The sequence below is a fragment of the Nicotiana tabacum genome, chromosome 1, assembly GCF_000715075.1.
Source record: "Nicotiana tabacum cultivar K326 chromosome 1, ASM71507v2, whole genome shotgun sequence".
NCBI classification, from domain to species: Eukaryota; Viridiplantae; Streptophyta; class Magnoliopsida; order Solanales; family Solanaceae; genus Nicotiana; species Nicotiana tabacum.
The window spans coordinates 171,259,358-171,331,446 of record NC_134080.1 but is presented as its reverse complement, the minus strand read 5'-3'; the positions used below and the strand labels follow the sequence as shown (position 1 = coordinate 171,331,446).

General features: G+C 39.8%; 1 protein-coding gene across 1 annotated transcript; it reads right to left on the bottom strand.

Annotated features, from left to right (window-relative positions):
- Positions 1-51,594: 51,594 nt before the first annotated feature.
- On the bottom strand, positions 51,595-53,509 carry LOC107812012 (non-specific lipid-transfer protein 1-like). Its single transcript, XM_016637024.2, has 3 exons — positions 53,294-53,509; positions 52,444-52,651; positions 51,595-51,826 (listed from the first exon to the last, which is right to left on the bottom strand). Exons 1-3 carry the CDS (start codon positions 53,415-53,417, stop codon positions 51,814-51,816), a joined length of 345 nt encoding a protein of 114 aa, XP_016492510.1. The 5' UTR covers positions 53,418-53,509; the 3' UTR covers positions 51,595-51,813.
- Between the last annotated feature and the right edge of the window lie 18,580 nt (positions 53,510-72,089).

The window sequence follows — 72,089 nt, the reverse complement described above, 5'->3', positions numbered from 1 at the left end:
TAGATTGGGGTGATGTGGGATCACCCTCGATTATATGTATGGTGAGTTCATTCAATGATTTTGTTGCTTCGGATCGGTTCTTGGCACATTCGAGGAAGAACATTTGTATAAGAGGGGAGAATGTAATAACCCGACCGGTCGTTTTGGAAATTGGCGTCTCGTTCGGTGGCTTAAGGTCTCGAATAGCTTCGTATTATGTATTATGACTTGCGTATTGTTGATACCTAATTTTTCCCTATATATTTTCAATATGCAAAATAACTTCAAAATGGCATATATATGCATATGTAAGCATATCCAAGTGTTTTATTATTTTTCCATAATTTTTAAAGGTTTTTAAACCAATTTATTTCCCTTTTTATCCATAAAAACCCAATAATTATTTCCAAAATTATTATTTTGGTAATTCATTTGTTGGACTTTTATATTTATGCTAAAATATAGCTAAGGTAATTTTTGCATATTTTTACAAACTATTTGCACATAATTGCAATATTGGCCCTTTTAAGATTCAATTGTGTTTTATATTCATAAAATTAAGTCCTATATTTTTAAATTGTTAATTATATGTCATAAATCATTTTTGTTCTTTCAATTTATCTTCATAAATTAATTTACTATTTGTTATAATTTAAAAGGGGAAAATTGGCTATTTAAATAATAGCCCAATTACACTTCAATATTAGCATAAATCTGACCCCAAATTAAACCCAATTTCCTGGCCCAATTCCCATAATAACTCGACCCCTAACCCAATTAAACGACCTAACCCGGATTCCCCACCTACCCTCTTTAATCAAGGTCGTTGATATTCAGATCAACAGCCAATATTCGCCCTTTCCATTTTTAACATTAAACTACCACTAAACCTACCTCATTCTTCACCAAACGTCGCCCTTGAATCCCTCTTCTCTCAATTCTCTCTGAAACCTCACACGAACCCTAGCCGCCGCCATCTAATCCCACCCTAATCCACCTCAACCTCTGCCTAATCCATGTCTTCTCATGGCCATTGGAGATGTGTATCAGCCTCCTATGGCTCTTGGGTGTTTGTTTCTATGGTTTTATGGCTAGACCTCAAAGGGATCTAGTCCAGTCCTTGCTCGACTTCTGTTCATGGCCTTTCTCCAGCCATCCATGACCTTTCTCCGGCCATTCATGGCCTTTCAATGCAGATTCTTGACCTTACTGGTTAGATCGGTAACTTTCAAGGTCTTTCTCACCTTTTCTGGGTTTTCTGAAACCCTAATCTTTAAGATCTTTCAATTTTCTTCAGATCTATCTTAGATCTGTCCTTACTATGAACTTCTTAAGTGTTTTCGTGAAGGTCTCTCTATTTTCTTTCAAAACAACTCTTCATTTTTCAATAATTAGGGTTTTCCATTAAGTTTTTTAATGATCATGTGTCTGATTTTAATGTTGTTTGTGATTTTCCTATGTTTAAGATGACTTGCTCATGTTGTTCTTCTATCTACTTCAGCATGTTAAAAACCCTAGTTCCTTTTTTATTCGAGTTCTGAAATTGTTTGCATAAATGTGTGCTTATTTTAAGTTCTTTGTTTCTAACTATCTTCTCCTTGTTTGAATTATCTAATTTGAGTTCTTTTCATCTCTTAAACTCGACTACTGTCGAAGCCCTAATTTCTTAAAAGGGGTTTTTTCTCACTTATTACTACTGTGAGACCTTTACTTGTTTTCTGATTTATCTTACCTGATATTATGTTCTTCTTTACTGTTGACTCTATATGACTACTTGACCTACTTGACTAGTGAGATTCGAATATTTTTCTTACTACTAAATCCAAGCTTATTTCTGCCACTACTGTATGTTTGAGTTATCTCTTTTGTTAATATGTTTGGCCTCGCATGTCTGATTCTTCTGTTCACTCTATTTATATACTGAAGTGCAGAATCATGTTTCTTACGTGATTGATCTTGATCTTGGGACTGATTGCAAAAGCTTTTCTTTTATGAACCCTAATTTCACTCGCCTGTTTAAAATTAATTGAATCCTTCCATTTACTGTGATGCTTTAACTTGTTAAATTCTTTCCCAAAATAAGCCTATTTTCTACTTAGACTTGATTGTTTACTTCATGTTTTTACTGCCCCTTATATGGCAATAATCAATCCGTCCCCAAACTGATTTCTTTCCTTAATTAAACCTGCTACTGCCCGTTAAACAGTGATTCCTTAATTAAAGTGAATCGCTTGTGTTAATTGATTATGACTTGTGATTGTTTCCATGTTTGTGTTAAGACTTTACTTATTACCTTACTTTTCACTCGTTTTCAAAAGCTATAAATACCCACCCCCTCTTCTTTCAAAGACAACGAACAAAATAATTAAGTTCAGAACTCACACTTACACTAAACTTTCTCTTTTTTCTCTACTACTACTTGTGCTACTACTTTGTCTAGCAGGCTAAAAGCCAAGGCTAGACTGTGGAATCTAGCTTATTTCTTTCTTTCTGCACTTTGCTTCTCTACCGGTATGTCCTGGTTAATTTTCAAGCATCAACAACCACACGTTTTTTTTAGTTGTTTCAGTTTCTTTCACTCTTGCCTGCTTTTGCTCATGTTTATGCAGTCAAGTTACATTACTAGCATGTTGTAATATGCTCCCTCCCCTTTTAAATTAATGTTTCCCTATGTATGTACTTTGTCAGTCACTTGTTATGTGTTTGCTGACTTATGAATCCCAAACCCCATATCCCCTCTATGTGTTTGTGCTCTTTGGCTGGTTTGTGGGCATGTCAGCATCAGATATTGTTGCGCATGACCCAACCCTGACCCTTTCTTGGGTCACACGCTTCATACAATGTATTCCCAAAACCCCTTTGACCCCTTTGTGTAACTACTGATTCTGTGTAGTTTGAGTTTTACTACTATTGTTTCCAAATCACCCTTGCCACTTACTATTTTCAACCCAGTTTTAAATAAATCTCTATATTCTGTACTTCCACTATATTCTTAGAACCTAGGTTCTACCCCTATTGTGTGAGCCTTGCCTTGGGACCCTTGAGCTCCCTCTAAACTTGGACACATAAGGGCCGACCCTTCCACACTGCAGTCATTTCTGTTTGGTTATGCAATCCTGGGTGTAACCACTGCTCGGGGTCCCTTGAGACCCTTAGGGAACTTTGACACACCCAGGTGTGAGAAAGGCTTTGAGCATATTTGGCATTTGAGGTAGTTTATTCCATAACTCAGAGAGAAAGTCAAGAATCAGGCTTCCTATGGTTGTAACTTCTTATTTTGCACTTTTCTGATGTAATTCAGTCATTTTTTGTCTGTAATAATTTGTAACAAATATTGAGGTTTGCTAGTGAAAAGAGATGGGGTGATTATGCATGCTTTATCTATTAGAAGGGTAGATAACATGCTTATAGGATTTGTTTAATAAATTCTGCATGTTTTAGTTCCACACTTAGATAACATGCCTATAGGATCTGTTTAATAAATTCTGCATGTTTTACTTCCACACTTAGACACCATGCCTATAGGATCTAAATGGCTATAATCAGACATCATGCCTACAAGGTTAAAATCAGCTTTGAAATTAGATGTCATGTCTATAAGATTAAAATCAATATTCTTATAGAAATCATGCCTATAGGAACTTTGATGTGATCAAATAAATCTTGTCTGTTTCATTTCATGATCAATTAGATATCGCGCCTATAGGACCAAAATCAGCCTTTAATACTTAGATACCATGCTTGTAGGAATTAAAATCAGCAATAATAGAAATCATGTCTATAGGATCTGAAACCAATTTAGTTAAAAATCAGTTTGACTCGTACTATTCTGAATCAGTTTAAGCAACCTACTCCTTATATTAATACGGTTTAGAAAGCATGTCTATAGGATCCAAATCACCTATTTAAAAATTAACCGTTGCTCTGTTGCACTCCTAATCAGTAATAGATATCATGCTCATAGTACATCACCAATACACACTTAGGCAAGCCTTATATAATAATGATAAAATGGAATCCGCCTTTGTTAATTACCAACTGCTACAACCAGCAGGCAGGCTTGATTCAGACATCTTATCTGAGTTATGTAATAAATTGGTCTGCTTCAACAATTAAAACACCATACCTTAGTACTTTAAATTCTGACCCTAATTGTGTTTAAGTCATGTTATTATGAGCATTGTCTGCGGAGGTATATATGAACCTCTTAATTGTTTATATATTTCCACTAATATGCAGTCCTACGTGTTTTGTATGTCGGCTTAGCCTTTTTACCTTTAAAACCCAAGAGTCAGCCTAAAATCCTCCCTTTTATAGGAATAGTAGTCCTAAATTCCTCCGGGTTTGATAGGAATGGGACGGGTAGCAGCATGCAATAGAGGTCGAGACCAATCCGTGCTTTAATACCTTAACGAGGTGGAAAGGGTAGATATGGATATGATGACTGGTGCGCTAATACCACGTGTATCCCCTCTTCTGAGGAGTGTCATAATGGTTATTGCATTGATGTGATCCATATTTGTAGGACTGTAACTCCTTTTCAAAATTTGCCTTTTAATAATTGTTTTCAAACTCTTATGTGTTCAAACTTAAATCCCCTACTATTTGAGCCTATATTTGTTTGTCTGCTAATTGTAAAAAATTCACAAAACTGTCTGGCCGGTAACCACACTTGTGGATCCTGAGGGGTGCCTAACACCTTCTCCTTAGGATAATTTCAAGCCCATACCCTATCTCTGGTTATCAAACAAACATAGAAATGAACCCTATAGGTGTCCTAATGCACCTTAAATGATTAGGTGGTGACTTTTCAAATGCAAACTTAGTTCCCAAAAGGAATGAGTTATCCTACCCCAAAAATGTCATAAACCCGATTTTTCGATGCAAAGAGGGAAAAAGGGGGCACGACAGCATGGCGACTCCGCTGGGGATCTTAGGCTTTTACCACTTCAGACTGTTCTTGTGAATTTGTACATCCTTATGTGCAATTATTTGTTTAATTCTTTTAAGCATTTAATTTCCTTTTCAACTGCAAAACTGACTTGTCTTCTTCGTTTCTTTCCTTTATTGCTGCTTTAAATTATGAAATTGTTGTATTTATCGCTTTCTTAACGTGAAAATACGTGCCAATATGTTTTAATTATTGCATAATCATGCTCAACATCATACTCCACTCGTGCCAAACAAATACCATAACAACGCTTATAATGAGTGGTTGTGCTCTTCCTATATCATTACTCCCTAAATTCGGAAAGGTATATTTGAGGTAAAACTAGTCAATCAGCAATGCAGTCAACAGTTCTATGCCATCCTCCTTAAGTTGTCCGCTCAAGGGTACCAGTCTAGAACCCCATAGACACCTTACTCTATTCGAATTGTGCATGCATCATTGTCAAACCTAGTTGGGTTAGTTATGTTCTCCACATAATGATCCTTTAAGATAGCCTTGTCTAAAGTCCACCGGGTTTCCCTGAGCCCAAACAGACATCATCATGTTCTGTGCATTTATTTGGAGAACTAAATACTTCATGCTAATTGTTGGCATTAAATAGTCGAGTCTGGTGGGGTTAAGGGCCTAACTTTATTTGTCTTACAGAAATATGAGGCACGAAGTCCCTAGATTCGGCATGGTCACCAACATCCACCCAAGACTGCTAAGCTGGTGGAAAGATATTCACTCTAGTGATCAAACTCTCGTTCGAAAATATCTGGAAAATTTACCACCCTTTCTGGAGATCCGACCTAACAACAAGATCATAGAAGTTGCCACACTGTTTTGGGATTGTGAAAGGGATGTATATTGCTTTGGGGACATTGAAATGACACCCTTTATAGAGGAGATAGGAGGATTGGCTAGTCTAGTGTGGGAAACTCTGGGTTTGTTAATGCCTGAGAACCGCAAGGGTAGGGGCTTTCTTAAAATGATGGGTCTGAAGAAGAACCTAGAATTGACATGCCTAAAGGAATCATACATCCTTTTTGACTATTTGTATGAAAGGTATGGTCACAGCAAATCCTACCATACCTACCCTGACGAGTTTGCCATCACATCCTTGGGGCACGTTCATCGTAGGGTTTTCGTCTTCATATTTTATTTCCTGGGCCTGATCATGTTTCCGATGAAGAAAGCAAGAATCCATACCAGGCTGGCTTTGGTAACTAGGTCCCTGATGGAAGGAATTGGAGGGCAGCCATTCAGCATCATGCCCATGATCATTGCAGAAATATACTGAGCCTTGGAAAAGTGTCAACAAGGAGCAAAAAACTTCGAAGGCTGTAATTTACTACTTCAACTCTGGCTCATGGAACATCTCCAATGGGGCGAATACCGACAAGAGATTCAACGAAGGGACTAGGATGATCACATCACTTTTCATCATCCAAAGCGAATGAATTACATCCCCTATATGTTCGCTCAAGCGGAGGATGCCAAAGGATGGGTTGAGCTATTTAACTATCTGACTGAAGAACAGGTTCAATGGATGTTCGAGTGGTTTCCGACTGAGGAGTTCATCGCCCGATACAGATATGCACCTTTCCTAATACTGATTGTTCTGAAAGGAACATAACCTTATGTTCCTCTCCGAGTTATGAGGCAAGTTGGTAGGAAGCAAGTTATATCCAGGGTCGACAAGATGAGTCATTTTCGGGCTGACTTCCAGAATGATGATAGTCCTTACAAATGCCAAGCTCAGCATATGTGGCACTGCAAGATCATAATGGGGAGAGATACCATCGAGCCAGATAGGTATCATACTGGTTGCGCTCCTTTCTACTCCGGTTGGTTGGAAGATAATCATGATGGTCTGGGCCAGCCAGGGTTTGCTCGAGATCACAAGATTATAGATAAAAGGGCTGAGGCACAGGTCAAATACAACCAACTGCGCAAAAGGATCCGGGAGTACAAAAGCGACACCGCGAGATACAATAGTCCAACCAGAAGTTGATTGAGGAATGGAAGGACGTGGCTGTCAGTGCCAACAAGCAACTAGGATACTTGGATCGAGGCATAGTGGAATTGGAGAGAAAGTTTCTCAAAAGGGTCGAAGATTGTCAAAATGCTGAAGGGACCAAAGGTGACACCTAGCTAGAGCGTACCTATTGCTGGGACTTCGCGAGTTGGGAAAACTGTTTGACGAATCCAAGGATGCCGAATCTGGGGAAGGTCCTTCTAGGACCAAGTAAATAGGAGTTTATCTTTTTGCTTTATAAATGTAATAAGGCCAATGGCCATCAGTGACTTTTTATTTCCTGTTTATTTAGTGCCAATTTGGGACTCGTCTATTTTTATCAATAAAATGAGGCATTTAGCATCCTAAGTTCTCCAAATCAATTTGTCTCTAGGCCTACATCGAGCACAAAGAGGTCCCCAAATTAGGACACGATTTACATTCCCGCACTATGTGTTTAAATATTGCAATACTTTTTATAATCCTCACTAATTTGATTACCTTTTGTTTTTGTTTTTATTTTTATTATTCCCCTCCCCAAAGATTAGTTCGTGCACTCTGGCAACATCATCCTATTCCATGAGATCTAGGGGCCCTACACCCACTCCTCCTCTTAGTCCTATCAAAAACAAGAACAAAGGCAAGATGGAAGATTTGAACAACATCAGAAAGGAGAATCCCACTGAACAGGTAGAGGCCACTAATGGCCATGGTACTTAGGTTCATCAGGAGAATGTATCCCAACTTGAAAAAAAGCTGTTGAAATTCCAAGAAGAGCTCGATCAGGTTCGGAATTTGGCAAGCCTGTCATTTTCCCTCAGCACCCCAGATATCAATTTCCCCAACACTCAAAACCCTACACCACCTCAAAACGTCCCAACGCAACAGAATTATCCCGATCCTCACCATCACACTATTCCACCAAAGACCTAATGCAACACCTGCCATACCCCAAAAAATACTGTGCTACTCATCCGGAACCCCAAAACTCCACAAACGACCACTTTCACACCCACCATAACACCCCTATCTATGTGGAGACCATGACACACACCACCCAACCTATCTCAAGCACACCCGAGTCTGATGAAAAGGATTTTCTTATTAGGAACCTGGCTGAGGAACTTAAGAAATTGACTAGCTGGATTCAAGGCGTAGAAGGAAGAAAGGGAATTGAGGGGCTCAACTATAAGGATCTTTGCATACAGCCTGATGTCAAACTATCCGAGGGGTACAAACCCTTGAATTTCGAAATATTTGACGATACAGGTGATCCAAGGGTCCATTTGAGGACGTACTGCGACAAGCTGGTTGGAGTAGGGAAATAAGAGAGAATCTGCATGAAGCTGTTCATGAGGAGTTTGAAAGGAGATGCGTTGTCTTGGTACATCAGCCAAGATCCAAAAAAGTGGTCAAGCTAGGTAAGCATGGCATCTGACTTTATGGACAGGTTCAGGTTTAACGTAGAGAATGCGCTGGATGTGTTCTATATTTAGAATCTAAAGAAGAAACCTACATAAACATTTCGCGAGTATGCTACTCGATGGAGGTTTGAAGTTGCCAAGGTTATACCTGCCTTAGAGGAGGAACAGATGAACAAATTCTTTGTCCAGGCTCAAGACCCGCAGTTTTATGAACGACAAATGATGATTGAGAACCACAAATGTTCTGACATTATCAAACTGGGTGAAAAATTGAAGAAGGTATCAAAAGCGGTATGGTTACAAACTTCGAGGCCTTGCAAGCTACAAATAAGTCATTACAATCCGGTGGTGTATCCAAGAAAAGAGAATATAGGGGCCGTGATGGTTGCACAAAGGACCAAATCTCCCCTCAAATACCAAACTTACCCAACACCTCTACTTACATATCAGACAATCACAAATTACCAAGCACCTTCACCCTCATACCAAGCTCCACCACCAACTTATCAATCACTTCCACCTCCTACATATCAGCCTACTTCTCCCAGATACTCCCAACCCGATCATGTCTACCAAACCTATAATGATCAACCATCCCACTATCAATCACCTACTGCACGCCAAAACTTCCCTAGACCCCGACCTAACTTTAATCGCAGACCTCCAAAATAATATACGATCATTGCTAAACCCATTGACCAATTGTACGAGAGACTCAAAACTGCTGGTTATGTCACCCCCATCCCTACTGCAACCCCTAAGAACCTTTCCCAGTAGGTTAACCCAAACAAATCCTGTGCATACCACTCCGGCATGAAAGGGCACGCCATCAATGAATGTCTTTCCTTGAAAGACAAGATCCAGTCTATAATTGATAACAAGATTATTGTGTCAAATGAACCTGCTCCAAATATCCGCAACAACACTCTGTCAGACCATAAGGGTGGAGATATCCACATGATTGAAATAGAAGATGATTAGGATCCCGGGGGATCAATCGGGTTGATCACAGAAGGCGATGACCCAAAGAAGCCAATAGTTACTCTCAATCTAATCATAGTCCAAATTCAACCATCTGAGTACGTTGAGGTAAACTTGTTTGTGCCACACGAATTTGAAGCAATATCGTCCGTAAAAACACCAGCACCTATTGAGGTTGAATTCGTGTCTCTGGCAAATGCACATGTACTATTTAAGGTTGCAGTTTTACCACCCAAGGCACATGCTCCATTTGGAGTAAGCATAGCCATCCGATCCTAGTGGCAATGTTGACCATGACACCATTCCATACAAAGGCTGTACCCTGGGATTATAGAGCCGAAGCGAGGAGGAAAGGCAAGTTCAGCTTCGAAGAGATCGTTGTAGCGCAGGTTATGACGAGAACTGGTTGAGTCTATACCACTGAACATCTAGCTGAGTCTAGCAAGAAGGCTTCCAACCGGCCACCCATCATTGAGACGGGTCTAGATGATCTTTGGAGAAAGATACAGGCCATGGAATACTCGGTCATCGACCAGTTGAACAAAACACCGGCGCAAATCTCCATTCTTGCTTTGCTACAAAATTCTGAGGTACACAAGAATGCTCTGTTAAGGGTACTAAGTGAAGCATACGTGCCAAGCAATATCACCGGCAGGGAAATGGCTAACATGGTAGGACAAGTGCTGTAGAGCCATAAGATCACCTTTCATGAGGACAAGCTGCCACCTGAAGGGTTGGGGCACAACAAGGCGTTGCACATCACCGTGCAATGCGAAGACTAGTTTATCACCAGAATCCTGATCGATAGAGGTTCCAGTCTCAACATTTTTCCACTGGTAACACTCAAGAAATTGAGTAATGGACTACGCGAGATAAAAGATGGAGCTATCAATATGAAAGCCTTCGATGGTTCCCAGAGATCCACCATTGTTGAGATTGTCCTGTGCTTGCAAATGGGACCAACATGGTTCGATGCCTATTTCCAGGTGATACACGTGCCAGTATCTTACAATCTACTGTTGGGGCGGCCATGGATTCATGCTACTGGGGCCGTAGCATCAACACTACATCAGGTAGTAAAATTTGAATGGAATCACCAAAAGGTGATCATTCACGGTGACGGTAGCCACCCTATATACAGTCGTCAGACCATTCCGAGGAAGAAGGAAACTAGGTTGAGAGACTTACCATCACATTGAACGGGTAAATGCTGTTGACAAGGACAAATGGTGGGATAACAAAATTGAGAGTATACTGAATTGGAGTGGGTATGAACCTGGCAAGGGGCTCGGCAAGAACCTCCAAGGAATCACTAAGCCCATAAAACTCAATAAACATGGCACTACTTTCGGTCTGGGACATGATTACACCTGGGAAGAATTCAGCAACTGGTCGCCACCATGGCACGGTCCTTACTATCCACTGGAGTAGCCAATACCGTGTTTGGAGCAGATTTTCCAACCGGCCGACATTGTTTATGGGTTAGACGAAGAAGAAGCATTGGCATCGGTGAAGAACTTGTTCCTAGAGGACAATGACATGGACTATTGTGTTGTTTTTGAAGAGGAGGGGGAGGAAGGCCCTTCCATAAAGGTTGTGAGAAGAGGGGCACGCCTCAATAACTGGACCATGAGGACAACCAGAGCCCGGTGAGCCTCCGAGTAGCAAGGCTAAAACAAGCATCATGCACTATTTTTATTTTACTAAATGATTTTCTTTTCGCAATTTTCAATTATCACAATAAGATCTTCAACAGCATTATCATTTTCATTTTCTGAATGATTTTCTGACTTTTCTTATGAATCAACACTCATTATCATTTTCTCTCATTACTTTACTTATATAGCATTACTATTACTTATCTTGATAAATCAATGACTGTGACATGCAACGAGACAACGCAACAAACGAACATTGATTCAGAGGAAGATGACATACCTGACGAGATTGTTAAAGAAGTTGAGAACTTTGAGAATAGACCTAAGTCCAACCTGGACGAGACAGAAATTGTTAACTTGGAAGATGTAGAAAACGTCAAGGAAACACGAATCAGCGTTCACTTATCGCCATCAGAAAAGAAAGAATACATAGAAATTCTAAAGGAATATGAGGACATATTCTCATGGTCGTATGATGACATAACTGGTTTGAGTACGTCTATTGTGGCTCATAAACTGGCAACAGATCCGACATGTCCACTGGTAAAGCAAAATCTTGGAAAATTCAAGCCTGATATGAGTTTGAAAATCAAGGAAGAAGTCACTAAGCAAGTCAAAGCTAAGGTTCTCAGGGTAGTAGAATACCCGACATGGTTAGCCAACATCGTTCTAGTGCCAAAGAAGGACGGAAAGGTCAGAGTCTGTGTAGACTACCGAGATCTCAATCGAGCCAGTCCGAAAGTCGACTTCCCTTTGCTAAACATACACATCCTGATTGACATTACGCCAAGCATGAACTGCAGTCATTTGTAGATGGCTTCGCTGTTTATCATCAAATCTGGATGGATGAAGAAGATGCTGAGAAAATGGCTTTCATTACGCCATGGGGAATGTACTGTTACAAAATGATGTCGTTCGGCCTGAAGAATGCATGAGACACCTACATGAGGGCCATGACTACCATTTTCCATGATATGATACACAAGGAGATTGAGCTATATGTAGATGATGCCATCATCAAGTCCAACAAGGCCACTAATCACATGGAATATTTGAGGAACTTCTTCAATAGATTGCGAAGGTACAATTTGAAACTGAACCCCGCAAAGTGTGCATTTGGGGTTCCTACTGGGAAATTGCTTGGGTTTATTGGGAGCCGCCGAGGGATTGAGTTGGATCCGTCGAAAATCAAAGTTATTCAAGAACTACCACTACCAAAAAACAAGAAGGATGTGATGGGTTTCTTAGGGAGACTCAACTACATTAGCCGGTTCATAGCACAATCTACAGTTATTTGTGAGCCAATCTTTAAGATATTGAAGAAGGACGCCGCTACCAAATGGACCGATGACGGACAAAAAGCCTTTGACAAAATTAGGGAATACCTGTCAACACCACCAGACTTGGTCCCGCCCGAGCCGAGTAGACCCCTATTAATCTACCTTGCAGTATTGGATGGAGCTTTCGGTTGCGTTCTAGGGAAGAATGATGAAATGGGGAGGAAAGAGCAAGCCATTTATTACCTCAATAAGAAGTTCACCCCGTATGAGGCTCGGTATTCTCTATTAGAGCGCACCTGTTGTGCTTTGACTTGGGTATCCCAGAAGCTGAGACATTACTTCTATGCCTATACTACGTATCTCATATCAATGATGGATCCTTTGAAGTACATCTTTCAGAAGCCCATGCCCACCGGCAAGTTGGCCAAGTGGCAAATCCTGTTAAGTGAGTTTTACATTGTCTACGTAACTCAGAAAGCCATCAAGGGACATGCACTGGTAGACCACCTTGACGAGAATCCCGTGGATGGATAACACGAACCCCTAAAAATGTATTTTCCCAACAAAGAGGTATCATTCATAGGAGAAGACATTGCATAATCCTATGACGGTTGGAGAATATTTTTCGATGGAGTAGCAAATTTCAAAGGAGTCAGCATAGGAGTAGTCCTAGTATCAAAAATCGGTCAGTATTATCCGATGTCCGCCAAACTCAGATTCTCGTGCACCAACAACATGGCCAAATATGAAGCTTGCATCTTAGGGATTAAAATGTCCATTGACATGAACATTCAAGAGTTTCTAGTGATTGGAGATTCGGACCTACTCATACATCAGGTGCATGAAGAGTGGCAACCATGAACTCCAAGATACTCCCATATTTGCATCATGTACAGAAATTGAGGAAGAGATTCACAAAGATGGAATTCCAGCATGTTGCCAGAATCTAGAATGAGTTCGCTGATGCATTGGCTACCCTATCATCTATGATATAGCATCCGAACAAGAATTTCATTGATCCCATTCCAGTGAAAATACAAGATCAGCTGGCTTATTGTGCCCATATTGAATAGGAAGCAGACAGAAAGCCTTGGTTTCATGATATCAAGGAATATCTGGCAAAATGAGAATACCCAGAGCTTGCAAATCCTACTCAAAAGCGCAAACATCGGAGATTGTACAACAACTTCTTTCACAGCGGAGGAATCCTGTATATGAGGACTCCCGATTTAGGATTATTAAGGTATGTCGACGCAAAGGAAGCATCCAAGCTACTAGAGGAAATTCATGCTGGGACCTGCTGTAAAGCCCCAGAAAATTTTCCAAGTAATTTGAGATTTCGTCATGCCAACGTAGGCTAATTATATCATTTTGTATGCAAATGAGGATTAATGATATAATGGGTATAAATTGGATATGTTAATAAGCATATAATTCATATTAGAGGTAAATTGGGGTCTAAGGAGAGGCCTAAGTCTAAGCCAAGTTAGAAAAGTTTCATATTAGACGAAATCTGTAAATGAGTGCGCACAATACCTCACTTTGAACGATCATATCTCCAGTTATATAATGAGTTGTGTGATGAATAACCTATCAAATTAAATCCCTTTGAGTCTAGTTTCCAACGCAATAAACCGTTCGTCATTCGGAGGTGTATACGGAAAGTTATGACCACTGTACTGGGTAGGTGTCTCTAGCGCGAACATTAGCGCGAAGTCGCGCATTATGCTGAGTATTCTGCCTCCCGCGCGCGAACATAGCACGAGCTCGCACGCCTAGAAGGTTTTAAAATATCCTAAAGACCGGAAATAAGAGAATTTGAGTCATTTCTCAAGCTGAGGGCTTCCTCTCCACCCCAACTCGACCAAGGCATCCAATTGCACACCTAAGGTGAGTTTTTAAGTGTGTTTTTATGGTGATTTCACTTCTCAATCACTAGTTACAACATGATTTTGATTAGGTTTCATAGGGTTTCTTCAAAATCTCAAGAACACCCCAAATTTGTCTTTCAAGATTTGGCCTACAAGAGGTAATCCTACACCTTAGACTTACATATATGGAGTTATTATGGAAATATGAGTATGGATTAAGTATTGTAACTCACGGGATGGGGATTGGAAGTCATAGGTGCCTAACCTAGGTTGTGTTGGTATTGAGGTGGGTTATTGGGGTATGATTCTTGGGGTAATAGTATTATGTATACATGCATGTACAAATTAGGTTTGTGGGAAGGTTGATGAATATAAATAAGTAAAGATTGGGTTGGGGAAAGAAGAAAATCTTGTAAAAGGAATTTAAAATCAAGATGCTCAACTAGTGTTTGATAAAATGCTCAAATGAGCTGAAACCATGAATACCTTCCTAATTTGTGTTAATTTTGTTATGTCTCAAGTAGATTGGGATTGCTAGAATTTTCGAAACGTCGTAGTAACTTAAGGAAAGCTCTAACGAGGTATGTATGGCTAACTTTGACCTTTGTAAAGTCATTTTGTTTGGTGTACGAATATTTGGTATGTGATATCTACGTGGATTATTTGTGGAATTCTTGTGATTGGTATGATTTGATTGTTCGTGGTTAAGTCTCCCGATATAAGGGTGTACGTAATTGGCAATAAACCAAATGTGTGATTGTGAATGTGTTATGTGGTAAGAGTTGAGAAACAAATGATGGAAGGAAATCGTAAATGATGCAGTTGGAACAACTGTGGTAATAACATATATGGCTTGTATTGGCAATTATCGCGGTGACATAAAATGCATATGAGTTGTTGAATATGATGGAAATAGTATTGATGGCTATAGAAATTCTTTGAGAATTGTTGTTGTTGTTCTTTGTGAATTGTTGTTGTTGTTGTTGTTGTGTTGTTTGTGAATTGTGATTGTTCGGTGGGATCGGGTTGCGCGCCGCAACACGAAGTAATAAGGTGTGGGTTGTGGTGATAAGGGTGGCCGAGGTAATAAGGGTGGAAAAGTGATCGAAATCACTATTGAAATGAAAATATGAGAAAGTTGTGAAATCATTGATGTGAAAATGTTGAAGGGGAAATGGAGAGATTGTAACTTGTTTGGCTTGATGGTTTTCTTTCATGTGTATTTGATTGTTGGTTCCATTACTACTTGTTACTTGTGTATGGTTTGAGTTTACTTAGGGCAAGTTTGTTCATACATACCAGTACAATTCAAATGTGCTGACGTCCCTTTTTGCCGGGGGCGCTACATTCGTGTTATGATTGTAGGTGAATCCATAGCAGGTACTCCAGTCCACCGGCAATAGCACCTCCTCCACTTTTCGTCAGTTGTATTGGTGAGCCCCTTTCCTCTCGGGGCCTTGCGTGGCTCATGCCGCTTTTCTTCCTGGAGTATTATTTTGGTATTTGTGTAAGGTACAGCCGGAGCCTTGTTGCCGGCATTTCCGTATTATTCTTCAGTTGTATTTAGAGGCTCCGTAGACAGGTTGTGGGTAGTGTCGGGTGTTGGAATTTAAATAGAAATATTGATGTTTGGCAAGAATTTATGAAACTTGTAATATTTTGATAATTATGATTTAAGTTGTTAATGGAAGTTGTTAATGAAATACTTACTAAATCTGATTAAAGGAGTCCATCTCCTATTTAATCATGAAGTTGTTTGGGTAGAATGAAACCTATCAGGCTTGCTCAGTCGGGTTTACTCGATTGAGCGCCGGTCGCGCTCCTCGGATTTTGGGGCGTGACACCTGCGGTCTACATATGAACGATTTTGTTTTGGCAAAGAAGATACTCCGGGATGGTTACTTTTGGATGAATAGGGAAACGGACTGCATCCAGTACGTTCAAAAGTGACACCACTGTCAGATACATGCAGACATGATAAAGGTACCTCCAAATGAGCTTAATGCAAGAAGTTCACCATGGTCGTTCGCCGCCTGGGGAATGGATGTTATTGGACCAATCGAGCCTGCCACTTCCAACGGGCACAGGTTTATCTTATTAGCAATCGTCTACTTTACCAAATGGGTTGAAGGGGCATCTTACAGAGCAGTAACTAAGAAAGTCGTGGCAGACTTTGTCTGCGATCGCATTGTTTGTGGATTCGGGATTCCAGAGTCGATCATTACTGATAATGGCTCCAACCTCAACAGTGACTTGATGAACGCTATGTCTGAAACCTTCAAGATCAAACACAAGAATTCCACAGCCTATAGGCCTTAGAAGAATGGAGTTGTAGAGGTTGCCAACAAAAATATCAAGAAGATATTGAGGAAAATGATAGAGAAGCATTAACAGTGGCACGAGAAGTTATCATTTGCTCTATTGGGGTATCGCACCATAGTCCGCACATCAACCGGGGCAACCCCCTATATGATGGTTTATGATATAGAGGCAGTCATTCCCGCTGAGGTAGAAATTCCTTCCCTAATGACCATACAAGAAGTCGAGCTCGACGACACAGAGTGGATGAAAAGTCGTTATGAGCAACTATCCCTTATAGACGGAAAGAGAATGAATGCAGTTTGCCATGGTCAACTCTATCAGAACAGAATGTCCAGGGCCTTCAACAAGAGACTCAAACCAAGACAATTCACACTGGGGTAGCTGGTGTTAAAAAAATTCCGCATAAAGATGAAGCCAAAGGGAAGTTCTCTCCCAACTGGCAGGGTCCATACATGGTTCACCAGGTTCTGACAGGAGGAGCCCTCATACTTGCAGAAATGGACGGAAAAGTCTGGCCAAAGCCAATTAACTCTGATGCAGTCAAGTGTTACTATGTGTAATCTTTATGTTTCCCTTATATGATGTAAATTGAACTACGCCTGGCCTGATTCCCATTTAAGAGGGGATACGTAGGCAGCCCTATGTGTTCGGTCACAATTCAATAAAATTTTCATTTCCCCTACAGTTGGAAACTGATAAGTAGGATTTTAACATGTTTTATACTCATACTTGCCTGCGCTTTGAGTGTAATTTGCTACAAAATAGTCCCAAAATGCTTACAGATTGCGCTTGATTGCAGGTTTGAGCTATAAAGTGACAAATCATCAAAGATCGTCTCAAATCGGAGTGAAACCTGCTCAAGTGTCAAAGATCATTAAAGTAAGGACATTCAGAACTTGGTGCGTACCGCACCATCATGTCATGCGGCCGCACCATAGGAGTTCAAAGACTGTGAAACTACAAGTCAAGGTCATGCGGCCGCATCCCACTTCATGCGGCCCGCATCTCACTCATGAGACCGCACAATCTTGCTATGCGGTCGCGTCCAAGAAGTTCAAAGAGTGTCATATTCCAGAAGCAAACCACGCGGCCGCATCTGACTTCATGCGGCCCGCGTCCCTCTCCATGCGGCCACACTCTATGGTCACGCGACCCGCATAAGTAAAGTTCAGAGAAGCTGCCAAAACCATTCATGTGGCCGCACAACAACTTTGTGCGGTCCGCGCTAGTTTTCATGCGGCCGCATTCCAACTTTGTGCGGTCTGCATCATCATCTTCAGAGAGCAAGATTCATAGGTCAAGCAACCCAGTGCGGTCGCGTGCCATCTTTGTGCGGTCCGCAATAGCCCCGCAGGGGCAGTTTTGTCCAGTTTTTCCAGCCCACTTTAAATAGAACATTTTACCATTTTTAGGTTAAGTTGGGTGCATCTGATAGCTGCTGCACTCGTGAGACTTATGTTTTGGCCTATCTTGGGAATTTTTAGATTAGTTTCATGATAGATTATTGTAGTTTAACATTAGCAATTAATTAATATGGTTGTTTCAGCTTCTATTTCTTCATTTTCTTCTTTAGCTATATTTAGCTAAACCCATTAGCTAGGGTTGTGGCTCAACCCTAGTGTGAGTAATTAATGGGTGTAGCTTCTTAATGATAGATTGATATTGGGTGTTTGTTATTTGGGTTAATTTTATGGTTTAATTAAGGATTGTTGGTTGCAAACATTGATTCTAGCTTAGTGGGTCTTGACTCTTCTTGAGAAAGAGAGTTTATGACCCCAAAATTGACCCAACAAGGAATTGGGGTGGACCCAAGAGAAATGGTAGTCCCAATTAACGGGTTAAACCTCGAGAGAGTAATCACCCTACTTGAACCCTAGTTGTTTGGTCTAATTGGCCTACCCAACTGGTCTCGAGAGAGTCAATTGGGCAAAATCGCTCTCTCTACCGAGAGGTGTGAGAGTGGGTATAATTGTGCAATGGTTATAACATTGATCCCAAATATGTCAATCTATTATTAGTAGTCTCTACCCGTTAGTTAACCACCTAGGTGATGTCACGACCCTAGTGCCTTTTTCTATATTAATCACAACTTAGAACATATCCATTCAGCATAAATTAGCTTAAATTTGTAGTTGATAATAGTAGTTATTAAACAAAAACCCCAAAAACTTTTAGAAGTACAATTAGGAGCAAGCACGCATTCCTAGTCTGAACAAATACGCAACTCCATTCCAAGCTCCCTGTGGAAATTGACCCCGATACCACTATTCGGGTAAAAGTCTTAGTGCCCGCTCTTCCTACCGTTGTGTGAGGTTGAGTTTGTTGCGATCACTTTTTGGCGATGTTGCCAGGAGCTTACGGTGTTGACTATTTGTGTAGCTAGTTTTGTGTTTTGCTTCTCTTTCCTTCTTTTTACTAATTTTATTTGTGTCAATTCGCTCAGGTACACATGGCTTTAAACGCAAATGACCCTCTTGACAACGTGGTCGTGGGGGAGAAGGTTTAGGATCTAGAACAAGAAGACGTATTACCTCAAGCTCCTAGGAGAGGTCGACATGCCAATGCAAATGAGAATATAGCAGACCCTCCTCCACCTCCACCAAGAGTGGCACCAAGAGTTCTACCCAATCAAGGGTACGCAAGTGCAATATTTCATCCCCGAATCCGGGCGGGGAACTTTTAGATTACAAATGTGATGCTCACCTTGCTCGAACAACGAGGTTATTTCACGGGGGCCGCTAATCAGAATGCTTATAAACACTTGAAGGGCTTCGTGGATACTTGTTGGGGTAGCAAGCAGACAAATGTTTCGGAGGATGCATTGAGACTTCGACTTTTCCCGTTCTCACTTCGGGGGAAGGCGTTAGATTGGTTGGAGAGGCTCCCCAATCATTCCATCACTACATGGGATGAGTTGGCGGACAAGTTCATTGCTAAGTTTTTCTCTCCAAGTCACATGGCGGCTCTACGGGATGAGATTCTAGCCTTCAAGCAAGAGCCGACTGAACCGTTACAAAAGATATGGGAGAGGTTTAGAACAATGGTGAAAGAATGACCTAACAATGATATGACTGATGTGATGATCCAACAAACATTCTATAGGGGCATCAACACAACCAACCAATGTATTGTGAACCAACTGGCGGGAGGAAATTTTATGAAGCTTCCTTACAATGAAGCTTGTGATGTGTTAGATGAGATGGCCGACACATCGTCGGCATGGCAAAGCCGGGCTAATGTGCCTCAAGGTGATCCTAACATCATACATTTGCATAAGGATTTACATGATCATGGCCAAACCATTGCCGAACTTACAACAACAATGAATCAGTTAGCTAAAGCGCAGTTACAACAAGTTTAAAACCCGTGCCAAGTCAACGCCATGGAAGGAGTGAATATGATGAAAAGGAGGCAAAGAGGGCAACAACCTCAAGGAAATTTTGATAACTATGATAATGGTGGTGGCTATTTAAATGAATGCTATGATGATCAATGTGAGGAAGTCCAATACGTCAACTATCAAGGGAATAGAGGTAATCAAGGGAACCAACAATGGAGACCCCAAGGAAATTGGGGCAATCAACAAGGTGGTAATTGGAACAATAACAACAACCAAGGAGGAAAATGGGGGAACAACAATTCGGGTAATCAAGGGAATTGGAGCGGAAACAACAACAATAATTGGAACAACAACAATGGGCAAGGTGTGTGGAATAACAATGGTGGCCAAGGAAATCGCGGGCAAGGCTTTCAAAGGCCTCCTATGTTTCAACAACCGAACAACCTACCGCCGTTTCAATCTCAAGGGTCTAGTTCTTCAGGAAATGAATTTGGTAGAATTGAAGTTATGTTTGAGCAAATGATGAAGAAGAACCAAGACTCTGAAGCTCAATTGGCCTCCCATAACACTTCTATCCGTAACTTGGAAGTACAACTTGGCCAAATTTCTCAGTCTTTAAATACTCGCCAAAAGGGTGCTCTACCAAGTGATACGGTAGTAAACCCCAAGGGTGGGCAAATAATCATGTGATGAAGGTGACAACGCGAAGTGGAAGAAGCGGTGATGTGCATGCCTCAAGAGGAAACCAAGTTATGGTGGATGAACATGAGTTACGAGATAATGAAATGTCTTTGGTGGTTGAAGATGTAGTTGAACCAAGTGTGAGAGATGATGTGCGGATTGATATTCATGAGGTTGAAGAGGAGACACAAGAGGCTGTGAACCCGTCTAGGGAACACGTGATTGATATGCCCGAGCCGGTGGTGCCCAAAGTAAAAGCACTCTTACCTCGGCCTCCTCCGCCCTATCCTCAACGGTTGGCCAAGCAAAAAGGTGACAACCAATTTAAGAAATTCATTGAGATGATGAAGAGTTTGACTATCAACGTGCCTTTGGTGGAGGCACTCGAGCAAATGCCGGGGTATGCAAAGTTCATGAAAGAGTTGGTTACAAAAAAGAGATCAATGGAGTGTGAGACAATCAAGATGACCCATCAAGTGAACGCAATTGTGCATTCTATGGCTCCGAAACTTGAGGACCCCGGTGCATTCACTATCCCATGTACCATTGGAAGTGTCGACTTTGCAAAAGTCGTTTGTGACTTGGGGGCAAGTATCAATTTAATGCCATATTCGGTCTTTAAGACCTTGGGAATCGGACAACCTCGTTCAACTTCTATGAGGCTTAAAATGGCAGACCGGTCAATGAAGCGGCCTTTGGGGATTATTGATGATGTCCTTGTTCGTGTTGATAAGTTAATATTGCCGGCCGATTTCATTATCTTGGATTGTGAGGTGGATTTTGAGGTGCCAATTATCCTTGAAAGACCTTTCCTAGCTACTGGAAAGGCTTTGGTAGATGTCGAAGCATGAGAGTTGACCTTCCATGTTGGTGATGAAAAGGTGGTGTTCCATGTGTGCAAATCTATGAGGCAACCGAATAGCACCGAGGTGTGCTCGTTTGCTGACATTGTCACGGCGGTGATAGTGGATGACACAAGCGCAATGGTGAATGTTGAGGACCCACTTGAGGCCGTGCTCTTGAACATGGATGTTGATGATGATGCCGGGAGAGTTGAATGTGTAAATGATTTGCATGGTATGGGCTCGTATTCTTATGAGCCTAGGAAGTTATCCTTGGATCTTGAGAATCGCAAAACTCCCCCAACCAAGCCATCTATTGAGGAGCCGCCTGTGTTGGAGTTGAAACCACTTCCTCCTCACCTCAGGTATGAATACTTGGGCCCTAATTTCATTTTGTCTGTTATTCTTTCGTCTTGCTTGACTAACGTGCAGGTTGACGCCACTTTGGCGGTTCTACAAAAGCGCAAGAGGGCGATCGGATGGACATTGGTGGATATTCGGGGTATAAGCCCCGCCTTTTGCATGCATAAGATCATATTGGAGGAGGATGCGAGGCCCTCACTTGAACACCAAAGGAGACTCAACGAATCTATGCAAGAAGTTGTCAAGAAGGAAGTTATCAAGTATTTTGACGCCGATGTGGTGTATCCTATTTCTGACAGCTCATGGACTTCTACGGTGCAATGCATACCGAAGAAGGGCGGAATGACTGTGGTAACCAATGCTAACAATGAGTTGATTCCTACTTGGATGGTGATGGGATGGAGAGTTTGTATGGACTATAGAAAGCTTAACAAGGTGACTCGAAAGGATCATATCCCGTTGCCGTTCCTCGACTAAATGCTTGATCGTCTTGTGGGTCGGTCGTTCTATTGCTTTTTAGATGGGTATTCGGGGTACAATCATATTCTCATCACCCCGGAAGATCAGGAAAAGATGACCTTTACTTGTCCCTACGGCACATTTGCCTTTTCGAGGATGCCGTTTGGATTATGTAATGCCCCAGCGACCTTTCAACGATGTATGATGGCAATTTTCACCGACATGGTGGAAGATATATTGGAGGTCTTTATGGATGATTTTAGCGTGGTGGGGGACTCCTTTGAAGAATGCTCGACAAATTTGGATCGTGTGTTGGCCCGATGTGAAGATACAAACCTAGTTCTCAATTGGGAAAAATTTCATTTTATGGTAGAAGAGGGTATTGTATTGGGTCATAAGATTTCGAAGAGAGGTATTGAAGTTGACAAAGCCAAGATTGAAGTCATTTCAAGGTTACCTCCCCTACTTCTGTCAAAGGGGTGAGGAGCTTTTTGGGGCACGCGGGTTTCTACTGAAGGTTCATCAAAGATTTCTCTAAGGTAGTTAACCCATTGTGCAAGTTGTTAGAGAAGGAGGCCAAGTTTCTCTTTGATGAGAAATGCATGGAGGCGTTCGAGCTTCTAAAACACAATCGAGCCTGCCACTTCCAACGGGCACAGGTTTATCTTATTAGCAATCGTCTACTTTACCAAATGGGTTGAAGGGGCATCTTACAGAGCAGTAACTAAGAAAGTCGTGGCAGACTTTGTCTGCGATCGCATTGTTTGTGGATTCGGGATTCCAGAGTCGATCATTACTGATAATGGCTCCAACCTCAACAGTGACTTGATGAACGCTATGTCTGAAACCTTCAAGATCAAACACAAGAATTCCACAGCCTATAGGCCTTAGAAGAATGGAGTTGTAGAGGTTGCCAACAAAAATATCAAGAAGATATTGAGGAAAATGATAGAGAAGCATTAACAGTGGCACGAGAAGTTATCATTTGCTCTATTGGGGTATCGCACCATAGTCCGCACATCAACCGGGGCAACCCCCTATATGATGGTTTATGATATAGAGGCAGTCATTCCCGCTGAGGTAGAAATTCCTTCCCTAATGACCATACAAGAAGTCGAGCTCGACGACACAGAGTGGATGAAAAGTCGTTATGAGCAACTATCCCTTATAGACGGAAAGAGAATGAATGCAGTTTGCCATGGTCAACTCTATCAGAACAGAATGTCCAGGGCCTTCAACAAGAGACTCAAACCAAGACAATTCACACTGGGGTAGCTGGTGTTAAAAAAATTCCGCATAAAGATGAAGCCAAAGGGAAGTTCTCTCCCAACTGGCAGGGTCCATACATGGTTCACCAGGTTCTGACAGGAGGAGCCCTCATACTTGCAGAAATGGACGGAAAAGTCTGGCCAAAGCCAATTAACTCTGATGCAGTCAAGTGTTACTATGTGTAATCTTTATGTTTCCCTTATATGATGTAAATTGAACTACGCCTGGCCTGATTCCCATTTAAGAGGGGATACGTAGGCAGCCCTATGTGTTCGGTCACAATTCAATAAAATTTTCATTTCCCCTACAGTTGGAAACTGATAAGTAGGATTTTAACATGTTTTATACTCATACTTGCCTGCGCTTTGAGTGTAATTTGCTACAAAATAGTCCCAAAATGCTTACAGATTGCGCTTGATTGCAGGTTTGAGCTATAAAGTGACAAATCATCAAAGATCGTCTCAAATCGGAGTGAAACCTGCTCAAGTGTCAAAGATCATTAAAGTAAGGACATTCAGAACTTGGTGCGTACCGCACCATCATGTCATGCGGCCGCACCATAGGAGTTCAAAGACTGTGAAACTACAAGTCAAGGTCATGCGGCCGCATCCCACTTCATGCGGCCCGCATCTCACTCATGAGACCGCACAATCTTGCTATGCGGTCGCGTCCAAGAAGTTCAAAGAGTGTCATATTCCAGAAGCAAACCACGCGGCCGCATCTGACTTCATGCGGCCCGCGTCCCTCTCCATGCGGCCACACTCTATGGTCACGCGACCCGCATAAGTAAAGTTCAGAGAAGCTGCCAAAACCATTCATGTGGCCGCACAACAACTTTGTGCGGTCCGCGCTAGTTTTCATGCGGCCGCATTCCAACTTTGTGCGGTCTGCATCATCATCTTCAGAGAGCAAGATTCATAGGTCAAGCAACCCAGTGCGGTCGCGTGCCATCTTTGTGCGGTCCGCAATAGCCCCGCAGGGGCAGTTTTGTCCAGTTTTTCCAGCCCACTTTAAATAGAACATTTTACCATTTTTAGGTTAAGTTGGGTGCATCTGATAGCTGCTGCACTCGTGAGACTTATGTTTTGGCCTATCTTGGGAATTTTTAGATTAGTTTCATGATAGATTATTGTAGTTTAACATTAGCAATTAATTAATATGGTTGTTTCAGCTTCTATTTCTTCATTTTCTTCTTTAGCTATATTTAGCTAAACCCATTAGCTAGGGTTGTGGCTCAACCCTAGTGTGAGTAATTAATGGGTGTAGCTTCTTAATGATAGATTGATATTGGGTGTTTGTTATTTGGGTTAATTTTATGGTTTAATTAAGGATTGTTGGTTGCAAACATTGATTCTAGCTTAGTGGGTCTTGACTCTTCTTGAGAAAGAGAGTTTATGACCCCAAAATTGACCCAACAAGGAATTGGGGTGGACCCAAGAGAAATGGTAGTCCCAATTAACGGGTTAAACCTCGAGAGAGTAATCACCCTACTTGAACCCTAGTTGTTTGGTCTAATTGGCCTACCCAACTGGTCTCGAGAGAGTCAATTGGGCAAAATCGCTCTCTCTACCGAGAGGTGTGAGAGTGGGTATAATTGTGCAATGGTTATAACATTGATCCCAAATATGTCAATCTATTATTAGTAGTCTCTACCCGTTAGTTAACCACCTAGGTGATGTCACGACCCTAGTGCCTTTTTCTATATTAATCACAACTTAGAACATATCCATTCAGCATAAATTAGCTTAAATTTGTAGTTGATAATAGTAGTTATTAAACAAAAACCCCAAAAACTTTTAGAAGTACAATTAGGAGCAAGCACGCATTCCTAGTCTGAACAAATACGCAACTCCATTCCAAGCTCCCTGTGGAAATTGACCCCGATACCACTATTCGGGTAAAAGTCTTAGTGCCCGCTCTTCCTACCGTTGTGTGAGGTTGAGTTTGTTGCGATCACTTTTTGGCGAAGTTGCCAGGAGCTTACGGTGTTGACTATTTGTGTAGCTAGTTTTGTGTTTTGCTTCTCTTTCCTTCTTTTTACTAATTTTATTTGTGTCAATTCGCTCAGGTACACATGGCTTTAAACGCAAATGACCCTCTTGACAACGTGGTCGTGGGGGAGAAGGTTTAGGATCTAGAACAAGAAGACGTATTACCTCAAGCTCCTAGGAGAGGTCGACATGCCAATGCAAATGAGAATATAGCAGACCCTCCTCCACCTCCACCAAGAGTGGCACCAAGAGTTCTACCCAATCAAGGGTACGCAAGTGCAATATTTCCTCCCCGAATCCGGGCGGGGAACTTTTAGATTACAAATGTGATGCTCACCTTGCTCGAACAACGAGGTTATTTCACGGGGGCCGCTAATCAGAATGCTTATAAACACTTGAAGGGCTTCGTGGATACTTGTTGGGGTAGCAAGCAGACAAATGTTTCGGAGGATGCATTGAGACTTCGACTTTTCCCGTTCTCACTTCGGGGGAAGGCGTTAGATTGGTTGGAGAGGCTCCCCAATCATTCCATCACTACATGGGATGAGTTGGCGGACAAGTTCATTGCTAAGTTTTTCTCTCCAAGTCACATGGCGGCTCTACGGGATGAGATTCTAGCCTTCAAGCAAGAGCCGACTGAACCGTTACAAAAGATATGGGAGAGGTTTAGAACAATGGTGAAAGAATGACCTAACAATGATATGACTGATGTGATGATCCAACAAACATTCTATAGGGGCATCAACACAACCAACCAATGTATTGTGAACCAACTGGCGGGAGGAAATTTTATGAAGCTTCCTTACAATGAAGCTTGTGATGTGTTAGATGAGATGGCCGACACATCGTCGGCATGGCAAAGCCGGGCTAATGTGCCTCAAGGTGATCCTAACATCATACATTTGCATAAGGATTTACATGATCATGGCCAAACCATTGCCGAACTTACAACAACAATGAATCAGTTAGCTAAAGCGCAGTTACAACAAGTTCAAAACCCGTGCCAAGTCAACGCCATGGAAGGAGTGAATAAGATGAAAAGGAGGCAAAGAGGGCAACAACCTCAAGGAAATTTTGATAACTATGATAATGGTGGTGGCTATTTAAATGAATGCTATGATGATCAATGTGAGGAAGTCCAATACGTCAACTATCAAGGGAATAGAGGTAATCAAGGGAACCAACAATGGAGACCCCAAGGAAATTGGGGCAATCAACAAGGTGGTAATTGGAACAATAACAACAACCAAGGAGGAAAATGGGGGAACAACAATTCGGGTAATCAAGGGAATTGGAGCGGAAACAACAACAATAATTGGAACAACAACAATGGGCAAGGTGTGTGGAATAACAATGGTGGCCAAGGAAATCGCGGGCAAGGCTTTCAAAGGCCTCCTATGTTTCAACAACCGAACAACCTACCGCCGTTTCAATCTCAAGGGTCTAGTTCTTCAGGAAATGAATTTGGTAGAATTGAAGTTATGTTTGAGCAAATGATGAAGAAGAACCAAGACTCTGAAGCTCAATTGGCCTCCCATAACACTTCTATCCGTAACTTGGAAGTACAACTTGGCCAAATTTCTCAGTCTTTAAATACTCGCCAAAAGGGTGCTCTACCAAGTGATACGGTAGTAAACCCCAAGGGTGGGCAAATAATCATGTGATGAAGGTGACAACGCGAAGTGGAAGAAGCGGTGATGTGCATGCCTCAAGAGGAAACCAAGTTATGGTGGATGAACATGAGTTACGAGATAATGAAATGTCTTTGGTGGTTGAAGATGTAGTTGAACCAAGTGTGAGAGATGATGTGCGGATTGATATTCATGAGGTTGAAGAGGAGACACAAGAGGCTGTGAACCCGTCTAGGGAACACGTGATTGATATGCCCGAGCCGGTGGTGCCCAAAGTAAAAGCACTCTTACCTCGGCCTCCTCCGCCCTATCCTCAACGGTTGGCCAAGCAAAAAGGTGACAACCAATTTAAGAAATTCATTGAGATGATGAAGAGTTTGACTATCAACGTGCCTTTGGTGGAGGCACTCGAGCAAATGCCGGGGTATGCAAAGTTCATGAAAGAGTTGGTTACAAAAAAGAGATCAATGGAGTGTGAGACAATCAAGATGACCCATCAAGTGAACGCAATTGTGCATTCTATGGCTCCGAAACTTGAGGACCCCGGTGCATTCACTATCCCATGTACCATTGGAAGTGTCGACTTTGCAAAAGTCGTTTGTGACTTGGGGGCAAGTATCAATTTAATGCCATATTCGGTCTTTAAGACCTTGGGAATCGGACAACCTCGTTCAACTTCTATGAGGCTTAAAATGGCAGACCGGTCAATGAAGCGGCCTTTGGGGATTATTGATGATGTCCTTGTTCGTGTTGATAAGTTAATATTGCCGGCCGATTTCATTATCTTGGATTGTGAGGTGGATTTTGAGGTGCCAATTATCCTTGAAAGACCTTTCCTAGCTACTGGAAAGGCTTTGGTAGATGTCGAAGCATGAGAGTTGACCTTCCATGTTGGTGATGAAAAGGTGGTGTTCCATGTGTGCAAATCTATGAGGCAACCGAATAGCACCGAGGTGTGCTCGTTTGCTGACATTGTCACGGCGGTGATAGTGGATGACACAAGCGCAATGGTGAATGTTGAGGACCCACTTGAGGCCGTGCTCTTGAACATGGATGTTGATGATGATGCCGGGAGAGTTGAATGTGTAAATGATTTGCATGGTATGGGCTCGTATTCTTATGAGCCTAGGAAGTTATCCTTGGATCTTGAGAATCGCAAAACTCCCCCAACCAAGCCATCTATTGAGGAGCCGCCTGTGTTGGAGTTGAAACCACTTCCTCCTCACCTCAGGTATGAATACTTGGGCCCTAATTTCATTTTGTCTGTTATTCTTTCGTCTTGCTTGACTAACGTGCAGGTTGACGCCACTTTGGCGGTTCTACAAAAGCGCAAGAGGGCGATCGGATGGACATTGGTGGATATTCGGGGTATAAGCCCCGCCTTTTGCATGCATAAGATCATATTGGAGGAGGATGCGAGGCCCTCACTTGAACACCAAAGGAGACTCAACGAATCTATGCAAGAAGTTGTCAAGAAGGAAGTTATCAAGTATTTTGACGCCGATGTGGTGTATCCTATTTCTGACAGCTCATGGACTTCTACGGTGCAATGCATACCGAAAAAGGGCGGAATGACTGTGGTAACCAATGCTAACAATGAGTTGATTCCTACTTGGACGGTGATGGGATGGAGAGTTTGTATGGACTATAGAAAGCTTAACAAGGTGACTCGAAAGGATCATATCCCGTTGCCGTTCCTCGACTAAATGCTTGATCGTCTTGTGGGTCGGTCGTTCTATTGCTTTTTAGATGGGTATTCGGGGTACAATCATATTCTCATCACCCCGGAAGATCAGGAAAAGATGACCTTTACTTGTCCCTACGGCACATTTGCCTTTTCGAGGATGCCGTTTGGATTATGTAATGCCCCAGCGACCTTTCAACGATGTATGATGGCAATTTTCACCGACATGGTGGAAGATATATTGGAGGTCTTTATGGATGATTTTAGCGTGGTGGGGGACTCCTTTGAAGAATGCTCGACAAATTTGGATCGTGTGTTGGCCCGATGTGAAGATACAAACCTAGTTCTCAATTGGGAAAAATTTCATTTTATGGTAGAAGAGGGTATTGTATTGGGTCATAAGATTTCGAAGAGAGGTATTGAAGTTGACAAAGCCAAGATTGAAGTCATTTCAAGGTTACCTCCCCCTACTTCTGTCAAAGGGGTGAGGAGCTTTTTGGGGCACGCGGGTTTCTACTGAAGGTTCATCAAAGATTTCTCTAAGGTAGTTAACCCATTGTGCAAGTTGTTAGAGAAGGAGGCCAAGTTTCTCTTTGATGAGAAATGCATGGAGGCGTTCGAGCTTCTAAAACACAATCGAGCCTGCCACTTCCAACGGGCACAGGTTTATCTTATTTGAAATCATGTGCGACGCTAGTGATGTTATGGTAAGGGCGGTCTTGGGCCAAAAGATCAACAAGATGTTCCATCCGGTGTACTACTCAAGCAAGACGATGAATGAAGCTCAAAGAAACTATACAGTCACCGAGAAGGAGTTGCTAGCTATTGTGTTTGCCATAGAAAAGTTCCGACCATACCTTATGGGGGCCAAAGTGATTATCCATACCGATCATGCCGCCCTTAGGTATTTGATGACCAAGAAAGATTCAAAAGCAAGGTTGATGAGATGGGTGCTACTTCTTCAAGTGTTTGATCTAGAAATTGTGGACCGGAAAGGAAGTGAAAATCAAGTGGCGGACCACTTGTCCCGCCTGGAGGAATAGGGGAGGCCTTCTGACGGCCTTGAGATCAATGATGCGTTCCCGGATGAACAACTCCTTGCGGTATCTATGCATGATATGCCATGGTTTGCCGATGTGGCAAATTATCTTGTGATCGGTATAATCCCGTATGATCTCCCTTCTAACCAAAGGAAGAAGCTCAAGCGGGATAGTTTGGATTATTATTGGGATGAACCATATTTGTTCAAGATTTGCACCGATGGTGTGATTCACCGATGTGTCCCGGAAGAAGAACAATTGAGTATTTTGGAGGCTTGTCATTCCTCTCCCTTTTGTGGCCATCATGGCGGGGTTAGGACGGCTTCTAAGGTGCTTAGTTGCGGTTTCTATTGGCCTCCTTGTTTAAATATACCGGTGATTTTGTCAAGAGATGTGATGAATGCCAACGAGCCGGTGGGATTTCAAAAAAGGATGAGATACCTCTCAACACAATTCTAGAGGTGGACATTTTTGATGTGTGGGGTATCGATTTGATGGGGCCGTTCGTGAGTTCGTGTGGGAACACCTATAGATTGGTAGCGGTTGATTAGGTGTCAAAATGGGTCGAAGTCGTCGCTTTGCCCAACAACGAAGCTCGAAGTGTGGTGGCGTTCTTGAAAAAGAGTATCTTCACAAGGTTTGGCACTCCATGTGCTATCATTAGTGATGGTGGTTCTCATTTTTGCAACCGAGCTTTTGATTCATTGCTTACCAAGTATGGTGTAAATCAAAAAGTAACAACTCCTTATCATCCTCAAGCGAGTGGCCAAGTTGAGGTTTCCAACCGAGAGATCAAGAGTATTTTGTCCAAAACTGTCAATGCCAATAGGACCGATTGGTCGAAGAAATTAGATGATGCTCTTTGGGCGTATCGAACAGCTTACAAGACCCCGATTGGTATGTCTCCGTACCGGTTGGTGTTTGGGAAAGCTTGTCATCTTCCGGTGGAATTGGAGCATAAGGCTATGTGGGGCTTGAGAAAATTGAACTTAGAATGGGATGTCGCTTCGAATATCCGGGTTGAGCAACTCAATGAGCTAGACGAGTTTAGATTTCATGCCTACTCCAACTCGTCCTTGTACAAGGACAAAATGAAGTACATTCACGATAAGTATGCCCGAGGGAAGGAATTCAAAGTTGGTGACATGGTTCTTATGTTCAACTCCCGGTTGAGGTTATTCCCAGGAAAGCTTAAGTCTAAATGGAGTGGTCCATTTGAAGTTGTTGGTATAACCCCATTTGGTGCTATTGATCTCAAGAACAAAAATGGTAAAGTTTTCCGGGTCAATGGGCATCGTGTCAAGCATTACTTGGGAAAGTTTGATGATAGCCACGTGGTGGCACTCATTCATTTGAAGTGACTTTAATGGTGACATGTGTTATGTCGCGACGTTAAATCAGGCGCTTCTTGGGAGGCAACCCATGTCTTTTTCTTTCTTTTTGATTTCTATTTTAGATTAGAATTTTTGAGTTAATGGTTTGTGAGATGTTGCAGGAATTGTGATTGAACCAGTGCAAAACACCTGTGCAAAAAGTGCACAATCTCTGAACAGTGACCGTGTGGCCGCAATCCCACTTTGTGCGGTCCGCACCGGCCAAAGAAAATATTGCCAAGTTTCTGAAGATGGCTAGTGCGGCCACACCCTTGCTTGTGCGGTCCGTATCGGTGAAGGCCAAGAATGATCAGTCTCTGAACTGCGTTCACGCGGCCGCGTCCCACTTTGAGCGGCCTGCGTGATTCTCATGCAGCCGCAGCCCATCTCATGTGGTCCACGTGCCTTCGTCTTAGCACCAAGTAAATAGTAAAGTCCCAGCGCGGCCCGCGGTCATGTTCACGCGGCCACACTGGACGGTAAGTGCTGGGCCCCGCGGTGTTTCTTATAAATAGGCCATTAGGGTCTTCATTAGAACTTTTCGCAAAAATTGACCCCTGAGCCCTAAAAGTTACTGTTCACATCAGAGACCCTTCTTAGTGTTAATATCAAGAGCATTTCTTTGCTTTCCTGGTAACATATCTCTCACATTAGTCTTTACTTAGTATTAATTTAAACTTTATACATGTTTCCCTAGTCATAACTTCTTCGTTTTTCTTTTTTGTTCTTCGTCGTTTCATGATTAGGATAGTTTTATATTGTTCTTGTTGTTCTTTGAAATGATGGGCATGTTATAAATGAGTAGGGACAAAGTAGGATGCTAAAACGAGATAGACTTGAGTTTTTTGTAAAACCCTAATAGCCCCTGTAATGAAAGCCCAGCGCGGCCGCACTCCCTGATTATGCGGTCCGCATGCCTTTTACACGGTCGCATCATTCTATTACGCGGTCCGCGTAAGCCTTGAGCCTAAAGGTTAATACTTCCTAGCGCGGCCGCACGCCTTGTTTGTGCGGTACGCTCCATGCCCCACGCGGCCGCACCCCTTGTTCATGCGGTCCGCATGGTTCCTAATCAGAGAGGTGTTCATTTCCCAATTTGTTCAGTGCGGTCCACATGCCTTGTTTGTACGATCCGAACTGCTATCACCTGTTCTCTGTCTGTGTTTCTGTTCTGTACTTAAACTTTGCAATTTCCTGAACTAACAGTGTTAGAATTATTTGTGTGCAAGAAATGGTTAAACAACGAGGGCGTGGAGCTAAACAACCCGGACGAGGAGCTGACCCCTCCCGGGGAGTTAAAGCAAAATTGAAGAAACTCACTCCCCAACCAAAGCTAAAAACAAGAAAGCAGGTGATGAGTGATGAAGAGCAGTCGGGGAGTGAGTACCTCCCCTACCAGGATGTCTCAACTGATTCGGGGAAAGCCCCCGCAGGCCCAGCTAAAGCTGCAACTGTTATACAACCTAAGTCGTCTGAGGGATCAGAAGCAGGCAGTGCCAAATACTCTACCTCCCCCACAGCTTCCGAATCTGGGGAGGGTGCAGAAGATAAAAACAAGAGTGATGAGGAGGTCCCAGAAAGTGGGGTACTTAGAGTTGGGGGAATTGAAAGAACTAGAAACCCAGTTGTATGGCAGGACAGATTTGTCAGCGAGGTGGCCTTTCATAAATTCTGGGAAGTGTGTCCCAAGAAGAAGGTGATTCCATAAAGAAGAGTAGTCACTCGGGATTTGTTACCCTACCTTCCCCGAGTCCATGAACAATTTCTTACTAGAGTGGGGTGGGATTTCTTTAAAGATGAGCTGGTCGATGCAAATGAACATATGGTGAAGGAATTCTATAGAAATGTGGCCCACACAAAAGAAAGGTCAATTGCAACCAAAGTGCGGGATAAGAAGATAGTGTTCTCGGGAAAGGCATTGAACGAGTATTTGGGTTACAATGACGAGGATGACTCTCAGTACAGAGAGAAGTTAGAGTTGAAAGAGGAAGCTCGTCCTTGGGTGGCACAGTTCTTAGCTCAGCCGGGTACTGTTCCAGAGTGGATTCAGGTGGGGAAGAAAATACTACGAAAGGACCTCAATTTTGAGGCGAGAGGATGGTTAACTTTTGTATGCAACAGGTTGGATCCTTCGTCCCATCACCATTCCAATCGCCCGAGCGGTTCTCATTGCATCCATCATGGCAGGTTTCCCCATCAATGTGGGGAATGTTATGTACAGTGTGATCACATCCATTGGCATTGATACGGACAGAAACTACCCCTACCTGAACACCCTAACAATGTACTTTGAAGATGGAAAGGTGAAAAAATACCCCTTCGATGTTGGAGTCCGGCCGGTTTACCCGTTCTCATGGTTTAATATTCAGGGGCTGGACAACCCGAAGGGGGATAATAAGGGAAAGGCATCCACATCTGCCCCGACTGGCCAGTCTGAGGAGCCAGTTGCGGTAGAGGCATCTATTGAGCCACCTACTCCTGCTGCCACTACTGTTCCGGACATCCCATCCTCCTCTGCAGGTCCCAGTTCTTCAACTGGCCCAGTGGTTCCCATATCCAAATCCAACCCCCTCACGGCCCAGCAGTTAGCAAAGACATTGGCCAGTTTGAACAACTGGATGTCAGTCTCGACATCCAAGTTGTCCACTTTGGCTACCATAGTTGCGGCCCAGTCTGTTCCAGCCACCGTTGAGATTCCTCAGTCCATTGAGGAGACATTGAAGACACTCCTGGCTAACCAGGAGAAGATTTTAGCTACTCAGGCTGCCTTGACAAAGGCAGTTGATGCACAAGGCAAAGCTCTAAAGGAGCTTGCCAGAGAACACAAGAAGATGAGAAAATCCCGGGCATCTAAGGAAGAGGTGAAGGTGCTCCGAGATGAGGTTGACAAGATAATAGCAGACCAGCTGCCTTTAGACTTGTTCTTTGATGAGTTAGTACCACCACCAGCCGTAGTTATACCGGAGCCACAGCAGTAGGAGGAGCCTAGGAACCCAAGGAAGAAGAGGAAGTTTCCTAGCACTGAGGGTGTTGTGATAGAGGTAGCACAGGTTTAGGAGGATACTTCCAGTGCTCCACCAGATATTCAGCCGGTCCATGACCCAGCCCCTATCCCAGCAGCAGAGCAGCAGTAGGCCGGGAACCAGTCTGAGGTTCCCGCCAGTACAGAGGACCAGGGCACCACTGATCAGCCCATGACGACGGATCAGGCTTGAGGAGCCACTCTATATCCTTTTTCTGTTTATATGCTTATTTTGGTAGTTGGCATTGGGGACAATGTCAGCTTTTATTCGTGGGGTGCACCCTACTATTTTGTATTTTGATGGTTGATACATTTGAGATGACTATACATATTTATTTGACTCTTAGCTTATGTTGCTAGTTGATAGTTGGCTTGTACATAACTGTTCATTCCAGATGCTCTCAAACTCTATGTATATATTCATTCCCCCTAGTTGTATATTCTACTCCCCTTTTGTACATATTCATTCGGTTTTCATTTTGGTTTTCTATTTTTCGTTAAAATTTTTCGTTTTAGTTGCAAAGTTAGGCTCGTAGCCTTTTTGTTTTGTTTTGGCATTTGCAATAAGCCCTTGGTTTTCTTAATGCCACGATTCTTTCCAAGGGTAGAGTGTTGTGCGAACCGGGTGGCTCTTCCCAATGAGAGATAGCGTGACAACCTTCTTAAGGATTTGAGTCTGTTTTTTATTTTTCTATCTTAAGGGTTCTTTCTTAATGCCACGGTTCGTTTTTGCAGTCAAAGGTACCTCAGGCAAAGCTTCACTTGGGCCTAACAAATTTGCCTTTGATCCTATGGTCAAAGACATAATGTTGTGCTTAGGATGGTGAAAGTCGTGGCCTTGAGACTCTTGTGTTGACCAAACAGTCATCATGTGGTCGTATACCATTGTGCGCTTGAATCATAACTAAGGTCGTTGTGGGCCCTCAACTCGATATCTTTAGCAATCCTTGAGTGTGTGTGGTGAGAATTTGATTTGCGATTCCAAGTCCCGAGCCGATGGTCTAGAATTTGCCCTAAATGTTTGTTGAGGCAAAATCTTAGGAGAAATTTGGCTTGAGAAGTGATTGTAGTCTCTCCTTGATCCAAAATGCTAAGATTGAACAATTCCATGACCTACCAATGAAATGATCCCTAGTTAACCCTTTTGAGCCTTGAACCTTCTTCTTTCAAGAACCAAAGCTACAAGCCTATACCTATTCTTAATGATACCCTCTCTTGGCACCCAAATCTTCCCTTGAGTAGATGGCAAATATCTAAGTTTGGGGGAGACAAGAAAGGAAACAATGTGGTAAAATGTACAAGAGCAAAAAGAAAAGAAAGGTAATGAAAAAAAAGAAAGAAAAGATAAGACAAAAAGAAAGACCTAATTGAATAAGGTCAAAAAGGGAATTCAAAGAAAACAAAAGTGAAAAAGGGTGTGGAAAAAGGAAAAAAAAAGGAGAAATGTGTTGAATTGCATAATAAAGGGTGACAATGTGTCTCTCTAACCCCTTCAAAAAAAGTGAATACTCAAATGAGCCAAGAAAGTGTGCCAAAATGAATCAAAAGAAGTGCTTAACGGAAGATTGAACCCACTTTTACAAAAATATGTCCTACCATTACCCAAAAGCCTTCACAATGACTCCACAAAAGCCCTACATGATTTTGAGTTGAAGGGAACCTACATTAGTGGATACTTACATAAGGGGCAAGCATATGATACTTAGAATCGGACTTGTGGCCTCTTCCTTGAGAGAGATGAGTGAAAATTCATCAACCTCGGTTTGTGTGTCAATACTTTAAAAGGAAAGGTTTACTTAGGGAGAGTTGAGGATGTGTGAGTTTGCGTTCCATAATGGCCAAAGTAATTGAGAAAAGTTCTTTGATGAAATGTGTCAATCTTGATGCTCTTGTGTCACACTTGATCCACAAGTTTTCAAACTTTAAATGTGTTAATGATTCATTCGCAGTGAGGGCAATTGTTAGTACCAATTGATGTTTGTTGAGGTTACTTTAGGATAAGCTGAAATTGCTTGGATGTTGCCTTTGAGGGGTGGGTCTTGTTTTGTTTGCTTGAGGACAAGCAAAGGTTTAAGTTTGGGGGAGTTGATAAGTAGGATTTTAACATGTTTTATATCCATACTTTCCTGCGCTTTGAGTGTAATTTGCTACAAAATAGTCCCAAAATGCTTATAGATTGTGCTTGATTGCAGGTTTGAGCTATAAAGTGACAAATCGTCAAAGATCGGCTCAAATCGGAGTGAAACCTGCTCAAGTGTCAAAGATCATTAATCAAGGACATTCAGAACTTGGTGCGGACCGCACCATCATGTCATGCGGCCGCACCATAGGAGTTCAGAGACTGTGAAACTACAAGTCAAGCTCATGCTGCCAAAACCATTCATGCGGCCGCACAACAACTTTGTGCGGTCCGCGCCAGTTTTCATGCGGCCGCATTCCAATTTTGTGCGGTCTGCATCACCATCCTTAGAGAGCAAGATTCAGAGGTCAAGCAACCCAGTGCGGCTGCGTGTCATCTTTGTGTGGTCCGCACTAGCCCCGCAGGGGCAGTTTTGTCCAGTTTTTTAGCCCACTATAAATAGAACATTTTACCATTTTTAGGTTAAGTTGGGTACATCTGATAGCTGCTACACTCGTGAGACTTATGTTTTGGCCTATCTTGGGCATTTTTAGCTTAGTTTCATCATAGATTATTGTAGTTTAACATTAGCAATTAATTAATATGGTTGTTTCATCTTCTATTTCTTCATTTTTTTTTTAGCTATGTTTAGCTAAACCCATTAGCTAGGGTTGTGGCTCAATCCTAGTATGGGTAATTAATGGGTGTAGCTTCTTAATGATAGATTGATATTGGGTATTTGTTATTTTGGGTTAATTTTATGGTTTAATTAAGGATTGTTGGTTGCAAACATTGATTCTAGCTTAGTGGGTCTTGACTCTTCTTGAAAAAGAGAGTATATGACCCCAAAATTGACCCAACAAGGAATTAGGGTAGACCCATTAGAAATGGTAGTCCCAATTAACGGGTTAAACCTCGAGAGATTAATCACCCTACTTGAACCCTAGTTGCTTTGTCTAATTGGCCTACCCAACTGGTCTCAAGAGAGTCAATTGGGCAAAATCGCTCTCTCTACCGAGAGGTGTGAGAGTAGGTATAATTGTGCAATAGTTATAACATTGATCCCAAATATGTCAATCTATTATTAGTAGTCTCTAACAGTTAGTTAACCACCTAGGTGATGCCACGACCCTAGTGCCTTTTTCTATATTAATCACAACTTAGAACATATCCCTTCAGCATAAATTAGCTTAAATTTGTAGTTGATAATAGTAGTTATTAAACAAAAAACCCCAAAAACCTTTAGAAGTACAATTAGGAGCAAGCACGCATTCGTAGTCTGAACAAATACGCAACTCCATTCCAAGTTCCCTGTGGAAATTGACCCCGATACCACAATTCGGGTAAAAGTCTTAGCGCCCGCTCTTCCTACCGTTGCGTGAGGTTGAGTTTGTTGCGATCAGAAACTAGGGCAGAATTTTAAGGAGGACCCTCAAAATTTCGAAGTAATTTCAGCCGATCATCGCAAGCAAAAGTCAGAAGCATCAACCCATCAAACTGGGGTAGAATTTTGAGGGAGAGAGGTTGCAATGTCTCGAGTTACGTCGCAATCATCGGTTCATCTGAAACGCTACCTTAATTATATACTTATGTCATATTTTGACGAAATCATGCATGTTTATTACTAAAATTGCTTTTTTTAGCAACGCTACCCCAATGATACATACAGTATCACTAGATCAAAGCCGAGCAGGTCAAGCAAAACCAGCGGGTATACGAACTAACCTCCCCCCTCTACAAAACTCATGATTTTTCTTTGGATGCAGGCACTTGGATTGCGAAATCGTCAAATATACTATACACTCATGGGATAAACATTATTCAGGAACACGACTCTCCAAACCGTTACACTTGCAAAAATTTGCTATCAGCATACACCGGTGATGACCTTTATGTCCCAATGATCCCAGTAATCACAACACCGCAATTTTCTATCATCTAAGAAAGCTCTACTACCGTTTGCCATTTTATTTCTTGCATAAGGCTATTATTATGCCTTCCAAGGTTAAGCTCTACCTTCATCTGTATTTGCATTGCATAAGGCTACTATTCTTCCTTCCAACTTGCATAAGGCTACTATTCTGCCTTCCGAGACTAAACGCTGTCTCTATCTGCATTCTTGCATAAGGCTACCATTCTTCCTTCCGAGACTAAATGTTGTCTCCATCTGCATTTGCATTGCATAAGGCTACTATTCTGCCTTCCGAAACTAAACGCTATCTCCATCTGTATTCCTGCATAAGGTTACCATTCTGCCTTCCGAGGTTAAGCTCTACTTCTATCTGCATTTGCATTGCATAAGGCTACTATTCTGACTTCCAACTTGCATAAGGCTACCACTCTGTCTTCCGAGACTAAACGCTGTCTCCATCTACATTCTTGCATAAGGCTACCATTCTGCCTTCCGAGGTTAAGCTCTACCTCCATCTACATTTGCATTGCATAAGGCTACTATTCTACCTTCCAACTTGCATAAGGCTACCATTCTGCTTTCCGAGACTAAACTTTGTCTCCATCTACATTCTTGCGTTAGGCTACCATTCTGCCTTCCGAGACTAAATGTTGACTCCAGTTGCATCTGCGTCATTGCATAAGGCTATTATTCTGCCTTCCGAGGTTAAGCTTTACCTCTCTTCGCATTTCCATCTTTGCATAAGGCTAGCATTCTGCCTTCCGAGGCTAAGCTCCACCTCCAATTTTCTTCGAGACTAACCACTATCTCAAGCATCGTTTATTTCCTTTCTCTTACGGGCTAAGCTCTGCCCTTCAATTCGCAAGACTAAGCTTTGTCTTGTCCGCATCATGCTACTGCATCTCAAGGGCTAAAAGATCGCCTCATACTGCATCTCATGGACTGGAAGATCACCTCATACTACATCTCATGGGCTGAAAGATCACCAAATTATCCAAAGGCGTCATCGTTCGGAGGCACCATCTTTATAACTCGTGAACACCATGTCATGGCCTGAGGATCCCTTTTGATCTTTTGCATATCATTATTCAAAGGCATTATGGTTTGGAGGCACCATCCTCATAGCCCGAGAGCATCATTTCATGGCCTGCGAATCCTTATTGTACGTTTCATGGCCCAGGATGGCATGGTCTAAGGACGTCATTCTAACCATCCGAAGACAACATTCATTGTCCGACGGGAATTTGCATCATATTTAAATTTATGCGTGATATACGCTTGTATTATTTCTAATTGCAGGTACACCGGCAAGCAACGACCATCCCGGCAGGAGAGACCCCGCTCTAGTTCCCGCAGCCATGTCGAACCTAACCATTCCCACAAGCCGTCCGCTCAACCCGTCCTATATATTGCGTCGGCTCTTGAAAAATCTCCATCGGCATACTCCGTCGGCGGATCATGAACTACATATGGCCTAATTCCTGTAAAACCAGGGATATGTAGGCAGCTCAGAAAGCCAAGTTGTGGCCTAAACCTCTTCGAACCATTTCACTCGGTCAAAATTGACCATCATATCTTTACCTGACAACTCTTTCATCCTTCCCGGGTAAAGAGGGGCAGCTGTTGATACCCAATTTTTTTCTATATAATTTCAATATGCAAAATAACTTCAAAATGGCATATATATGCATATGTAAGCAACAAGTGTTTTTATTATTTTTCCATAATTTTTAAAGTTTTTTAAACCAATTTATTTCCCTTTTTTATACATAAAAACCCAATAATTATTTCCAAATTTATTATTTTGGTAATTAATTTGTTGGAATTTTATATTTATGCTAAAATATAGCTAATATTTTTGCATATTTTTAAAAATTTATTTAGTATTTTTAAGCTAAACTGTACATAAATGCAATATTAGCCCTTTTAAAATTCAATTGTGTTTTATATTCATAAAATTAAGTCCTATATTTTTAAATTGTTATTTATATGTCATAAATCATTTTGGTGCTTTTAATTTATTTTCAGAAATTAATTTACTATTTTTTATAATTTAAAAATGGGAAAATTGGCTATTTAAATAATAGCCCAATTACATTTTCATTTTAGCCTAAATCTGACCCCAAATTAAACCCAATTTTCTAGCCCAATTCCCATTCAAACCCGACCCCTAACCCAATTAAACGACCCAACCCGGATACCCCACCTACCCGCTTTAATCCAAGCCATTGATCATTCAGATCAACGGCCAATATTCGCCTTTTTCCATTTTTAACCTTAAACGACCCCTAAACCTACCTCATTCTTCACCAAACGCTGCTCTTGAATCTCTATTCTCTCCATTCTCTGTGAAACCTCACACGAACCCTAGTCGCCGCCATCTAATCCCTCCTTAATCCACCTCATCCCCTGCCTAATCCATGGCCTCTCATAGCCATTGAACATGTGTATCATCCTTCTATGGCTCCTGGGTGTTTGTTTCTATGGTTTCATGTCCAGACCTCGAAGGGATCTGGTCTAGTCCTTGCTCGACTTCTTTTCATGGCCTTTCTCCGGCCATCCATGACCTTTCTCTGGCAATTCACGGCCTTTCAAGGCAGATCCTTGACCTTCCTGGTTAGATCGGTAACTTTCAAGGTCTTTCTCACCTTTTCTGGGTTTTCCGAAACCCTAATCTTTAAGATCTTTCAATTTTCTTCAGATCTATCTTAGATATGTGTTTACTATGAACTTCTTAAGTGTTTTCGTGAAGGTCTCTCGATTTTCTTTCAAAACAACTCTTCATTTTTCAACGATTAGGGTTTTCCTTTAAGTTCTTTAAAGATCTTGTCTCTGATTTTAATGTTGTTCATGATTTTGCTATGTTTAAAACAACTTGCTCATGTTGTTCATCTATCTATTTCAGCATGTTAAAAACCCTAGTTCCTTTTTTATCCGAGTTCTGAAATTGTTTGCCTAAACGTGTGCTTATTTTAAGTTCTTTGTTTCACTATCTTTTCCTTGTTTGACTTATCTGATTTGAGTTCTTTTCATCTCTTAAACTCGACTACTATCGAAGCCCTAATTTCTTAAAAGGGGTTTTTTCTCACTTATTACTACTGTGTGACCTTTACTTGTTTCTGATTTATCTTACCTGATACTATGTTCTTCTTCACTGTTGACTCTATATGACTACTTGACCTACCTGACTACTGAGCTTAGAATATTTTTCTTACTACTGAATCCTAGCTTATTTCTGCCACTACTGTATGTTTGTGTTATCTCTTTTGCCAATATGTTTGGCCTCGCATGTCTGATGCTTCTGTTCACTCTATTAATATTCTGAAGTGCAGAATCATGTTTCTTCTGTGATTGAACTTGATCTTGGGACTGATTGCAAAAGCTTTTCTTTTATGAACCCTAATTTCACTCGCTTGTTTAAAATTAATTGATTCCTTTCCCTTTACTGTGATGCTTTACCTTGTTGAATCCTTTCCCAAAATAAGTCTATTTTGTACTTACACTTGATTGTTTACTTCATGTTTTTACTGCCCCTTATATGGCAATAATCAATCCGTCCCCAAACTGATTTCTTTCCTTAATTAAACCTGCTACTACCCGTTAAATAGTAATTCCTTAATTAAAGGGAATCACTTGTGTTAATTGATTCTGACTTGCGATTGTTTCCACTTTTGTGTTAAGACTTTACTTATTACCTTGCTTTTCACTCGTTTTCAAAAGCTATAAATACCCACCCCTCTTCTTTCAAAGACAACGAACAAAAAAATTGAGTCAGAACACACACTTACACTAAACTTTCTCTCTTTTCTCTACTACTACTTGTGCTACTACTTTGTCTAGCACGCTGAAAGTCAAGGCTAGACTGGAATATAGCTTATTTCTTTCTTTCTGCACTTTGCTTCTCTACCGATATGTCCTAGTTAATTTTCAAGCATCAACAACAACATGTTTCTTTATCTATTTCAGTTTCTTTCACTCTTTCCTGCTTCTTCTCATGTTTATGCCGTCAAGTTACATTACCGTAATATGCTCTCTCCCCTTTTAAATTAATGTTTCCCTGTGTATGTATTCTATGAGTCACTTGTTATGTGTTTGCTGACTTATGAATCCCAAACCCCATATCCCATCTATGTGTTTGTGTTCTCTGGTTGGTTTGTGGGCATGTTAGCATCAGATATTGCTACGCATGACCCAAACATGACTCTTTCTGGGGTCACATGCTTCATACAATGTACTTCCAAAACCCCTTTGTATAAATACTGATTCTGTGTAGTTTGAGTTTTACTACTGTTGTTTCCAAATCACCCTTACCACTTACTATTTTCAACCCAGTTTGAAATAAATCTCTGTATTCTGCACTTCCACTATATTCTTAGAACCTAGGTTTTGCCCCTCTTGTGTGAGCCTTGCCTTGGGACCCTTGAGCTCCCTCTGAACTTGGACACTTAAGGGTTGGCCCTTCCGCACTGCACTCATTTCTGTCTGGTTATGCAAACCTAGGTGTAAGCACTGCCCGGGGTCCCTTGAAACCCTTAGGGAACTTTGACACACTCAGGTGTGAGAAAGGCTTTGAACATCTTTGGCATTTGAGGTAGTTTATTGCATAACTCAGAGAGGAAGTCAAGAATCAGGCTTCTTATGGTTGTAAATTCTTATTTTGCACTTTTTTGATGTAATTCAGTCATTTTTGGTCTGTAATAATTTATAACAAATATTGGGGGTGGCTAGTGAAAAGGGATGGGGTGATTATGCATGCTTTAGCTATTAGAAGGGTAGATAACATGCTTATATGATCTGTTTAATAAATTCTGCATGTTTTACTTCCACACTTAGATAACATGCCTATAGGATCTGTTTAATAAATTCTACATGTTTTACTTCCACACTTAGATACCATGCTTATAGGATCTAAATGGCTATAATCGGACATCATGCCTACAAGGTTAAACTTAGCTTTGAAATTAGATGTCATGTCTATAAGATTAAAGTCAATATTTTTATAGAAATCATGTCTATAGGAACTTTGTTGTGATCAAATAAATCCTGCCTGTTTCATTTCATGATCAATTAGTTACCACGCCTATAGGACAAAAATCAGCCTTTAATACTTAGAAACCATGATTGTATGAATTAAAATCAGTTATAATAGAAATCATATCTATAGGATTTGAAACCAGTTTAGTTAAAAACCAGTTTGACTCATACTGTTCTGAATCAATTTGAGCAACCTACTCCTTTTATTAATACGGTTTAGAAAGCATGCCTATATGATCCAAATCACCTGTTTAAAAATTAACCGATGCTCTGCTGCACTCTTAATCAGTAATAGATATCATGCTCATAGGACATCACCAATACACACTTTGGCAAGCCTTAGGTAATAATGATAAAACCGAATTCGCCTTTGTTAATTAGCAACTACTACAACCAGCAGGCAGGACTGATTCGGACTTCTTATCTAAGTTATGTAATAAATTGGTCTGCTTCAACAATTAAAACACCCTGCCTTAGTACTTTAAATTCTAACCCTAATTGTGTTTAAGTAATGCTATTATGTGCATTGTCTGTGGAGGTATATATGAGCCTGTATGTTTCCACTAATATGCAGTCCTACGTGGTTTGTATGTCACCTTAGCCTTTTTACCTTTAAAACACAAGAGTCAGCCTAAAATCCTCCCTCTTATAGGAATAGTAGTCCTAAATTCCTCCGGGACTGATAGGAATGGGACGGATCATAGCACGCAATAGAGGTCGAGACCAATCCGTGCTTTAATACCTTAACGGGGTGGGAATGGTAGATATGGATAAGATGACCGGTGTGCTAATACCACGTGTATCCCCTCTTCTAAGGAGTGTCATACCGGGTATCGCATTGATGTGATCCATATTATAAATAAACCTAGGACCCCCCTCATTTTTATAGTATCAAGTATTTGTGGAACTGTAACTCCTTTTCAAAATTAGCCTTTTAATAATTGTGTTCAAACTCTAATGTGTTCAAACTTAAATCCCCACTATTTGAGCCTATATTTTTTTGTCTGCTAATTGTACAAAATTCACAAAACTGTCTGGGTTGGAACCACACTTGTGGATCCTGAGGGGAGCCTAACACCTTCCTCTTAGGATAATTTCAAGCCCTTACCCTATCTCTGGTTATCAAACAAACTTACAAATGAACTCTATAGGTGTCCTAATGCACCTTAAATCATTAGGTGGCGACTCTTCAAATGCAATCCCAGTTCCCAAAAGGAATGAGTTGTCCTACCCTAAAAAGGTCATAAACCCGATTTTTCGATGCAAAGAGGGAAAAAGGGGGCGCGACAGGTATGTGCCGGGTTTGATTTTTGGATTATTTGGGATTGATTTGGAAGGATGATTTTTGTTTTAGAAGCTTAAACAGTAAGAGTTTACCTGAGTTTGACTTTGGTGTAGACGACTCCGAAATGGTATTTTGATGATTCCAATAGCTTCGTAAGGTGATATTGGACTTAGGCGTATGTCCGGATTAGGATTTGGAGGTCCGTAGGTTGATTTGATGTATGTTGATGAAAGTTAAAAATTTGAAGGTTTGGAATGTTCATAAGTTTGACCTGGAGTTGATTTCGTTATCGGAGTTAGATTGTTGTTCCGAGAGTTGGAATAGGTTCTATATGTCATTTGAAACTCGTATGCAAAATTTGAATTCATTCTCAATTGGTTAGTCTTGAATTGGACGCTTCATCCGAAGTTTGAAGTTTATGAACTTAAGAGATTGATGTTGATCGATGATTCATGGTTTTGATGTTATTATATGTGATTTGAGGCCTCAAGTAGGTCAATAATATATTTTGGGACTTGTTGGTATGTTAGGACAGGGTCCTGAGGGGCTCGGGTGAGTTTTGGGGTGATTTCAAACCATTCTTGGCCACTTTTAGTTGCTCGCTATCACGAACTTTTGGAAGCATTCGCGAAGAGCAAATTGCTGTTTGGGCACTGTGATCGCGATCGCGGAAGTCTCTCCGCGATCATGTAGAAGAAATTTCTGTTGTCACATGACTAACTTTGGAAGCATATATCATGCAATCTATAAGGAATTTGGAGATGATCTAAAACTGAAAGTTGTAGCCTTTTGTGTCTAGTTTTAAGAAAAGCAAACTGTTTGTCATTTGGAGTTTCGTATGAAAAGTTATGGCCTTTATACTAAAGGTTGTCTAGCAGAGTTTGGAAAGCTTTTTGGAATTTGTTCATCGCGATCATGGGAACACAGCCGCGATCATGAAGGGTAAAAACTGAGCTGGAAATTTGTTGAATCGTGATCACGAGGTTGGAGACTGCGATCGCGTAGAAGGACCCATGTCAGTGCATTAAAACATCAAATTTCGGGATTTTGAGTTCATTTTCTTCACTTTTTGAGTTCTTGGAGCACAAGTAAGGCGATTTTGGAGGATATAAACACCCAAATCTTGAGGGTAAGTAATTTTATCTTTGTTTCTATTACATATTTTATTTTTCCATGGATTATTACACCTAAAATAAGGATTTCAAGAGAAGAAATTTGGGGGTTTTGTCTAAACTTTCCTAAAGTGAATAATTGAATTTTGAACATCGATTCGGATTCAGATTTGCATGAAATTATTATGGTTGGACACGTAATTGAATGGGTTATCGTATTTTGTGAGTTTTATCGGGTTCTAAGGTGCGGGCCCGGATTTGAATTTTTTTTTACTTTGAGTAAATGTGGAAAGACTCGATCTTTATCATTTAGAATTGTTTTCTTAGGCGTTATTTGATGTTTTTGAGTTATTTATCTAGATTTGAGCCGTTTAGAGGATATTTCACACGAGAGGGTCATTTTAGAGTAATAATTTAGTTTCTTTGAAGTAAGTTTCTTGCCTAACTTTGTGTGGGGGAACTACCCCTTAGGATTTGAGTTGTTTGTGCTATTTGTGTAATGTGAAAGTCGTGTACGCGAGGTGATGAGGGCGTACTCGGTCTTATATGTTGAAATTGACGGTTCAGACTCTTAGGCTTCTTTCATGTATTTATTTGAAATTGTTAGCGCGTGTTATATTTTTATTTGTCATGTTTACTCTCACATGCTTGATTTAATGTTGTTGTTACATGTCATATCCCTACTTGTCAAGTTTACTCTTATATGCGTTATTTGGGGTAGTTACCTATTGTTATGTGACCTCCTTTATTATTATGTTACTCTTAATTGAAATTGTTATTACATGATATCCTTTCATTGTCGGGTTATTCTCATACATGTAGACGTAGTTTCTAGTTCATGCCATCTCTTTCATTGTTAGCTTATTTCACACAGTAGAATTTGGAAGTTTGATATCATGGAAATACCTACATTATTGTGTTTCTTCTTAAGCAATTAATTGGAGTTGAAGTTATTAAAAGTCATTAATCTATTTTAATTGAAGTTTTGTTTAAAGGGAGTGTTGATCATTGTTGAGTTACTTTCCCATTTAATTTGTTGTTATTAAGATTCTATTCACATTATGTTTGAGTTGTGGGCTATGTGATATGATTATATATTTATCGTTGTTTTGGAAAGATTGTGGCCTATGGGCACTTGTGGTACGAGTTGATATATCATGTCATTGTGATGGTAGCACATGTGAATTGTGGTGTGGATTGATTGTTGTTATGCGGAGCATAAGGATGGCATCTCACTATTGTTGATTGTGCGAAGTGATACGGGTGGCTATTGTGTCATTGTTCGGGTGGAGCGATAAGGGTGGCTATTATGCGAAGTTATACGGGTGGCTATCAGAGTGATACTGGTGGCTAATGATATTGCCAGGGCGGAGTAATACAGGCGGCTATTAGACAGATAAGAATGGCAATGTCAGGGATGATGTGTGATGGTTGGGGGCTTTATGTTGATGATATTCGTGTGATGGTTTGATTTTCCTTCTGTATATTATACACCTTACGTGACTTGTTATTTTTATTGAATGATATACTCGATGTCTTTGATATTACTGTTGACTTGGGCTGTAATAGTACCCTCGCACAAGCATACACCGTATCATGCCACTTATACTAGTTCAGGAGTACGAAAACTTGATATTTATTGATCATGCCCATGTATTTTTGTATTATCTGCTTTTATTGTGATATTGAGCCTGTTACCATCCCAGGCAAATTGTGATTGTGAGCTTGTAATCATGCCGGGCAGATTGAGATATTGACACGTGAGTTATTCGTGCGGTGGTGATTAGAAATGTGGGCAAAAGGTGTCGTGAGGATATGACTATGGTTAGACTCGTGGCTTGTGATTATGAGATGAGGTATCTCAGGGCAATTTGCTATGAGACTTGTGTTAAAACGGGGTTTGATTAGTTGATTGTCATTTTTTCCCTTATATGTTATCGCTGATACTTTAACAGTGTTCTTATTACTTTATTATTTATATCATATGTTGATACGTGTTGTCATTTACTAATTTCTATTTATTAGCTTTATACTTTTATAATGCACAAATTATTTTAACTAGTAGGTGTCTTAACTTGTATTCGTTACCACTCCACCGAGGTTAGTCTTGATACTTACTGGGTACCGATCGTGGTATATTCGTACTGCACTTCTTCATATTTTTTTGCAGATTCAGGTATTGGTGATATCGGACTCAGGCAGAGTTAGCTTATAGGTCGTGAGGATTCAAGGTAGAGTTGCTTGGTTGTCGCAGTCCCTTAGAGTCTTTTCTTTTATTGTATTATCAGCTTGATATCCGAACAGTATTGTATTTCAATTTTTGAGATATTCTATGTATTTAGCTAGAGTTCGTTACTCTGTATTAGGTTGTGGTGATTTTTGTCGCGTAGGCTTATTTTACATTTATTTCGGTATTTATATAAATCTCTGATTTTAAAATATCATGGTTAAATTGGCTTAACTCTTGTAAGTAATCGACTTACCTAGTCTTAGAGACTATGTGTCATCACGATGCCTAAGGCGGGACTTTGGTTTGTGACATTGTCGATGTTGGTATCACAATCTTGATTTACTCTCTGCTCAATGAATTTATCGTCCACAAGGCTAACTAATGATTACTAACTATTCTGATTTCATAAACTCGTCTTTATCTTATTACATATTTTCTTGGAATTAGTATCAAACTAGACAATCATTTTTATTCTAGTAGCAATTCCTTGACTGTGATAACCCAAAAGGTCATCTCTTATTTTAGAAGTTAAATATGTGTTCCGAGGCATAAAAATCTCCTTTTGTCTCTCCTCGATTTGCATGCACAGTTTGAGCATATATACGGAAAGCCCTTATGTGAAAATTTTTAAGAAATAATGAATTTTGGCTTAAAAGATATTTTTTGTTGACTTCGGCCAACTTTTTTTGTAAACGGACCTGGACTCGGGTTCTGACAGTCCCGAAAGGTCTGTAATAAAATATGGGACCTGGGCGTATTCCCAGAATCAAATTACGTGGTCCCTAGCCCGAGAAATAAATTTTTGAAGAAAATTGTTAACTGAAAAATATAATAGTTTATGAAAATTGAATAGTATTGGAACTTGATGGAGTCGGGCCCGTATTTTGGTTGCGGAGCCCGGTACAGGTCCGTTATAATATTTAAACCTTATCTTTAAAATTTGGTGAGAAACGGAAGTAATCTAACGTGATTCGGATCTTTGGTTGAAAAAATAGGAAGTTTGAACTATCTTGAATTTTTTTTGAGTTTTGGTGTTAAATGCGTTGTTTAAGATGTTATTTTGGCAATTTGATCGCACGAGCAAGTCCGTATGATATTTTTAGACTTATGTGCATGTTTGGTTTGGAGCCCCGAGGGCTCGGGTGAGTTTTGGATAGGCCACGAAGTGTTTTGAACCTTAAGGAAAATTTGCTAGTATTGCAGGTTTGCAGACTTCGCATTTGTGAAGTCTGGCTCGCAAATGCGAGCACCATAATTTCGAAGAACTATCGTATTTGGGATGACTGGGCTGGGCAGGGGACTTTCGCATTTGCGAAGTTTATCCTCGCAAATATGACATTAACAGTGATCGCAATTGCGAACATTTAGTCGCATTTGCGAAGGCAGCAGGTCAGGCCAAGCTTCGCATTTACGAAGCATTGGTCGCATTTGCGAGTTCGCAATTGCAAACCTATGATCGCAAATGCGATACCTGCAACTTCTAACTTATTTTCTTCAATCTATTCCATTTTTTTTACAAAATTTTTTCACAAAATCGAGGGATTTTCATGAGGGGATTGGGTGTTTTTGGGTAGAATTTAAGAATTTCAAAATTTAGGGATTTAGACCTCAAATTGATGTCGGATTCCAAAACCAATTATATATCTGGGCCCGGGGGTGAATGGATAATCGGATTTTGATCCGAACTTCGAGTTTTGACCAAGCGGGCCTGAGGTCGAGTTTTGACTTTTTGGGAAAAATATTGGAAAACCTAAAATTAAGCATTGGAATTGATTTCTTTAGCATTTATTGATGTTGTTAAGTTAATTATGACTAGATACAAGCGGATTGGAAGTGGAATCGAGTGATAAAACGGTAATTGAGGTTTGATTGTGGCCGTGAAATCGAGGTAAGTGTTGTGGCTAACCTTAGCTTGAGGGATTAGGTATTTTTTGCCCTATTTGCTACTTGTTAGCTATTTAGTACGACGTATAGGTGTGATGACGAGTATCTATATGTTGTTGTCGGGTCATAGCATACGAGTGAGTTCTATACTTGTAACAGTTGTGTTTCTTTTTACGTATATTTCCTCCTTAAGCTAGTTATTGATCATGTTAACAAGTTTTGCTATGTTGTTTCTGATTTGGACATTGGGGGAGTATTGACTCAAGTTGAGATTTCTATTGTGAAATTAAATGATGAAACAGAGTTGTTTGATTGTGATTCCTTTGCCAGGTTGTTGTTGTTTTTGTTGTTGTTATGGTGAGGAAGAGTGATAAAGCATGAAGGGTGATGTCGTGCACATTAATACTTATGCATATGGTGAGGAAGAGTGATAAAGCACGAAGGGTGATGTCGTGCACATTTTCGTTTATATTGATGCATATGGTGAGGAAGAGAGATAAAGCACGAAGAGTGATGCCGTGCACATTTCTATTATTCATATGGTGAGGAAGAGTGATAAAGTACGGAGGGTGATGTCGTGCACATTTCTATTATTAATTGCATGGTGAGGATTGAGAATAAAAGCACGAAGGGTGATAACGTGCATTTTCTGTTTGCTGTGATTATTTGTTGTTATCGGTCCCAGTGCATTAATTGTTAATTTTCGTAATTACTGTGATTTCTTATTCTGGTAACCCCATAGCATGTTGCCCCTTCCCATTAATTTCTGTTTAGCTTCTATTATTGTTATTCTGTTAGTATGTTATTTAACTGCACAGGTTTATGTTGGTTGTCGTGTCCTAGCCTCGTCACTACTTCGCTGAGGTTAGGCTCGGCACTTACCAGTACATGAGATCGGTTGTACTGATACTGCATTCTGCACTTTCTATGCAGATTTTGGTGACGGACCTCGTGAGTAGAGTTTGGGTGGCTGCTTTCAGTCCACCGGAGACCAAGGTAGTCCTCAGCGTCCGCAAGCCCTGGTGTCCCCTCCTATCTTATTTTATTTTTGTTTTATCTACTTTTGAGACATATGTATATTTCTTTGTTCAGACCATTTTCTCTAGTATTCGTAAACTATTCGTGAGTTGTGACACCAGTTCTGGGTGGATTCTTATTACGGTTTTCGTTATTGGCATAAAGATAATCTTTAAAACTGTGTTCTTCCGCATTTATTTTCGCTGATTTACTTTTGTAAGTTTTAATTGTTAAAAGATAAAAGAAAAATGTGAAATATTTTGTAACGTTGGCTTGCCTAGCGAGTACAATATTAGGGCTATCACGGTCCCGAGGTGGAAAATTCGGGTCGTGACATTGACGCACAAAAATCATATACTTTTCTTTTTATTCTATCTCAAAAAGAACATCATACTTCCTTATTTAGAAACAATTTAACTTTATATTTATCATTTTACCCTTAATAACATCACTTATAGCTATACAAATAGTGAATTCGTTAATGTTATTGTTGTTTTCGTAATCGATATACGTTGGTATCCCAATCCTTAGCTACTAATAATGTTTACTAATACAGTAGTTTTATAGTAGTTACTCCATTTTTACTACTTTTTGCTCAATGAATTCATTGTCAGCATTGCTCAATGAATTCATTAACGGACAAATGTGTGATACTCTTTTCTTTTTATTTTTTCTTAAAAAGAGAGTCATACTTCCTTATTTAGAAATAATTTAATTTTAAATTTATTATTTTATCCTTAATAAAATAATTTATAACTATACAAATTTTTATAGCTTATTTTTAGACCACAAATTTTAAAAAAAATTCTTTATTTTAAGATTTCGTGGATCGGAGAAGTAATTAACAAAAAGGGAGTACTATAGTAGTATATTACTGCATAGTAATGGTACAACAGAGAGGGAGTTTCACGACCCCAGGTTTATTACATAAACGGACCCTCAAGAAAACTATTGCTCAACATATATCTAATATAAGCTGCTCAACATATATCTAATATAAGTAACATATCATGGCCATCTCCTTCACTCGTTGGCATTATTCCTGACACCGTGCTGCTCATTAATAACTGATTCTGAAACAAAAAACATAAAAATAAAAGTCATAAAAAAAGAAAAAAAGATCAGCACCTTTCCTCAGTCAACAGTCCCGCTAGCTATTAATATACAGTCAATTAAAACAAGAGTTCTTATGTGAAGCATTTTCACGGTAACTTTTTCACTCAAATTCAGTTTCCTTATTTTTCTACCCTTTTTATTTTCTTCACATGTACAATCTCAATTTCATAAATCAGCTTTCCCTCTAAAAAGATTTTTTACACTATCAGTATGATTAACCCGTTATGACAAGTTATCAGTATTATTTTATAAACTACTAGTACCCCTACTATCGACAGTAAATAATAGTTATCTTTTAACTTGTATGAAATAATTTACAGTAACACATAAATGTTAAAGCAGCAAAAAAAAAAAATGGAACTACTTACGCATCCATAGATCGATTTGAAGTGAACATGCAAATTCGTTTAAAAATAAAAAGGAATTAACTTATTAACACTCATAGCGTAATAAACTTTTAAGAAGTCAGGTTACGGCCAATTGTAATTAAAAAGTTTACTTAACTTGTAGTAATTGCTTTCTAATAAATTGATATTCCAAATATTTTTTTATAGTTTCAGTGCATAAAACTTACGTATCACAATTGATGGTCTTGGAGACGGGGACGTCCATGGCGACACCACACTTAGAAGCAAGAGCCTGAGCAGCATCATCTTTAAGGTTTGTGTAACGGTTGGCTGCTGCCTTAACACAGTTACAAGCTGTCCTTCTGTCATCTGTGGTTGCAGCCATTCCTTTCAAGTTTTTCACCCCACTGCAGCAAGCTGCTCCTGGCTCACCACCTTGTAAAAGATCGACAATCATAAAATAAAATGAAGAATTTAATTGAGGCTTTTAGATAGAGTGGAGAAAAGAAAAAAGATTCAGAAAATGATAAAACAAAATTCACCGGCTTATATATATATCTTAAAAAACAAAACATGAGCTACAGTCAAATAAAATAAGAGTTTATTTTTTTTTATTTTTTAAAGTTTTCGGGTCATGTTTGTTATGAAAAGTTACCATGTTATTGCATAGAACTTAATCAGGTAATACTTGACTAGGTACAACAATTAAAATAGAAAGAAGAAAGACTTTTAGAGCTTATAATCTAAACATGTCATGACATTTGCATGTATGATTATAAAAGAATATCATTAAAGGTAAAATACAAAAATTGAACTTAAAAATTTTGAAAACATCCTCTTGCATAAAATGCAGGGCAAAGCTGTGTATAATAGACCATTGTGGTCCGGCCCTCCTTCGGACTCCGCGCATAGCGAAAGCTTAGTGCACCGGGCTGCCCTTAAACTTAAAAGTTTCCTAATATTATAGAAAAAGTGTCCTTTTTTTTAAAACAAAATAGAGAGTGTCGTTGCATAAATGGATCAAAAGTGGTATATGTGTTAGTGCACATAATAATTTTAACTCATAAAATAACATACCTTGAGTAAGATAAGGTACACAAGGAGCCAAAGCAGCGTCCACTTGACCACAAGTGATGGCCTGTGCTGGTTCAGCTATGAACTGAACTAACACAACAATAACTGCTACTGCAACAGCCTTCATTTTCTTTCTTTTTTGGGATTTGAGGGGACTTTAGTTATATGTCTTTTATATATATGTGCTAAAATCTCTTTGCTGTTTTTCTTTTTTTATTTGAATGGCCTGTATTTATAGTGGATTGGAGAACGGGAAAAGGTTAAACGGAGGATAAGAATGTGTCAGGATGTTGCAAAATTAGTTATAGTAATTTGTTTTTTCTTTGATTCAATACGCCATATGGTGTGCCTAATTTAGCAAAGATGACGAATTATTAGCAGCTGACTGTGGTCCCTTCTTGTTGCTCTTATGCGACAGCACATTTCTTCAGAACTCTCGTTTCATATGCATGGATAGAGTAAGTAACAGAGTTGTGATATGATAAACGGATAGATCTTTTCACCCTTAATCATAAGTCTCGCGCTTGGAATAAAAAGAATACTGATAGGGAGCTCTTCACCCTTAGAAAAACATTAATTATGTAGAGTATATTCAAATTAACCGAGGTTCCAGCAAAATAAATGTTGAATACCGAATAGAAAAAGAAAAAAGAAAAGAAAGGGCTCTTGATAATTAAGATGCAGGCTGAAGAGCTTACGATTTGTTAGAAATTTACTACCACCGGTAGGTTTTTCGGTTTTTCGGAATTAGCAAATTTACTGCAAGAGAAAAGACCATTAGATAGGGAAAGTTAGAGTATGATTTAGAAAACAATTATCGCCGTCAATCACTAAAAGTCCCCAATGTTAAGAGTATATAATTAGTTTAAAATTTAGTTGTTAAAAAATCCGTGTATATGGCTAACCAATCAAATGAAACAGTAATCACCCCGTCTTAATTTATGTGGTACTTTCCAATTCTTGGGAAACAAATTAATTAACTTTATAGTTAAAATATATTAGATTCATTCAATATTTTATAATTAAAATTTAAATATTAAAAAATAAATAAAAGTATTATTAATTGTAATTTTTCTCGTGTGAATATGATAAAAATAAATTTTAAAATAATCAAAATACATTTGCACTTGAACTTAGTCTAGAAAATTCCGTTTCACACTAAAACTTTATGACGTTCATGTTCCCCTTATTCCTATTTTTAGTGAAACTAATACCACTGGGACATATAACACCACTTTCATGGTTGGGGATAATATACACTCGTCCTAGGTAAGTGCCACCTCAAAGACAGCTTGATAATTTGCCAGATTTTAAATAAGTTTTATTTTTCCTTTTTTCATCTTCTACCACGTCATTTTCCCAACTTTTTTGTCCTTAATTTTTTCTTTTTACACATCTTCTTCATTATTCCACCGACCAATTTTTAAGCTCTAAAATTCTCACTGATCTCCCTTTTTGTCACCACTTTGTAGTTACCTCAACCTAAATTCTTCCCCTATTTCCTTCATCGACTCAGCCACCGTACTTTCTTTCTCGAGTTAGTGAAGCTAGAAATTAACATCAGTCATGGAGAATTCTAATTTTTCAGGGTCAACACCATTAATGTTGATATTTTTATTGAATATACTCAAATTTAACTTCAATACGAAAGTGATCTTCCAAGTAAAAAGTATTTTAATTGTTTTCTTTCATTTTTAACAAACCTAGAAACTAAAATCCATAAACACACTGGCGAATTCTATCCACCTCATGTCACTGGGCATTAGTAGAGCATTGATTTTTCAATAATCTTTATTTCTTTTTTAATTTCAGACGCGGGTTACTGAATCAATAGTGGCTCTTCTCTAATATTGTTTAAAAAGAATTTCATGCCGACTGGTAGAAAAAAAATGAACTACATTTATGGCTGAAAATGGTGACAAAGCAGGGAAGAAGAAAGGGAAGCGTAGGGCGAAGAGTGTAAAGGATAATTCTACATGGACTCTACTCCTATATTTTAGGATTTTTGTAGCCAAAGGACTTATATATCTCTAGGCATAGAAGTCTTATATATCCGGGAACTCTTTGTATATATTGGGGTTGTGTAGTCATGTTTAAGTATGAGAATAAAAGAACTTTTCATGTTATCGGAGTCCTAAGAGGTTTAACAACCCAGGACTGTCTTTACAGAAAAGAAGAAGACGGTGACTGGTATGGGGGATAAAATCAATTCTTCGTCCGCCTCTCAGTCTCCCATATCTTACTCTATGCCTTCCCCAAATCTGGCACATCAGCTACCGGTAAAGCTCACGTCGACAAGCTTTCTGTTATGGAAAACACAGTTTATGCCAATGGTGTGCGGCTGTGGACTAAACCATCACATTGATGGTAGTGAACCAGTTCCTGAACCTCTTTTAGAGGACAGTAAACCAAACCCAGCATATAAAGTGTGGGTGGGAGAAGACCAACCTGTATTAAGTTGGATTGTTGCATCAGTTTCACAGGGTATTTTACCTCAATTAGTTGGAGCGCGGAGCGCTCGTGCAGCTTGCGATAAGCTTGTTGCTGCATATGCTTCAGGATCGAAGCCTCAAATTCGTGAACTCAAGATGCAGTTGCATACTTTGCGTCGTGACAATGCGAGCATTGAATCTTATATACAAAAGGCAAAAGGAATTGCGGATAGACTAGCTGCGCTACAACATCCGATTTCCAATGATGATTTGGTTGAATTTGTTCTTGCTGGACTAGGTCTTGCTTATCGTCCTTTTACTAGATCACTAGAATCGCGTCAAGAAGATATTACTTTTGATGCTTTATATGGCCTTCTTTTGAATGAAGAGCGACAATTAAAAAGAGATGAGACCATTAATGTCATTGCACCCACAGCCCACTTTACTAAAAGTTCCTTTTCTAGCACTCGGGGACATGGTAGAGGACGAGGAGGGCGTGGTCGTGGACGCTCCTCCAACCAAAGGTTCACCCAGCAAAACTCTTATCATAGTTCTCCAGCATCTAACCAGTTGCCAAAGGCACAACCACAAGTTTCAGAATTTTCAGGGATTATTTGCCATAATTGTGAAGGCAAAGGCCACATTGCACGTGTATGTCCATCACCTAAAGCCAATAGTGGCAGCATGGTGAATGGTCGACCTATTTTCAATTTTGTTGGTTCTTCAAACCCACCTACTCAAACTTGGTTGATGGATAGTGGCACCACACATCATATCAGTGCAGACCTTGATAATCAAGGTATCCACTCTGAATACCAAAGTCCTGAAGAAGTGACACTAGGTAATGGCTCCAAATTACCCATCTCTCATGTTGGTAAAAATTCCGTTATTGTCTCCAATAATAAATTCAATCTTGATAATATTTTACATGTTCCCACTGCTACTCACAATCTATTATCAATTAGCTCTTTTGCCAAGTCTAATAATGTGTCTTGTTGAATTATTTCCTAACCATTTTTTGATTAAGGACTTGGCAATGAGGGAAATTCGATACACGGGGTCCATGAGTGAAGGCTTATATTCACTTCCAGTGTTGAAATCATTATCACCAGTTTCATGTGCAACTTCCCTTGGAGTTTGGCATGTTCGTCTTGCTCATGCATCCTATCCTACAGTTCGTCATGCTTTACCAGCCACTGCTCTCACCTCATCAACGCATAAAAACACTAGTATATGTTCTACATGTGCTCTTAGTAAGAGCCATAAAATTCCTTTTAGTGAATCTAGTTTTCAGGCCACAGGGCCTTTAGATTTGATATGTTCGGATGTTTGGGTCCCTGCTCCAGTAGTTTCATAGGATGGTTATCGTTAATATGTCATCGTTTTTGATCATTTTAGCAAATATACTTGGATTTATTTCCTTCGTTTTAAATCTGAAATATTTTCAGTTTTTCGTCAATTTCGTACCATTGTTGAAAAGTATTTTGGTCGCCCTATTAGATTTTTCCAAGCCGATTGGGGAGGTGAATTTCAAGTCTTAACGAATTATTTGCGTGATAATGGAATTGTCCAACGTTCCTCTTGTCCTTATACACCTGAACAAAATGGTTGTGCCGAAAGAAAGCATAGGCATATTGTTGAAACCGGTCGTGCACTTTTGCACCATGCCAATGTTCCCCATTACTTGTGGACAAATGCATTTGAAACTGATGTTTATACTATTAATCGATTGCCAACTCCTCGTTTAAAGAATCAATCACCATATCGTATTTTGTTTCATATGGATCCGGATTATTCTCTGTTGCGTATCTTTGGTTGCTTATGCTTTCCTTGGCTTCGTCCTTATAAAAAGGATAAACTTTCACCTCGATCTCGCCCTTGCGTCTTTTTGGGTTACAGTAAATTGTACAAAGGGTACAAATGCCTTTACCTGGTTTCCTCCAAAGTTTATGTTTCTCGTCATGTAATTTTTGATGAATCTCCATTTCCCTTTGCTTTGCAGGGTGGTGTGTTGCCTAAATCCTCAACCAAGGAAACATCTCCTTCACTTATCGTTAATCTTCCTTATCAGCAGACCCCATCAACCCTTAACTCATCACAAGCAAACCCGCACCAAACCCAAAATCCCTTGCCTCTGCCTTCTGTCACGCAATCAGCACCTATGCCACCTGATAGTGTTGTTCATGGACAAAGTACTAGTACTGCCTCTTCATCTCCATTGGGCATCCCTCTGTGTGAAGACTCATCCTCTTATAATATGTCTGATACATCAGCTGCTCCATCTAGACCTGGAAACTCCATTGTTCCACCCACACATGGAATGGTTACAAAAGCACAAACAGACTCCTTGAAACCGAAGCGACCCTTTTCCTTGTTGGCAACTACAATAGTCTCACCTCATCCCTCTTGCTATTCACAGGCTGCTAAGGATGTTAATTGGCGTCGAGCTATGTCAGAATAGTATAATACTCTCATTCAAAATGGCACATGGCAACTAGTTCCTCCTTCACCATCCCAAAATGAGATTGATTGCAAGTGGGTGTATAAAACAAAGTTGAAGGCAGATGGATCTTTGGATCGTTACAAAGCACGACTTGTGGATAAGGGTTATTGATTAACCAAAAATATGATTCTTTGATCAAAGCTAAAGACAAATAGAAATTCGGGCTACTGATAATCAGGAGACGAAAAAGAAATAATAAACTTTTTGAGAATGACCAATAAGCAGTAGATAAGTTTTTCTCTTCCTGTAATGTTGATGGTATCCTCCTTTTATAGTTGATCCTAAATAAAGGAGTAATACCTTAGCCTTAATGAGACAATTATGAGCAATAAATGACACTAAATAAGATGTTACACAATCATTCCTATTTAATACCAATTTTCTAACGTATTGAGTATTTAATATTGAATTTGGACTCCTTTTTGTCATCATATCCATGTCTTCAATGCCTTCTGATCTCTTGGCTTTAGATGACCTAAATAGGTACGAAGCTTGTATTATTCGAATTGTCTCTCGTGCCTATTTAGCTTTCCTTTCCCCGTATCTGTTGTCACTCGTGCCTCTTAACTGATCATCATGTTTTGACCATTTGACCAGTCCTCATGTCATGCCACGTCACCTTCAATGTAAATTCAGTTTTTTCCCAATACAGATAGTCCCCCCACTTTCCATTTATTTATCAATTAAATATCTGGGAAGTGGATCTTCATAAAAAGGGATTTTTGCTGTAATTAATACTATGATAGTATTGACGCTTCAATTGTCCCTTCTAATTAATGCTTTACATACGTGTCACCTTTTGATTGGTTCTGCAATTCTACGCCCTTTTTTCAAGGCTTCTTCATTCCAACTATTCACGAAGTGTTAGTTGCCTTTATTATAGGCTTTCCATCATTACACTTCTAATTTTGACGATTGTCATTATAAACATATTTAACCCTCTTTCTTTTGTTTTCTTCTTCGTAGATCTTCAACAAGCAATTTATTATTCACTTTTGCTTTTTCTCCCCTTTAGTTCATCCTTCTTCAACAATGTCATCTCCAAACCCTAACCCTAGAAAAGTTCCAATTCTAGATCACTTTCCCAATGCCCCCGTAAGACATAGGAGAGGCGGAGGAGGTAGGCTTCGGAGCTTGAGCCTAGGATCCACTCATGGTGGTTCATCTGGTTCTGCTTCTTCTTCTTCTGGTATTAGGAGTTCTATCCCAAAGACCCCCTCTTCTAAAGGTAAAGAACTTTCTGAACCTACTCAGGAGCCTTTAGTTGAAGAAATCGTGCCCAATGATTTATCTTTTGGGAATGATAGAAGATCTCTCCAAGAACAAGTTAAAAATTTAGAAAAAGCTGATACTTATCTTTCTTTAATAACTGAACTTGTGATTCCCACTATTAGGAAAGATTGTAATTGGAGAGATAATCTTCGTATGATGATTCCTACCCCAAACCAGAGAATTTCTTCTTTCAGAATTGGATTCTCTTTTGTTTATACTTATCCCTTTACTTTGGGATTTAATCCTGCCATTGACCTAGTTATTCTTGAATTTTGTCGCTTTTTCAAAATTTGCTTAGCTCAAGTAGGGCCTTTTGTTTGGAGAGCTATCACTTGCTTAAGGTATTTGTCTACCAAAGCCAATGTTAATTTTACCTTTTCCCATGTTATTCACCTATACCACCCCAAATTATTCCTCCATGGAGTTTTTCCTTAACTGCAAGAAGTAAGAGGGTTTTAGTAAACCCCGAAGATGACAAGGATCGAGGGTGGTATTGTCGTTACGTTGCTGTACATACGGTGGATTTGTTGGGTGAAAAAAACATTCCCTTCCCTGAGAAGTGGAATTTTGCATGTAAGTTTTTCTTTTTACTACCGCATCTAGTTTTTAAGAATTTTGGTTTCTTTTCTAATCTCGTCTCTTTTTGGCTTTTTGTAGCAACCATGGGAGATGTGGAACACGTTCCTAACTTCCGTAGTTGGGTAGATTCAATTTTGAAGATTGCGCCTATGGAGGCGAGAACTTGGAAATCAATTACTCTTTTGAATGGTTGGAAAGTGAAGACCCATGGTATGTATTTCCTTATGCTTTGCCGTATATTGAATTTTTTCTTATTTCAATTCATTATCCCTCTTTTTATCAGGATTTGGTATTAAGGGTATGACAGCTGAGGTAGTCGTTGCCATTCGAGCGTCTTCAACTGCTTCACTTGATTTGGAAAAGACTCGGGCCACGCTACCAAAAAGAAAAGTTGTAGAAGAAAGTTTGGAGAATGAGGAAGAAGAGAATACCACTTTGATAGCTAGGCCAAGAACCAGGAGACGCGTCATTGATGGAGATCAAGTTGAAGATACTCCTGCTCGAGCCTCTATCTCCGAGCCTGTTCAAATCCTTTCTGATGAGGATACCACTCCAAGAGGCTCTAATGAATCAACTCGAAGTCTTTGTTAGTGGTTTTGAGAGTGGAGAGTTTGGACCAGTTCTTGATGAAACTCCCCTTTCTTCTTCTATTCCCATTTATTCTATTCCTTCTATTCCTTTGACAACCACGAGTATTTCTTTGCCTATTTTATCGACTCCTGTTTCTTTACCTGTTTTGGTTCCTATATCTACTCCTACCATCCCTGCTTTGACTCCCACAACTCCCATTGTTTCTACCTCTTCTACTACTCCTCCTTCCATTGTTCCCTCTCCCTCCGTTCAGCATACAGAGGCGGGTTCTAGCTGCAGAGGCATGGATATGAAAAGTGTTACTCTTGAAGTTCCTGCCAATCATAGCCTTTTGAGAAAGACTGGTGGAGCTGTTGTTTGGCTCGAGCCTTTAATCGGAGATATTGAGAAGAAGAAGATAGAGAGCCACAGTTGCTTGACTCTGATGAATGACATAGTTCATTCTACCTTGAAGGTACTTCTCATTTAACTTACAAGTTTTTTTTATATATCTCTCTATATTCTCACATTTGATGCCTTTCCCTTGTAGGCTAATCTTATTGGTACTGAGTTAATGGGAAGAATCTCCACTCTAGAGAAGAAGGATCGAGAGTCTGCGAAGGCTATCTCTGAGGCTAGGAGAATAGCCAAGGAAACCCAGCTTGAGGCAGCAAACTGGAAGGAGCAGTTTGAGAATGCTCAGGGGACCATAGAGGAGTTTCAAGAAAGTAGAAATTTCCTGGAGCAACAAAAGCGTGGTTTGACTTCTGAGCTAGAAATTGCCAAGGCTTCTTCAAGCCAACTTGAAAAAGATAAGGAGCTTTTGGAGTACTCATTTTCAAAACAACTATCAAAGGCTAGTGAAGAAATTAGAGAGCTTAAGGCACTTGTGGAGAAGAAAGAAGAATATGCAGGGGCGTTGGTGCAAAGCTTGACTCAAGCTCAGGCTGACTTAATGATCTCCTCTGACGAAATACGTGCTTTGAAGAGTTCCCATGCCTCCCTTGAAGCTTCCCTTGACTCTCACTTAGCCGAACACCAGATATTGAAGAACGATCTTGCTATGTGGGATAGGGAATATGGACTTCTTGAGGAGAACTTCAACATAGAGGTAAGTTGGGCTTTTCTAAAATCTCGACGTGATGCTTTGATGGAAGGTACTCAAGAAAACTTTGATTTGCACTCTGAATTAGCCAAAGTCTTAGACACTATTGAAAAAAGCCAACAACCAGTTGATACTCCTTCTCCTGCACTTGGAACTCCTGGGGCAGAAGAGCTTTTAAATGAAGAAGTAGCTACAGCGGCAATTGGAGTTGCAATTCCAGCTTCTGAGGGTGAAACTTCTATGACACAGTCCATGGAAGTTGAAGTTCCCGTGACTGTTGCTTCCCTCGGTGATTTTAACATTCCAGGCCCAGTTGAAACCGCTCCTATTGCTGCTCCCTCAGAAGTTGTTACCGTGCCTGTGACTGCCCCTGAAAATGAGATTGCACCTTCTGATGTTCCAACCCCTTCAGTGACTAGTTGAATGTATTTCAAACTTTATTGTTTTTTTTTATTAACTGGTGGTGTTATCCCTTGGTAACTTTAAGGGATCTTTTGATGAAGTCCCCAGTTATTATAATGGGGCATTTGTAAAAAATAAATATTTTGTTGACTAAGTTTGTACTTAGTCTTTTATATTAAGAAGTTTTATCGGTACTTCTGTATATTCTATTCTTGCCTATTTATCTAGGACTTATAGAATAACTTAGCATTTTTATCCTTTGAAAATGCTTTATGATTCTTCTCATGGATTATCAACATGAGGCTTATAAAATAGGGCCCTTTTATTTTATCGACACTTAATGAAGAAGACGTCTCAACTTCATAATGGTGTTATAATACGATGAAAGAAATAGGAATACACATGTTTTGTATGAAACAACTTTGACAAGTTTTTATTCATGAACTTTAACAAGTTTTTTTGACTATTACATGTATTAAAATACATCTATAACTTTCTCGTAACTGTTTTCTTGCAACAGAATTTTACATAATATAAAATAAACAAGGTTTTTCTTTATAACATGTTTCAGTACATAGTCATGACCCTATCTTTATATATTAGGAAGGGTTTGAGAGGTGACTTCGTTTATGAGTTTGAGAGATGACTCTGTTGTTCTCATGGAAAAAACACTATGATGAATGTCTTGTGTTTGTTGAACACGATGATGAATGCTGAAGACTTCGTAACGTTTTCTCAATATGTAGTCCCCCAAGTGTTGGAGCGGTGAAGTATGAAGCCTCGAGCACTTGTATATTTCTTTCAATTTGGTCCTTTTCCTGAAACAGAAAAATATACGGGACTCGAAGGTGCGATTATAGATGAAGACTACCTAACTCGTGTGTATTTCCATCAGATTAATTGTAACCCTGGGCTAGGAATTTTGGAATACTCTATTTTGCCTTGCAGGTCATGACTCATCATTTGGCACGAGTTAGGGTTTTTGCCTAGCATCTAAAATCGTTAGTAAAACTTTAATAATTCAAAAGAAATTTTTTAACATGGCGATACCTGACCGTGGGTACTTTCTCAGAAGTAATATCTCTTTAAATGGACGGCATTCCAATGTGAGGGTAAAACTTTGTCGTCCATTGTCTCCAACTCGTATGCTCCTTTTCCCGCAATGTCACGAACTCTGTATGGTCCTTCCCACGTTGGACTTAGCTTTCCTGAATTAGTAGCCTTTGCAGATTGGAACACCTTTTTAAGTACGAAGTCCCTAATTCTGAAAAATCTGAGGCGTGCTTTCCTATTATAATAACGTTCAATTACTTGCTTTTGTGCTGCCATTCTTACCAATGTAGCTTCTATTCTTCCTTCAAGCAAATCAAGGTAGACCCGCAATTCTTCATCATTAGATTCCTCCGTTTCCTGAACGTACCGTGTGCTCGGTTCACCTATTTCAATTGGAATTAAAGCTTCCGCACCATAAACCATTGAAAATGGTATTTCTCTAGTGCTCATTTTTGTCGTTGTACGATAAGCCCATAGTACTCCAGGTAATATCTCAGGCCAATTACCTTTTGAATCCTGTAACCTCTTCTTCAAGTTATTGATAATGACTTTGTTTGTGGATTCTGCTTGTCCATTACCCACTGGATGGTATGGCGTAGATGTTATCCTTTTAATCTGCCAACTTTGAAGAAATTCTGTGATTTGAGCTCCTATGAATTGTGGTCCATTGTCACACACGATCTCCTTTGGTGCTTCAAAGCGGCATATTATATTTCGCCATATGAAGTCTTTAACTTCCTTCTCTCGTACCTGTTTAAATGCTCCTTCTTCTACCCATTTAGTGAAATAATCTGTGAGTACAAGTAGAAACTTTACCTAACCCTTTGCTTGTGGTAGTGGACCTACGATATCCATTCCCCATTTCATAAAGGACCATGGGGCTATAACAGGGTATAGTAACTCAGCTGGTCTGTGCATATTATTGTCGTATCTTTAACATTTATCACATTTGGACACGAAACTGTTTGCCTCTTCTTCCATCTTAGGCCAATAATATCCTGCTCGAATCAATGTTCTTACCAGTGACCTTCCCCCTGCGTGATTTCCACAATGTCCTTCGTGCACTTCCCTCATCACATATTCTGTTTGAGAGGGTCAGAGACACCTTGCTAGTGGTCCACCGAACATCTTTCGATAAAGATTTCCTTGATATAAACAATATCGAGCGGCTTTTTTGTGAAGCGCGTGAGCCTTCCCTTTGTCATTAGGTACGGTTCCGTGTTGTAAAAAACAATAATTTCTTTTCTCCAATCCCATGTTAAATGATTAAAATTTACCTTACTCTTGTCAGGTTCGAGAACGGAATGAAATAAATGTATGAATGAAGCATTTGCGTCATTTGTTGCGTCAACTGCAGATGCAAGATTAGCTAAAGCATCTGCCTCTACATTCTCATCTCTTGGGATCTGCATTACCTTCCAAGTTTGGAATTGCCTTATTAGTTCCCGTACCTTTTCGAGATATTCTTGCATTCGAGTTTCTCTGGCTGTATAATTCTCCAGTATTTGATTGACCACGAGTTGAGAATCACTCTTGATTATAATTTGTGTTATGCCGAGTTCTCTTGCCTATTCCAAACCTGCAATTACAGCCTCGTACTCTGCTTCATTGTTAGTTATAGAATAATATTTTATAGCTTGCCTAATAGTTTCACCCGTAGATGGTATGAGAACTATACCCAGACCTGCTCCTTTTACATTAGATGAACCATCGGTGAATAAAACCCAAGTCCCCGGGTTTGCACCATTAAAAACTTGTAATTCTTTTTCTGCTTCTAAATGCATCCCCTGACTAAAATCAGTCACGAAATTAGCTAGTACTTGAGATTTTATAGCGGTCCTGGGTTGATAAATGATTTCGTATTCACTTAGTTCTATAGCCCATTTTGCTAATCTTCCTGACAGTTCGTGTTTATGCAAAATATTTCGAAGCGGAAAAGCAGTAACTACAACAATGGGATGGCATTGAAAATAAGGTCTTAATTTTCTAGATGCCATGATCAAAGCTAATGCTAACTTTTCTAGCTGTGGGTATCGTGTTTCAGCATCTAGTAAGGACTTACTTACATAATAAATAGGAGATTGTTTACCTCGGTCCTCACGGACTAAAACAGCACTTACCGCAACTTCAGACACAGCCAGATAGATGAGAAGATTTTCTCCCACCTTTGGTTTTGCCAATAACGGTGGTTTTGACAAATAAGCTTTCAAATTTCTAAGGGTTTGTTGACAATCTTCATTCCATTCAAAACAATCTTGCTTTTTGAGTGCAGAGAAAAACTTAAAACATTTTTCTGAAGATTTGGAAATAAATCTCCCCAAAGCTGCAATTCTTCCCGTTAATCTTTGCACTTCCTTTTTATTAGTAAGGATATCAGGGTTTTCTTCTATTGCTTTGATCTGAGAAGGATTTACCTCAATACCACGGTTAGAAACAAGAAAACCCAAAAACTTACCTGATGAAACTCCAAATGCACATTTTTCTGGGTTGAGTTTCATATTAAAATTTCGCAAAATTTCAAATGTTACAGATAGATGAGAAATATGATCATGAGACTGCTGGGTTTTGACGAGCATATCGTCTATATATACCTCCATTGTCTTTACTAAATGTTCCTGGAACATTTCGGTGACCAACCTTTGATAGGTTGCCCCAGCATTTTTGAGACCAAAGGGCATTACTTTATAACAGTAAGTCCCCCTGTCTGTGATGAAAGAAGTTTTTTCTTCATCACTAGGGTCCATTTTAATTTGATTGTACCCTGAATATACATCTAGAAAACTTAAAAGTTCATGTCCTGCAGTTGCATCAATTAATTGATCTATATGTGGTAAAGGAAAAGAATCTTTTGGACAAGCTTTATTAAGATCTGTATAATCTACGCAGACTCGCCACTTACCATTTTTCTTAGGTACAACAACTGTGTTGGCTAACCAATTAGGGTACTTTACCTCACGGAACCCAATTTTTAATAGCTTTTGGACCTCATCTTGAATCACCTGGTTTTTGAAAGCCCCTTGCTTTGTTTTCTTTTGCTTTATTGGTGTAAAGGATGAGCCTTCGTTTAACTTGTGAGTCATCACATCCGGTGGTATTCCTGTCATGTCAGCATGGGACCAAGCAAAACAGTTCACGTTAGATTTTAGAAATTCAATTAACATACCTCGCATGTTTGAGTTTAAATTAGCTCCAACATAAACTTTCCGTTCAGGCCAATGCTCAAATAATATCACAGCCTCGAGTTCTTCAATGGTTGTTTTGATATTTTCATTCTCCTCAGGTTCTTGAATTGTATCATGTCTCAAGTCTAAATCTGTTTTCTCTTGCTCAGTTGAGGTTTGATTGCTGGCACCTTCAACTGTTTCCTGTAATTGCTATTTTTCTTTGTTTACAGTGCTCGTATTTGTTACAACGTTGATACTCTTGGCTGTTTGCTGATCCCCTCGAATTTGACAAATCCCCCATAGTGATGGAAATTTAACAACCTGATGTAGAGTTGATGGAACAACATCCATATCATGGATCCAAGGCCTCCCCATGATCATATTGTAGGCCATTTCCATATCAACTACCTGAAATTTAGTTTCTTTAACAACACCTGCATCAAAAGTTGTTAGAATTACCTCTCCTTTTGTTACCGCACTTGAATTGTCGAAGCCTGACAAGGTATGCGCCTTGGGTATCATTTTGTCTTCAGCTTGCATTTCACGTAATACCCTTAGTAATATAATATTTACGGAACTCCCTAGATCAATCAAAACTCGTTTTATATTAGTATCATGTACAAGTAAAGATATTACTAGTGCGTCATTATGGGGGATGATCACTCCTTCGGTATCTGCATCATCGAATGAAATACTTTCATTTTCTAAAACCTGCCGTACCCGTTTCCCGTGTGTAATTGTTACTTTAGAAACCTTGTTGGAAGCTGTGTAGGTTATGCCGTGAATATCTTCTCCCCCACTTATCACATTCACCTGTTCTCTTGGGTGAAGGAGGCTTTGGTGGCTCTTGCCTATTTTTCATATAGGCTTGTTTACCTTTTTCACTAAATAACTCAGTGAGGTACCCTTGCTTCAATAGATGATCCACTTCACTCTGCAAGAATCTACATTCTGAAGTTTTGTGCCCGTGATCATTGTGGAATTCGCACCAATGATCTGGATTGCGTCTATTTGGATTTGACCGCATCTCTTTTGACCATCGTACCTTATTTCCCATGCTTCTCAAAACAGCCACGAGCTCGGAGGTAGTGACGTTAAAGTTATATCCGCCGAACCTTGCCTTTAAACTTCTATCATCATCTCGTGACTCTTGTCTGTTCCGATCATTTCTGAATCTTGATGAAGAACCAGAGTCCCTGTTCCTCGATTTTTGATCATATTGCTGGCTATCTTGTTTTGACCGTGAGTCTTTTCCTGCAGGTCCCATATATGGATCGTACCTGTTTTTACTAGATCTTTTTTCGGTTTCTGATTTTCTGGAACCGCCCCTTTCTTCATGATGAAACTTAGGTACGGTATCTTCTTCAATTTGCAGCTTCGTACTGTACCTATTGTAAACATCATTCCACGTGGTTGCAGGGAATTCTCGAAGGCTTTCTTTGAGTCTTCTCGTGGCTTCAGAACTTTTGTCATTTAAATTACTTGCAAAAGCTATTGCAGCCCAGTTGTCAGGTACACGGGGTAGAGTCATTCTTTTACGCTGGAATCTATCAACAACGTCTCTGAGCAATTCTGAATCCCCTTGTTTGATTTTGAAAATATCTTCCATTCTCTTCTCAACCTTTTGAGCTCTCGAATGTGCTTTAATAAAAGAATCTGCAAGCTCAGCAAAAGAATTTATAGAATTTTCAGATAAAAGAGAATACCAGGTTAATGCACCCTTGGTGAGTGTTTCTCCAAATTTCTTGACTAGTACTGATTCAATTTCTTGTTTGGTCAAGTCGTTGCCTTTCACGCCTGTTGTAAATGCAGTCACGTGGTCACGTGGGTCTATAATACCATCATATTTTGTGATGTCAGGCATTTTGAACTTTTTCGGAATTGGAAGGGGAGCAGCACTTGGCTTCCAAGGTTGTTGTGAGTATTTGTCCATGTCTACTCCTTTTATTACAGGCGGAACTCTAGGGATTTGCTCAGTACGCTCATTTTGTTCCTTAATCTGTTTCTGCAAGGTTAGTACTAAATTTTGCAAATAGGAATTATCTGAATTACCTGATCCCCCTTCCTGTGGTTCACTGGTGGTTCCTCCATTTCCAGAATTAACAAGATCAGAACGAGGATTCTCCAATGTATTGTTATTAGGAGTTGGTGTGGGTGGTGCAGTAGGAAATCGACTAACTAGAGCCTGAAGAGCTTTGCCGACCTGTGCATCGATTAGCTTTTTTAAAGCTTTATTTGTACCTCCTTCAAAGTGTTCAGATTGTTCTTGTTGATCAGCACGGGATTCCGGAGCAGGAGTGCCTTCACGAGATTGACGTGGTGAATACGGAGGGGAGGGAACCACATCAATGTTTGGTTGGTCAACGTGGTGATGGATTTGATTTTCATGGTTTCCCAATGTGTTATCACTGTTATTGTTGTTGTTGTTTGACATGTTGATAAAAGACAAATAAAACATAGCTTCAAAGAAAAGATTATCAGTTTCCCGGTAACATAACCAATTTGATTAACAAAAAATATGATTCTTTGGTCAAAGCTAAAGACAAATAGAAATTCGGGCTATTGATAATCAGGAGACGAAAAAGAAATAATAGACTTTTTGAGAATGACCAATAAGCAGTAGATAAGTTTTTCTCTTCCTGTAATGTTGATTGTATCCTCCTTTTTATAGTTGATCCTAAATAAAGGAGTAATACCTTAGCCTTAATGAGACAATTATGAGCAATAAATGACATTAAATAAGACGTTACACAATCATTCTTATTTAATACCAATTCTCTAACGTATTGGGTATTTAATATTTAATTTGGACTCCTTTTTGTCATCATATCCATGTCTTCAATGCCTTCTAATCTCTTGGCTTTAAATGACCTAAATAGATACGAAGCTTGTATTATTCGAATTGCCTCTCGTGCCTATTTAGATTTCCTTTCCCCGTATCTGTTGTCACTCCTGCCTCTTAACTGATCATCATGTTTTGACTATTTGACCAGTCCTCGTGTCATGCCACGTCACCTTCAATGTAAATTCAGTTTTTTCCCAATACGGTTATCATCAACGTCCGGGAGTAGATTTTTTTGATACATTCAGCCCAATTATCAAGCCTGTAACCATTCGGTTATTGCTATCGCTAGCTGTCACAAATCAGTGGCATACCACCCAGCTGGATATCTCCAATGCATTTCTTCATAGTCATCACGACAAGATAGTTTATATGTCCTAGCCCCCCGGGTTCGTTGATCCTACTCGACCAGACCATGTATGTCTTCTCAAACGCTCTCTTTATGGATTGAAACAGGCTCCCCGAATGTGGAATAGATGCCTCACTGATTCATTACTCTCACTGGGATTTTTGGGATCCAAAACTAATAGCTCCTTGTTTTTTAAACCTACTGGTGACAAGAAACTATTTTGTTTGGTTTATGTTGATGATATTTTAGTAATAGGTTTAGATACAACTCTTGTAAAATCACTTGTAACTAAGCTCCAACAACAGTTTGTAGTTCCTGATTTAGGGACACCTTCGTGCTTCTTGGGTATCGAAGCACATTGGACGAGTGCTGGGTTGCATTTGACGCAAAGAAAATACATGGATGATCTGCTGAAACGTGTTCATATGGACTCCTACAACATTGTTTCCACCCCAGCTTGTCCATCCACAAAACTCTCTTCCACTGAAGGATCTCAATTCACTAATCCCACCCTTTATCGAAGTGTTGTGGGTGCCTTGCAGTACTTGACCTTTACTCGTCATGATTTAGCATTTGCCGGGAACAAGGTCTCTCAATTAATGCACTGCCCTATGGACACTCACTGGACTACTGTTAAACGCATCCTACGCTATATTAAGACAACCCCGTCTCATGGGTTGTTCTTTTCTAAAGGCACATCCAGTTTATTACATAGCTATACTGATTCAAATTGGGGAGGCAACATAAATGATCATAAATCAACTACTAGTTTTGCTATTCGTTTGGGTTCTCATCTCATTTTATAGGCTTCGCGTAAGCATCGGGTAGTGTAACGCTCTAGCACTGAGGCAGAGTATAGAGCTCTAGCTACTGCCACCTCGGAAATCACTTGGATTGAGCATCTTCTTCGGGAGATTGGTTGTTTTACTTCCTATGTTCCCACTTTGTGGTGTGACAACATCAACGCTTAACAACCAATCCATCTTTCACTCTCGAACAAAATATATGGAAATTGATTTCCATTTTGTTTGTGATAGAGTTCGAGCGAAGGCTTTATGTGTTCGTTATGTTAGCTCTCATGATCAACTTGCTGATGTATTGACAAAGCCATTGTCGAAGAACAGGTTTTTGCAGTTGCGGACCAAGTTGGCAATGGTTTCAATCCCTGCTCAACTTGAGGGGGAGTGTAAAGGATAATCCTACATGGACTCTACTTCTATATTTTAGGATTTTTGTAGCCAAAGGACTTGTATATCTCTAGGCATAGGATTCTTATACATCTGGAAACTCGTTGTATATATTGGAGTTGTGTAGTCATGTTTAAGTATGAGAATAAAAGAACTTTTCAAAGAGGAGAAGGGACAATAAAGGTGGGAACTCAAAATCTATATCTATATATATAAAAGCCATAAAGTTACCATATATAATTGACTTTGTGATTAAACAAGTGGCAAACTAATAAATGTCAATAGTATATGATAATTTTATTCTATATTTGACTATATATATATAACGTTTTTAAATTTGAATTAAAATTAAAAAAATATATATTTTGTTACCATGTTATCATACTTAATTCGGTTAGTGATCATATGCAATTATATTAGGAACTTTTGTTATCTTAATTCAAATTATGTAAATACTACTTCGCCTCTGACCAAAAAAAAAAAATAATACTCCATATAACTATAAACTCTTTTACATTTAAAATCCTATAATTATAGTTTATAGCTCGATTTGAATAAAGTGAATTTCTTTAAAATAAATGTAATATATAGGGTACACGTCTATATTTATCCAGATAACAAAAAAAAGTTTAAAAGTTGATAAAAATTTACTTACATATATAATAAAGTAAACCTACATGCTGGGGAAAGAAACATTACAAAAATCAGTCAATATTCAACACAACCTGTTTTTTTTTCTTTTTGAAAAATGTTTGTTTGAAGAATCAATTTATATAAATGGACATCAAACAAATAACAAAACTTTGGCTATATAATTAATTAATTTCTATTTAACACCTTCTAGGAATTGAAGGGTATAAGTCGAAACCTCTTCATTTAGCTGCAGTCAAACCAACATTACAAGGGTGTAGTATTGTTTTCATTGAAAAATATTAGTTTTGAATCATTAGATTATGTGAAAGATTTTTTTCTCGATTTCAAAAGGAGGGATATTGGTTTCTAATTGATAGTTTCTATAGCTATTTTCAAGTATAACAAAAAAAATATTAAAAAAAAATTGGTATAGTGTGAAATAGTTATTTTTAAAATGTAAACAAATTATTTCGAAATGGGATTATTTTTTAAATTATAATGTAATTTTAAAAATAAAAGATTTATTGTTTACTTTTTATAGCTAATATACATAGATGATATACCTATTACAAACGATTATAAACATGTTATATGAATTATATATGAATTATATATCCTCAATTTTTAAATTTAAGTGGTTGGGTGAGCTCCTGTTTAGGTTGATAAGATAAAGCCAAAAGAATAATATGACAGAATTTCAACCAAAGA

What these genes read in the sequence shown, in the direction of transcription:
- LOC107812012 (XM_016637024.2), bottom strand. Translation starts at nt 53,417, where the DNA reads ATGAAGGCTGTTGCAGTAGCAGTTATTGTTGTGTTAGTTCAGTTCATA. An exon ending in TGTACCTTATCTTACTCAAG is followed by an intron (nt 52,652 to 53,293) that starts GTATGTTATTTT and finishes ATCTTTTACAAG; the next exon opens with GTGGTGAGCCAGGAGCAGCT.